This window comes from Cetorhinus maximus, unplaced genomic scaffold (genome assembly GCF_964194155.1).
Source record: "Cetorhinus maximus unplaced genomic scaffold, sCetMax3.hap1.1 HAP1_SCAFFOLD_203, whole genome shotgun sequence".
Lineage (NCBI taxonomy): Eukaryota > Metazoa > Chordata > Chondrichthyes > Lamniformes > Cetorhinidae > Cetorhinus > Cetorhinus maximus.
In genome coordinates, this window is record NW_027596180.1 from 637,593 (window position 1) to 706,704 (window position 69,112).

General features: G+C 51.7%; 1 protein-coding gene across 1 annotated transcript; it reads left to right on the forward strand.

Moving 5' to 3' along the window:
* Nucleotides 1–32,386: 32,386 nt before the first annotated feature.
* Nucleotides 32,387–56,523, forward strand: LOC144673023 (twisted gastrulation protein homolog 1-like). Its single transcript, XM_078535022.1, has 5 exons — nt 32,387–32,497; nt 40,503–40,641; nt 50,587–50,686; nt 51,801–52,013; nt 56,271–56,523. The coding sequence occupies exons 2-5, from the start codon at nt 40,534–40,536 to the stop codon at nt 56,486–56,488; spliced, it is 639 nt and encodes a 212-aa protein (XP_078391148.1). The 5' UTR covers nt 32,387–32,497; nt 40,503–40,533; the 3' UTR covers nt 56,489–56,523.
* Nucleotides 56,524–69,112: the final 12,589 nt, after the last annotated feature.

The window sequence follows — 69,112 nt, forward strand, 5'->3', positions numbered from 1 at the left end:
TTAGACACTGCTCCCTGTTCCATTAGATACTGCAACAGGTTCCATTATACACTGCACCTTGTTCCATTAGACACTGCACCCTGTTCCATTAGACACTGCAACAGGTTCCATTAGACACTACTTCCTGTTCCATTAGACACTACTCCCTGTTCCATTAGACACTGCAACAGGTTCCATTAGACACTACTCCCTGTTCCAATAGACAATACACCCTGTTCCATTAGACACTTCACCCTGTTCCATTAGACACTACACCATGTTCCATTATACATTGCACCCTGTTTCATTAGACACTGCACCCTGTTCCATTATGCACTGCACCCTGTTACATTAGACACTACTTCCTGTTCCATTAGACACTGTACCCTGTTTCATTAGACACTGCACCCTGTTCCATTAGACTCTGCACCCTGTTCCAATAGACACTGCTGCCTGCTGCATAAGACACTGCACCCTGTTCCATTATAAACTGCACCCTGTTACATAAGACACTTCGGCCTGTTGCATTAGACACTGCACCCTGTTACATTAGACACTGCACCCTGTTACATTAGACACTGCACCCTGTTCCATTAGACACTGCACCATGTTCCATTAGACACTGCACCTTGTTCCATTAGACAATGCACCATGTTCCATTAGACACTGCACCATGTTCCATTAGACACTGCAAACTGTTCCATTAGACACTGCACCCCGTTCCATTAGACACAGCACGCTGTTCCATTAGACATTGCAAACCGTTCCATTTGACACTGCACCCTGTTCCATTAGACACTGCACCCTGTTCAGTTAGACACTGCACGCTGTTACATTAGACACTGCACCCTGTTCCATTAGATACTGCACCTTGTTCCAAGAGACAATGCACCCTGTTCCATTAGACACAGCATCCTTTGCATTAGACACTGCACCATGTTCCATTAGAAACTGCACCTTGTTCCAAGAGACAATGCACCCTGTTACATTAGACACTGCACCGTGTTCCATTAGACACATCACCCTATTCCATTTGACACTACTCCATGTTCCATTAGACACTGCACCCTCTTCCATTAGACACTGTACCATCTTCCATTATACACTGCACCATGTTCAATTAGACACCGCATCCTTTTCAATTAGGCAACGCGTCCTGTTCCATTAGACACTGCACCCTGTTCCATTAGACACTACTCCCTGTTCCATTAGACACTGCACCATCTTCCATTAGACACTGCACCCTGTTCCATTATACACTGCACCCTTATACATTAGACACTACTGCTTGTTCCATTAGACACTGCAACCTGTTACATTAGACACTGCACCCTGTTCCATTAGTCATGGCACCCTGTTCCATTTGAAACTGCACCCTGTTACATTAGACACTGCACCATGTTCCATTAGACACTGCACCCTGTTACATTACACGCTGCACCATGTTCCATTAGACTCCGCAACCTGTCCCATTGGATACCTTATCCTGTTCCATTAGACACTGCACCCTGTTCCATTATACACTGCACTCTTTTCCATTAGACACTGGACCATGTTCAGTTACACACTACATCCTGTTCCATTTGACACTGCACCCTGTTCCATTAGACAACACACCCTGTTCCATTAGACAACGCACGATGTTCCATTAGACACTACACCTGTTCCATTAGACACTGCACCCAGTTGTATTAGACACCGCACCCTGTTCCATTAGACACCGCACCCTGTTCCATTAAACACCGCACCCTGTTACATTAGACACTGCACCCTGTTCCATTAGACACTACTACCTTTTCCATTAGACACTGCACCCTGTTCCATTAGACACTACACCTGTTCCATTAGACACTGCACCATGTTCCATTAGACAATGCACCCTGTTAAATTAGACAGAAAACCCTGTTCCATTATACACTGCACCCAGTTCCATTAGACGCTGCGCCCTGTTCCATTAGACGCTCCACCCAGTTCCATTAGACACTACACCCTCTTCCATTAGACACTGCACCATGTTCCATTAGACCCTGCACCCTGTTCCATAAGACACAACATCCTGTTCCATTAGACACTGCACCCTGATCCATTAGACACTGCACCGTGTTCCATTAGACACTGCACCCTTTTCCATTAGACATTGCACCCTGTTCCGTTAGACACTGCACCCTGTTCCATTAGACACTGCACCCTGTTCCATTAGACACTGCACATTGTTCCATTAGACACTGCACCATTTTCCATTAGACACAGCGTCCTGTTCCATTAGACACTGCACCATGTTCCATTAGACACTGCACCCTGTTCCATTAGACCCTACACCCTGTTCCAATGGAGACTGCATCATGTTCAATTCGACTCTACACCCTGTTCCATTAGACACTGCACCCTGTTCCTTTAGACATTGCACCCTGTTCCATTAGACACCGCACCCTGGTCCATTAGAAACTGCACCCTGTTCCATTAGACACTGCACCCTGTTCAATTAGACACTGCACCATGCACAATTAGAAACTGCACCATGTTCCCTTAGACACTGCCCCCTTTCCATTAGACACTGCACCCTGTTCCATTAGGCACTGCACCATGTTCCATTAGTCACTGCAACATGTTCCATTAGACACTGCACCCTGTTCCATTAGACACTGCACCCTGTTCCATTAGACACTGCACCCTGTTCCATTAGACACTACACCCTGTTTCATTAGGAACAACAATCTGTTCCATTAGAACTGCACCCTGTTCCATTAGTCACCACACCCTGTTCCTTTTGACACCGCACCCTGTTCCATTTGACACTGCACCCTGTTACATTGGATACTGCACCATGTTCCATTAGACACTGCACCCTGTTCCATTAGACACTGCACCCTGTTCCATTAGACACTACACCCTGTTTCATTAGGAACAACAATCTGTTCCATTAGAACTGCACCCTGTTCCATTAGTCACCACACCCTGTTCCTTTTGACACTGCACCCTGTTCCATTTGACACTGCACCCTGTTACATTGGATACTGCACCATGTTCCATTAGACACTGCACCCTGTTCCATTAGACACTGCACCCTGTTCCATTAGACACTACTACCTTTTCCATTAGACACTGCACCCTGTTCCATTAGACACTACACCCTGTTCCATTAGACACTGCACCATGTTCCATTAGACACTACACCCTGTTCCATTAGACACTGCACCCAGTTGTATTAGACACCGCACCCTGTTCCATTAGACACCGCACCCTGTTCCGTTAGACACCGCACCATGTTACATTAGACACTGCACCCTGTTACATTAGACACTGCACCCTGTTCCATTAGATACTGCACCATGTTCCATTAGACACTGCACCATGTTCCATTAGACACTGCACCCTGTTCCATTATACACTGCACCCAGTTCCATTAGACACTGCACCCAGTTCCATTAGACACTACACCCTGTTCCATTAGACACCGCACCTTGTTTCATTAGACAACGCACCTTGTTCCATTAGACACCGCATCCTGTTCCATTAGACACTGCACCCTGTTCCATTAGACAATGCAACTTGTTGCATTTGACACCGCACCCTGTTCCATTAGACACTGCTCCCTGTTACATTAGACACTGCACCATGTACCATTAGACACTGCACCCTGTTCCATTAGACACTGCACCCTGTTCGATTAGACACAGCACCCTGTTCCGTTAGACACCGCACCCTGTTACATTAGACACTACACCCTGTTCCATTAGACACTGCACCCTGTTCCATTAGACAGCGCGCCTTGTTCAATTAGACACCGCATCCTGTTCCATTAGACACTGCACCCTGTTACATTAGACACTACACCCTATTCCATTAGACACTGCACCCTGTTCAATTCGAAACCGCTCCTTGTTCAATTAGACACTGCATCCTGTTCCATGAGACAATACTCCATGTTCCATTATACACTACACACTGTTCCATTAGACACTGCACCATGCTGGAATAGACACTGCACCCTGTTCCAATAGACACTGCACCCTGTTCGAATAAACACTGCCCCCTGTTACAATAGACACTGCACCCTCTTCCATTAGACACTGCACCCTGTTCCATTAGACACTGCACCCTGTTCCATTCAACACTACACCCTGTTCCATTAGACACTGCACCATGTTCCATTAGACATTGCACCCTGTTCCATTAGACACTGCACCATGTACCATTAGACACTGCACCCTGTTCCATTAGACACTGAACCCTGTTCCTTTAGACACTGCACCCTGTTCCATTAGACACTGCACCCTGTTCCATTAGACACTGCACCATGTTCCATTAGACACAGCACCCTGTTACATTAGACACTGCACCATGTTCCATTAGACACTGCAACATGTTCCATTAGACACAGCACCCTGTTGCATTAGACACTGCACCATGTTCCATTAGACACTGCATCCTGTTCCATTAGACACTGCGCCATGTTCCATTAGACACTACACCCTGTTCCATTAGACACTGCACCATGTTCCATTAGACACTGCACCCTGTTCCATTGGACACTACACCCTGTTCCATTAGACAATTCAACCTGTTCCATTAGACACTACTCCCTGTTCCATTAGACACTGCACCTTGTTACATTAGATACTGTACCATGTTCCATTATACACTGCACCATGTTCAATTAAACACCGCATCCTGTTCAATTAGACAACGCATCCTGTACATTAGACACTGCACCCTGTTACATTATACACTACACCCTGTTCCATTAGACACTGCACCCTGTTCAATTAGACACCGAATCCTGTTCCATTAGACATTAGACCCTGTTACATTAGACACTTCACCCTGTTATATAAGACACTGCACCATGTTCCATTAGACACTACACCCTGTTCCATTAGACACCGCTCCTTGTTCCATTAGACACTGCATCCTGTTCAATTAGACAACGCATCCTGTTCCATTAGACATTAGACCCTGTTACATTAGACACTTCACCCTGTTATATAAGACACTGCACCCTGTTCCATTAGACACTGCACCCTGTTACATTAGACACTGCATCCTGTTCAATTAGACAACGCATCCTGTTCCATTAGACACTGCACCATGTTCCATTAGATACTACACCCTGTTCCATTAGACACTGCACCCTGTTACATTAGACACTGCACCCTGTTCAATTATACACTGCACCCTGTTCAATTAGACAACGCATCCTGTTCAATTAGACAACGCATCCTGTTCCATTAGACACTGCAACCTGTTCCATTAGACACTACACCCTGTTCCAGTAGACACTTCACCTTGTTTCATTAGACACTGCGCCCTGTTCCATTAGACACTGTACCGTGTTCCATTAGACACTGCACACTGTTCCATTAGACACTGCACCCTGTTCCATTAGACACCGCACCATGTTCCATTAGACACCGCATCCTGTTCCATTAGACACTGCACCATGTTCCATTATACACTGCACCCTGTTCCATTAGACACCGCACCCTGTTCCATTAGACACCGCACCATGTTCCATTAGGCACTGCACCCTGTTCCATTAGACACAGCACCCTGTTCCATTAGACACCGCACCATGTTCCATTAGACACCGCACCCTGTTCCATTAGACACTGCACCATGTTCCATTAGACACTGCATCATGTTCCATTAGACACTGCCCCCTGTTCCATTAGACACTGCACCCTGTTCCATTAGACACTACACCATGTTCCATTAGACACTGCCCCTTGTTCCATTAGTCACTGCAACATGTTCCATTAGACAGCGCTCCCTGTAGCATTAGACACTGCACCCTCTTCTATTGGAGACTGCACCATGTTCAATTAGACACAACACCCTGTTCCATTAGACACTGCACCCTGTTCCATTAGACACTGCACCCTCTTGCATTAGACACCGCACCCTGTTCCATTAGACATTGCACCCTGTTCCATTATACACTGCACCCTGTTCCATTAGACACCACCATTTTCCATTAGACACTACACCTTGTTCCATTAGACACTGCACCCTGTACCATTAGACACTGCACCCTGTTCCATTAGAAACGGCACCCTGTTCCATTAGAAACTGCACCCTGTTCCATTAGACACTGCACCCTGTTCCATTAGACACTACACCCTGTTCCATTAGACACTGCACATTGTTCCATTAGACACTGCACCATTTTCCATTAGACACTGCGTCCTGTTCCATTAGACACTGCACCATGTTCCATTAGACACTGCACCCTGTTCCATTGGAGACTGCATCATGTTCAATTCGACTCTTAACCCTGTTCCATTAGACACTGCACCCTGTTCCTTTAGACACTGCCCCCTGTTCCATTAGACACCGCACCCTAGTCCATTAGACACTGCACCCTGTTCCATTAGACACTGCACCCTGTTCCATTAGACACTGAACCATGCTCCATTAGAAACTGCACCATGTTCCATTAAACACTGCCCCCTTTCCATTAGACACTGCACCCTGTTCCATTAGGCACTGCACCATGTTCCATTAGACACTGCCCCCTGTTCCATTAGTCACTGCAACATGTTCCATTAGACACTGCACCCTGTTCCATTTGACACCGCACCCTGTTCCATTAGACACTGCACCCTGTTCCATTAGGCACTGCACCATGTTCCATTAGACACTGCCCCCTGTTCCATTAGTCACTGCAACATGTTCCATGAGACACTATACCCTGTTCCATTAGGCTCTACAACCTGTTCCATTAGACACTGCACCCTGTTCCATTAGACACCGCACCCTGTTCCATTTGACACTGCACCCTGTTCCATTAGACAGTGCACCCTGTTCCATTAGACACTGCACCATGTTCCATTAGACACTGCACCCTGTTCCATTTGACACCGCACCCTGTTCCATTAGACACTGCACCCTGTTCCGTTAGACACCGCACCATGTTCCATTAGACACTGCACCCTGTTCCATTAGATACTGCACCATGTTCCATTAGACACTGCACCATGTTCCATTAGACACTGCACCCTGTTCCATTTGACACTGCACCATGTTCCATTAGACAGAACACCCTGTTCCATTATACACTGCACCCAGTTCCATTAGACGCTGCACCCAGTTCCATTAGACACTACACCCTGTTCCATTAGACACTGCACCTTGTTCCATTAGACACCGCACCTTGTTGCATTAGACACCGCACCTTGTTTCATTAGACAACGCACCTTGTTCCATTTGACACCGCATCCTGTTCCATTAGACACTGCTCCCTGTTACATTAGACACTGCACCATGTACCATTAGACACTGCACCCTGTTCGATTAGACACTGCTCCCTGTTACATTAGACACTACACCCTGTTCCATTAGACACTGCACCCTGTTCCATTAGACAGCGCGCCTTGTTCAATTAGACACCGCATCCTGTTCCATTAGACACTGCACCCTGTTACATTAGACACTACACCCTATTCCATTAGACACTGCACCCTGTTCAATTCGAAACCGCTCCTTGTTCAATTAGACACCGCATCCTGTTCCATTAGACACTACACTATGTTGCATTAGACACTACACCCTGTTCCATTAGACACTGCACCCTGTTCCATTAGACATCGCTCCTTGTTCAATTAAACACTGCATCCTGTTCCATTAGACACTACACTATGTTGCATTAGACACTACACCCTGTTCCATTAGACACTGCACCCTGTTCCATTAGACACCGCTCCTTGTTCAATTAGACACTGCATCCTGTTCCATGAGACAATACTCCATGTTCCATTATACACTACACACTGTTCCATTAGACACTGCACCATGCTGGAATAGACACTGCACCCTGTTCCAATAAACACTGCCCCCTGTTCGAATAAACACTGCCCCCTGTTACAATAGACACTGCACCCTCTTCCATTAGACACTGCACCCTGTTCCATTAGACACTGCACCCTGTTCCAATCAACACTACACCCTGTTCCATTAGACACTGCACCATGTTCCATTAGACATTGCACCCTGTTCCATTAGACACTGCACCCTGTTCCATTAGACACTGCACCATGTTCCATTAGACACAGCATCATGTTCCATTAGACATTGCACCATGTACCATTAGACACTGCACCCTGTTCCATTAGACACTGAACCCTGTTCCTTTAGACACTGCACCCTGTTCCATTAGACACTGCACCCTGTTACATTAGACACTGCACCATGTTCCATTAGACACTGCACCCTGTTCCATTAGACACTGCGCCATGTTCCATTAGACACTGCACCCTGTTCCATTAGACACTGCACCATGTTCCATTAGACACTGCACCCTGTTCCATTGGACACTACACCCTGTTCCATTAGACAATTCAACCTGTTCCATTAGACACTACTCCCTGTTCCATTAGACACTGCACCCTGTTACATTAGACACTACACCCTGTTCAAATAGACACTGCACTCTATTCCATTACAAACTGCACCCTGTTCCATTAGACATTGCACCATGTTCCATATAGACACTGCACCATGTTCCATTAGACACTGCACCCTGTTCCATTAGACACTGCACCCTGTTCCATTAGACACTGCACCCTGTTCCATTAGACACTACACCCTGTTTCATTAGGAACAACAATCTGTTCCATTAGAACTGCACCCTGTTCCATTAGTCACCACACCCTGTTCCTTTTGACACTGCACCCTGTTCCATTTGACACTGCACCCTGTTACATTGGATACTGCACCATGTTCCATTAGACACTGCACCCTGTTCCATTAGACACTGCACCCTGTTCCATTAGACACTACTACCTTTTCCATTAGACACTGCACCCTGTTCCATTAGACACTACACCCTGTTCCATTAGACACTGCACCATGTTCCATTAGACACTACACCCTGTTCCATTAGACACTGCACCCAGTTGTATTAGACACCGCACCCTGTTCCATTAGACACCGCACCCTGTTCCGTTAGACACCGCACCATGTTACATTAGACACTGCACCCTGTTACATTAGACACTGCACCCTGTTCCATTAGATACTGCACCATGTTCCATTAGACACTGCACCATGTTCCATTAGACACTGCACCCTGTTCCATTATACACTGCACCCAGTTCCATTAGACACTGCACCCAGTTCCATTAGACACTACACCCTGTTCCATTAGACACTGCACCTTGTTCCATTAGACACAGCACCTTGTTGCATTAGACACCGCACCTTGTTTCATTAGACAACGCACCTTGTTCCATTAGACACCGCATCCTGTTCCATTAGACACTGCACCCTGTTCCATTAGACAATGCAACTTGTTGCATTTGACACCGCACCCTGTTCCATTAGACACTGCTCCCTGTTACATTAGACACTGCACCATGTACCATTAGACACTGCACCCTGTTCCATTAGACACTGCACCCTGTTCGATTAGACACAGCACCCTGTTCCGTTAGACACCGCACCCTGTTACATTAGACACTACACCCTGTTCCATTAGACACTGCACCCTGTTCCATTAGACAGCGCGCCTTGTTCAATTAGACACCGCATCCTGTTCCATTAGACACTGCACCCTGTTACATTAGACACTACACCCTATTCCATTAGACACTGCACCCTGTTCAATTCGAAACCGCTCCTTGTTCAATTAGACACTGCATCCTGTTCCATGAGACAATACTCCATGTTCCATTATACACTACACACTGTTCCATTAGACACTGCACCATGCTGGAATAGACACTGCACCCTGTTCCAATAGACACTGCACCCTGTTCGAATAAACACTGCCCCCTGTTACAATAGACACTGCACCCTCTTCCATTAGACACTGCACCCTGTTCCATTAGACACTGCACCCTGTTCCATTCAACACTACACCCTGTTCCATTAGACACTGCACCATGTTCCATTAGACATTGCACCCTGTTCCATTAGACACTGCACCATGTACCATTAGACACTGCACCCTGTTCCATTAGACACTGAACCCTGTTCCTTTAGACACTGCACCCTGTTCCATTAGACACTGCACCCTGTTCCATTAGACACTGCACCATGTTCCATTAGACACAGCACCCTGTTACATTAGACACTGCACCATGTTCCATTAGACACTGCAACATGTTCCATTAGACACAGCACCCTGTTGCATTAGACACTGCACCATGTTCCATTAGACACTGCATCCTGTTCCATTAGACACTGCGCCATGTTCCATTAGACACTACACCCTGTTCCATTAGACACTGCACCATGTTCCATTAGACACTGCACCCTGTTCCATTGGACACTACACCCTGTTCCATTAGACAATTCAACCTGTTCCATTAGACACTACTCCCTGTTCCATTAGACACTGCACCCTGTTACATTAGATACTGTACCATGTTCCATTATACACTGCACCATGTTCAATTAAACACCGCATCCTGTTCAATTAGACAACGCATCCTGTACATTAGACACTGCACCCTGTTACATTATACACTACACCCTGTTCCATTAGACACTGCACCCTGTTCAATTAGACACCGAATCCTGTTCCATTAGACATTAGACCCTGTTACATTAGACACTTCACCCTGTTATATAAGACACTGCACCATGTTCCATTAGACACTACACCCTGTTCCATTAGACACCGCTCCTTGTTCCATTAGACACTGCATCCTGTTCAATTAGACAACGCATCCTGTTCCATTAGACATTAGACCCTGTTACATTAGACACTTCACCCTGTTATATAAGACACTGCACCCTGTTCCATTAGACACTGCACCCTGTTACATTAGACACTGCATCCTGTTCAATTAGACAACGCATCCTGTTCCATTAGACACTGCACCATGTTCCATTAGATACTACACCCTGTTCCATTAGACACTGCACCCTGTTACATTAGACACTGCACCCTGTTCCATTAGACACTGCACCCTGTTACATTAGACACTGCACCCTGTTCAATTATACACTGCACCCTGTTCAATTAGACAACGCATCCTGTTCAATTAGACAACGCATCCTGTTCCATTAGACACTGCAACCTGTTCCATTAGACACTACACCCTGTTCCAGTAGACACTTCACCTTGTTTCATTAGACACTGCGCCCTGTTCCATTAGACACTGTACCGTGTTCCATTAGACACTGCACACTGTTCCATTAGACACTGCACCCTGTTCCATTAGACACCGCACCATGTTCCATTAGACACCGCATCCTGTTCCATTAGACACTGCACCATGTTCCATTATACACTGCACCCTGTTCCATTAGACACCGCACCCTGTTCCATTAGACACCGCACCATGTTCCATTAGGCACTACACCATGTTCCATTAGACACTGCCCCTTGTTCCATTAGTCACTGCAACATGTTCCATTAGACAGCGCTCCCTGTAGCATTAGACACTGCACCCTCTTCTATTGGAGACTGCACCATGTTCAATTAGACACAACACCCTGTTCCATTAGACACTGCACCCTGTTCCATTAGACACTGCACCCTCTTGCATTAGACACCGCACCCTGTTCCATTAGACATTGCACCCTGTTCCATTATACACTGCACCCTGTTCCATTAGACACTTCACCATTTTCCATTAGACACTACACCTTGTTCCATTAGACACTGCACCCTGTACCATTAGACACTGCACCCTGTTCCATTAGAAACGGCACCCTTTTCCATTAGAAACTGCACCCTGTTCCATTAGACACTGCACCCTGTTCCATTAGACACTACACCCTGTTCCATTAGACACTGCACATTGTTCCATTAGACACTGCACCATTTTCCATTAGACACTGCGTCCTGTTCCATTAGACACTGCACCATGTTCCATTAGACACTGCACCCTGTTCCATTGGAGACTGCATCATGTTCAATTCGACTCTTAACCCTGTTCCATTAGACACTGCACCCTGTTCCTTTAGACACTGCCCCCTGTTCCATTAGACACCGCACCCTAGTCCATTAGACACTGCACCCTGTTCCATTAGACACTGCACCCTGTTCCATTAGACACTGAACCATGCTCCATTAGAAACTGCACCATGTTCCATTAAACACTGCCCCCTTTCCATTAGACACTGCACCCTGTTCCATTAGGCACTGCACCATGTTCCATTAGACACTGCCCCCTGTTCCATTAGTCACTGCAACATGTTCCATTAGACACTGCACCCTGTTCCATTTGACACCGCACCCTGTTCCATTAGACACTGCACCCTGTTCCATTAGGCACTGCACCATGTTCCATTAGACACTGCCCCCTGTTCCATTAGTCACTGCAACATGTTCCATGAGACACTATACCCTGTTCCATTAGGCTCTACAACCTGTTCCATTAGACACTGCACCCTGTTCCATTAGACACCGCACCCTGTTCCATTTGACACCGCACCCTGTTCCATTAGACACTGCACCCTGTTCCATTAGACACTGCACCATGTTCCATTAGACACTGCACCCTGTTCCATTTGACACCGCACCCTGTTCCATTAGACACTGCACCCTGTTCCGTTAGACACCGCACCATGTTACATTAGACACTGCACCCTGTTCCATTAGATACTGCACCATGTTCCATTAGACACTGCACCATGTTCCATTAGACACTGCACCCTGTTCCATTTGACACTGCACCATGTTCCATTAGACAGAACACCCTGTTCCATTATACACTGCACCCAGTTCCATTAGACGCTGCACCCAGTTCCATTAGACACTACACCCTGTTCCATTAGACACTGCACCTTGTTCCATTAGACACCGCACCTTGTTGCATTAGACACCGCACCTTGTTTCATTAGACAACGCACCTTGTTCCATTTGACACCGCATCCTGTTCCATTAGACACTGCACCCTGTTCCATTAGACAATGCAACTTGTTCCATTTGACACCGCACCCTGTTCCATTAGACACTGCTCCCTGTTACATTAGACACTGCACCATGTACCATTAGACACTGCACCCTGTTCGATTAGACACTGCTCCCTGTTACATTAGACACTACACCCTGTTCCATTAGACACTGCACCCTGTTCCATTAGACAGCGCGCCTTGTTCAATTAGACACCGCATCCTGTTCCATTAGACACTGCACCCTGTTACATTAGACACTACACCCTATTCCATTAGACACTGCACCCTGTTCAATTCGAAACCGCTCCTTGTTCAATTAGACACCGCATCCTGTTCCATTAGACACTACACTATGTTGCATTAGACACTACACCCTGTTCCATTAGACACTGCACCCTGTTCCATTAGACATCGCTCCTTGTTCAATTAAACACTGCATCCTGTTCCATTAGACACTACACTATGTTGCATTAGACACTACACCCTGTTCCATTAGACACTGCACCCTGTTCCATTAGACACCGCTCCTTGTTCAATTAGACACTGCATCCTGTTCCATGAGACAATACTCCATGTTCCATTATACACTACACACTGTTCCATTAGACACTGCACCATGCTGGAATAGACACTGCACCCTGTTCCAATAAACACTGCCCCCTGTTCGAATAAACACTGCCCCCTGTTACAATAGACACTGCACCCTCTTCCATTAGACACTGCACCCTGTTCCATTAGACACTGCACCCTGTTCCATTCAACACTACACCCTGTTCCATTAGACACTGCACCATGTTCCATTAGACATTGCACCCTGTTCCATTAGACACTGCACCCTGTTCCATTAGACACTGCACCATGTTCCATTAGACACAGCATCATGTTCCATTAGACATTGCACCATGTACCATTAGACACTGCACCCTGTTCCATTAGACACTGAACCCTGTTCCTTTAGACACTGCACCCTGTTCCATTAGACACTGCACCCTGTTACATTAGACACTGCACCATGTTCCATTAGACACTGCACCCTGTTCCATTAGACACTGCGCCATGTTCCATTAGACACTGCACCCTGTTCCATTAGACACTGCACCATGTTCCATTAGACACTGCACCCTGTTCCATTGGACACTACACCCTGTTCCATTAGACAATTCAACCTGTTCCATTAGACACTACTCCCTGTTCCATTAGACACTGCACCCTGTTACATTAGACACTACACCCTGTTCAAATAGACACTGCACTCTATTCCATTACAAACTGCACCCTGTTCCATTAGACATTGCACCATGTTCCATATAGACACTGCACCATGTTCCATTAGACACTGCACCCTGTTCCATTAGACACTGCACCCTGTTCCATTAGACACTGCACCCTGTTCCATTAGACATTGCACCCTGTTCCATTAGACACTGCACCCTGTTCCATTAGACACTGCACCCTGTTCCATTAGACACTGCACCCTGTTCCATTAGACACTGCACCCTGTTCCATTAGACACTGCACCTTGTTCCATTAGACATTGCACCCTGTTCCATTAGACACTGCACCCTGTTCCATTAGACACTGCACCTTGTTCCATTAGACACTACACCCTCTTCCATTAGACACTGCACCCTGTTCCATTAGACACTGCACCCTGTTCCATTAGACACTGCACCTTGTTCCATTAGACATTGCACCCTGTTCCATTAGACACTGCACCCTGTTCCATTAGAAACTACACCCTGTTCCATTAGACACTGCACCTTGTTCCATTAGACACCGCAACCTCTTCCATTATACACTGCACCTTGTTCCATTAGACACTGCACCTTGTTCCATTAGACATTGCACCCTGTTCCATTAGAGACTACACCCTGTTCCATTAGACACTTCACCATGTTCCATTAGACACTGCACCATGTTCCATTATACACTGCACCCTGTTCCATTAGACACTGCACCCTGTTCCAATAGACACTGCACCTTGTTCCATTAGACACTGCACCCTGTTCCATTAGACACTGCACCCTGTTCCATTAGACACTGCACCATGTTCCATTATACACTGCACCCCATTCCATTAGACACTGCACCCTGTTCCATTAGAGGCTGCACCCTGTTCCATTACACACTGCACCCTGTTCCATTACACACTGCACCCTGTTCCATTAGACAACGCACCTTGTTCCACTAGACACCGCACCCTTTTCCATTATACACTGCACCCTGTTCCATTAGACACTACTCCCTGTTCCATTTGACTCCGCACCCTGTTCCATTATTCACTGCACTCTGATACATTAGACACTGCACCCTGTTACATTAGACACTGCACCATGTTACATTAGACACTGCACCCTGTTACATTAGACAGTGCACCCTGTTCTATTAGACACCGCATCCTGTTCCATTAGACACTGCACCCTTGTTCCATTATACACTGCACCCTGTTCTATTAGACACCGCATCCTGTTCCATTAGACACTGCACCCTGTTCCATTAGACACTGCACCCTGTTACATTAGACACTACACCCTGTTCCTGTAAACACTGCACCCTGTTCCATTAGACACTGCACCCTGTTACATTAGACACTACACCCTGTTCCATTAGACACTGCATCCTGTTACATTAGATACTGCACACTGTTCCATTAGACACTGCACCCTGTTACATTAAGAACTGCACCCTGTTACATTAGACACTGCGCCCTGTTCCATTAGACACTGCGCCCTGTTCCATTAGACACTGCACCCTGTTCCATTAGACACTGCACCCTGTTACACTAGACACTGCACCCTTTTCCATTAGACACTACACCCTGTTCCAATAAACACTGCACCCTGTTCCATTAAACACTGCACACTGTTCCATTATACACTACCCCCTGTTCCATTAAACACTGCACCCTGTTCCATTATACACTACACCCTGTTCCATTAAACACTGCACCCTGTTCCATTAGACACTACACCCTGTTCCAGTAAACACTGCACCCTGTTCCATTAGACACTACACCATGTTTCATTAGACACTACACCCTGTTCCATTAGACACTGCATCCTGTTACATTAGATACTGCACACTGTTCCATTAGACACTGCACCCTGTTACATTAAGAACTGCACCCTGTTACATTAGACACTGCGCCCTGTTCCATTAGACACTGCACCCTGTTCCATTAGACACTGCACCCTGTTCCATTATACACTGCACACTGTTCCATTAGACACTACACCCTGTTCCATTAAACACTGCACCCTGTTCCATTATACACTCTACCCTGTTCCATTAAACACTGCCCCCTGTTCCATTAGACACTGCACCCTGTTCCATTACACTCTGCACCCTGTTCCATTACACACTGCACCCTGTTCCATTACACACTGCACCCTGTTCCATTAAACACTGCACCCTGTTCCATTACACACTGCACCCTGTTCCATTAGACACTGCACCCTGTTCCATTACACACTGCACCCTGTTCCATTAAACACTGCACCCTGTTCCATTATACACTACACCCTTTTCCATTAAACACTGCACCCTGTTCCATTAGACACTGCACCCTGTTACATTAGACACTACACCCTGTTCCATTAGACACTGCATCCTGTTACATTAGATACTGCACACTGTTCCATTAGACACTGCACCCTGTTACATTAAGAACTGCACCCTGTTACATTAGACACTGCGCCCTGTTCCATTAGACACTGCGCCCTGTTCCATTAGACACTGCACCCTGTTCCATTAGACACTGCACCCTGTTACACTAGACACTGCACCCTTTTCCATTAGACACTACACCCTGTTCCAATAAACACTGCACCCTGTTCCATTAAACACTGCACACTGTTCCATTATACACTACCCCCTGTTCCATTAAACACTGCACCCTGTTCCATTATACACTACACCCTGTTCCATTAAACACTGCACCCTGTTCCATTAGACACTACACCCTGTTCCAGTAAACACTGCACCCTGTTCCATTAGACACTACACCATGTTTCATTAGACACTACACCCTGTTCCATTAGACACTGCATCCTGTTACATTAGATACTGCACACTGTTCCATTAGACACTGCACCCTGTTACATTAAGAACTGCACCCTGTTACATTAGACACTGCGCCCTGTTCCATTAGACACTGCACCCTGTTCCATTAGACACTGCACCCTGTTCCATTATACACTGCACACTGTTCCATTAGACACTACACCCTGTTCCATTAAACACTGCACCCTGTTCCATTATACACTCTACCCTGTTCCATTAAACACTGCCCCCTGTTCCATTAGACACTGCACCCTGTTCCATTACACTCTGCACCCTGTTCCATTACACACTGCACCCTGTTCCATTACACACTGCACCCTGTTCCATTAAACACTGCACCCTGTTCCATTACACACTGCACCCTGTTCCATTAGACACTGCACCCTGTTCCATTACACACTGCACCCTGTTCCATTAAACACTGCACCCTGTTCCATTATACACTACACCCTTTTCCATTAAACACTGCACCATGTTCCATTAGACACTGCACCCTGTTCCATTATACACTGCACCCTGTTCCATTAGACAGCGCTCGCTGTAGCATTAGACACTGCACCCTGTTCCATTGGAGACTGCATCATGTTCAGTTAGACACCGCACCCTGTTCCATTAGACACTGCACCCTCTTCCATTAGACACCGCACCCTGTTCCATTAGACACTGCACCCTGTTCCATTATACACTGCACCCTTTTCCATTAGACACTTCACCATTTTCCATTAGACACTACACCTTGTTCCATTAGACACTACACCCTGTTCCATTAGACACCGCACATTGTACCATTAGACACTGCACCCTGTTCCATTAGACACTTCACCCTGTTCCATGAGACACAACACCCTGTTCCATTAGACACTGCACCGTGTTCCATTAGGCACTGCACCCTGTTCCATTAGACACTTCACCCTGTTCCATTAGACACTTCACCCTGTTCCATTAGACACTGCACCGTGTTCCATTAGACACTTCACCCTGTTCCATTAGACACTTCACCCTGTTCCATTAGACACTGCACCCTGTTCCATTAGACACTGCACCATGTTCCATTAGACACTGCACCTTGTTCCATTAGACAATGCACCATGTTCCATTAGACACTGCACCATGTTCCATTAGACACTGCAAACTGTTCCATTAGACACTGCACCCTGTTCCATTATACACTACACCCTGTTCCATTAGACACTGCACGCTGTTCCATTAGACATTGCAAACCGTTCCATTTGACACTGCACCCTGTTCCATTAGACACTGCACCCTGTTCCATTAGACACTGCACCCTGTTCCATTAGACACTGCAACATGTTGCATTATACACTGCACCTTGTTCCATTAGACACTGCACCTTGTTCCATTAGACACTGCACCTTGTTCCATTAGACATTGCACCCTGTTCCATTAGAGACTACACCCTGTTCCATTAGACACTTCACCATGTTCCATTAGACACTGCACCATGTTCCATTATACACTGCACCCTGTTCCATTAGACACTGCACCCTGTTCCAATAGACACTGCACCTTGTTCCATTAGACACTGCACCCTGTTCCATTAGACACTGCACCCTGTTCCATTAGACACTGCACCATGTTCCATTATACACTGCACCCCATTCCATTAGACACTGCACCCTGTTCCATTAGAGGCTGCACCCTGTTCCATTAGAGGCTGCACCCTGTTCCATTACACACTGCACCCTGTTCCATTAGACAACGCACCTTGTTCCACTAGACACCGCACCCTTTTCCATTATACACTGCACCCTGTTCCATTAGACACTACTCCCTGTTCCATTTGACTCCGCACCCTGTTCCATTATTCACTGCACTCTGATACATTAGACACTGCACCCTGTTACATTAGACACTGCACCATGTTACATTAGACACTGCACCCTGTTACATTAGACAGTGCACCCTGTTCTATTAGACACCGCATCCTGTTCCATTAGACACTGCACCCTTGTTCCATTATACACTGCACCCTGTTCTATTAGACACCGCATCCTGTTCCATTAGACACTGCACCCTGTTCCATTAGACACTGCACCCTGTTACATTAGACACTACACCCTGTTCCTGTAAACACTGCACCCTGTTCCATTAGACACTGCACCCTGTTACATTAGACACTACACCCTGTTCCATTAGACACTGCATCCTGTTACATTAGATACTGCACACTGTTCCATTAGACACTGCACACTGTTACATTAAGAACTGCACCCTGTTACATTAGACACTGCGCCCTGTTCCATTAGACACTGCGCCCTGTTCCATTAGACACTGCACCCTGTTACACTAGACACTGCACCCTTTTCCATTAGACACTACACCCTGTTCCAATAAACACTGCACCCTGTTCCATTAAACACTGCACACTGTTCCATTATACACTACCCCCTGTTCCATTAAACACTGCACCCTGTTCCATTATACACTACACCCTGTTCCATTAAACACTGCACCCTGTTCCATTAGACACTGCACCCTGTTACACTAGACACTGCACCCTTTTCCATTAGACACTACACCCTGTTCCAATAAACACTGCACCCTGTTCCATTAAACACTGCACACTGTTCCATTATACACTACCCCCTGTTCCATTAAACACTGCACCCTGTTCCATTATACACTACACCCTGTTCCATTAAACACTGCACCCTGTTCCATTAGACACTACACCCTGTTCCAGTAAACACTGCACCCTGTTCCATTAGACACTACACCATGTTTCATTAGACACTACACCCTGTTCCATTAGACACTGCATCCTGTTACATTAGATACTGCACACTGTTCCATTAGACACTGCACCCTGTTACATTAAGAACTGCACCCTGTTACATTAGACACTGCGCCCTGTTCCATTAGACACTGCACCCTGTTCCATTAGACACTGCACCCTGTTCCATTATACACTGCACACTGTTCCATTAGACACTACACCCTGTTCCATTAAACACTGCACCCTGTTCCATTATACACTCTACCCTGTTCCATTAAACACTGCCCCCTGTTCCATTAGACACTGCACCCTGTTCCATTACACTCTGCACCCTGTTCCATTACACACTGCACCCTGTTCCATTACACACTGCACCCTGTTCCATTAAACACTGCACCCTGTTCCATTACACACTGCACCCTGTTCCATTAGACACTGCACCCTGTTCCATTACACACTGCACCCTGTTCCATTAAACACTGCACCCTGTTCCATTATACACTACACCCTTTTCCATTAAACACTGCACCCTGTTCCATTAGACACTGCACCCTGTTACATTAGACACTACACCCTGTTCCATTAGACACTGCATCCTGTTACATTAGATACTGCACACTGTTCCATTAGACACTGCACCCTGTTACATTAAGAACTGCACCCTGTTACATTAGACACTGCGCCCTGTTCCATTAGACACTGCGCCCTGTTCCATTAGACACTGCACCCTGTTCCATTAGACACTGCACCCTGTTACACTAGACACTGCACCCTTTTCCATTAGACACTACACCCTGTTCCAATAAACACTGCACCCTGTTCCATTAAACACTGCACACTGTTCCATTATACACTACCCCCTGTTCCATTAAACACTGCACCCTGTTCCATTATACACTACACCCTGTTCCATTAAACACTGCACCCTGTTCCATTAGACACTACACCCTGTTCCAGTAAACACTGCACCCTGTTCCATTAGACACTACACCATGTTTCATTAGACACTACACCCTGTTCCATTAGACACTGCATCCTGTTACATTAGATACTGCACACTGTTCCATTAGACACTGCACCCTGTTACATTAAGAACTGCACCCTGTTACATTAGACACTGCGCCCTGTTCCATTAGACACTGCACCCTGTTCCATTAGACACTGCACCCTGTTCCATTATACACTGCACACTGTTCCATTAGACACTACACCCTGTTCCATTAAACACTGCACCCTGTTCCATTATACACTCTACCCTGTTCCATTAAACACTGCCCCCTGTTCCATTAGACACTGCACCCTGTTCCATTACACTCTGCACCCTGTTCCATTACACACTGCACCCTGTTCCATTACACACTGCACCCTGTTCCATTAAACACTGCACCCTGTTCCATTACACACTGCACCCTGTTCCATTAGACACTGCACCCTGTTCCATTACACACTGCACCCTGTTCCATTAAACACTGCACCCTGTTCCATTATACACTACACCCTTTTCCATTAAACACTGCACCATGTTCCATTAGACACTGCACCCTGTTCCATTATACACTGCACCCTGTTCCATTAGACAGCGCTCGCTGTAGCATTAGACACTGCACCCTGTTCCATTGGAGACTGCATCATGTTCAGTTAGACACCGCACCCTGTTCCATTAGACACTGCACCCTCTTCCATTAGACACCGCACCCTGTTCCATTAGACACTGCACCCTGTTCCATTATACACTGCACCCTTTTCCATTAGACACTTCACCATTTTCCATTAGACACTACACCTTGTTCCATTAGACACTACACCCTGTTCCATTAGACACCGCACATTGTACCATTAGACACTGCACCCTGTTCCATTAGACACTTCACCCTGTTCCATGAGACACAACACCCTGTTCCATTAGACACTGCACCGTGTTCCATTAGGCACTGCACCCTGTTCCATTAGACACTTCACCCTGTTCCATTAGACACTTCACCCTGTTCCATTAGACACTGCACCGTGTTCCATTAGACACTTCACCCTGTTCCATTAGACACTTCACCCTGTTCCATTAGACACTGCACCCTGTTCCATTAGACACTGCACCATGTTCCATTAGACACTGCACCTTGTTCCATTAGACAATGCACCATGTTCCATTAGACACTGCACCATGTTCCATTAGACACTGCAAACTGTTCCATTAGACACTGCACCCTGTTCCATTATACACTACACCCTGTTCCATTAGACACTGCACGCTGTTCCATTAGACATTGCAAACCGTTCCATTTGACACTGCACCCTGTTCCATTAGACACTGCACCCTGTTCCATTAGACACTGCACCCTGTTCCATTAGACACTGCAACATGTTGCATTATACACTGCACCTTGTTCCATTAGACACTGCACCCTGTTCAATTAGACACTGCACCCTGTTCCATTAGACACTGCTCCCTGTTCCATTAGATACTGCAACAGGTTCCATTATACACTGCACCTTGTTCCATTAGACACTGCACCCTGTTCCATTAGACACTGCAACAGGTTCCATTAGACACTACTCCCTGTTCCATTAGACACTACTCCCTGTTCCATTAGACACTGCAACAGGTTCCATTAGACACTACTCCCTGTTCCAATAGACAATACACCCTGTTCCATTAGACACTTCACCCTGTTCCATTAGACACTACACCATGTTCCATTATACATTGCACCCTGTTTCATTAGACACTGCACCCTGTTCCATTATGCACTGCACCCTGTTACATTAGACACTACTTCCTGTTCCATTAGACACTGTACCCTGTTTCATTAGACACTGCACCCTGTTCCATTAGACTCTGCACCCTGTTCCAATAGACACTGCTGCCTGCTGCATAAGACACTGCACCCTGTTCCATTATAAACTGCACCCTGTTACATAAGACACTTCGGCCTGTTGCATTAGACACTGCACCCTGTTACATTAGACACTGCACCCTGTTACATTAGACACTGCACCCTGTTCCATTAGACACTGCACCATGTTCCATTAGACACTGCACCTTGTTCCATTAGACAATGCACCATGTTCCATTAGACACTGCACCATGTTCCATTAGACACTGCAAACTGTTCCATTAGACACTGCACCCCGTTCCATTAGACACAGCACGCTGTTCCATTAGACATTGCAAACCGTTCCATTTGACACTACACCCTGTTCAATTAGACACTGCACCCTGTTCAATTAGACACTGCACGCTGTTACATTAGACACTGCACCCTGTTCCATTAGATACTGCACCCTGTTCAATTAGACACTGCACGCTGTTACATTAGACACTGCACCCTGTTCCATTAGATACTGCACCCTGTTCCATTAGACACAGCATCCTTTGCATTAGACACTGCACCATGTTCCATTAGAAACTGCACCTTGTTCCAAGAGACAATGCACCCTGTTACATTAGACACTGCACCGTGTTCCATTAGACACATCACCCTATTCCATTTGACACTACTCCATGTTCCATTAGACACTGCACCCTCTTCCATTAGACACTGTACCATCTTCCATTATACACTGCACCATGTTCAATTAGACACCGCATCCTTTTCAATTAGGCAACGCGTCCTGTTCCATTAGACACTGCACCCTGTTCCATTAGACACTACTCCCTGTTCCATTAGACACTGCACCATCTTCCATTAGACACTGCACCCTGTTCCATTATACACTGCACCCTTATACATTAGACACTACTGCTTGTTCCATTAGACACTGCAACCTGTTACATTAGACACTGCACCCTGTTCCATTAGTCATGGCACCCTGTTCCATTTGAAACTGCACCCTGTTACATTAGACACTGCACCATGTTCCATTAGACACTGCACCCTGTTACATTACACGCTGCACCATGTTCCATTAGACTCCGCAACCTGTCCCATTGGATACCTTATCCTGTTCCATTAGACACTGCACCCTGTTCCATTATACACTGCACTCTTTTCCATTAGACACTGGACCATGTTCAGTTACACACTACATCCTGTTCCATTTGACACTGCACCCTGTTCCATTAGACAACACACCCTGTTCCATTAGACAACGCACGATGTTCCATTAGACACTACACCTGTTCCATTAGACACTGCACCCAGTTGTATTAGACACCGCACCCTGTTCCATTAGACACCGCACCCTGTTCCATTAAACACCGCACCCTGTTACATTAGACACTGCACCCTGTTCCATTAGACACTACTACCTTTTCCATTAGACACTGCACCCTGTTCCATTAGACACTACACCTGTTCCATTAGACACTGCACCATGTTCCATTAGACAATGCACCCTGTTAAATTAGACAGAAAACCCTGTTCCATTATACACTGCACCCAGTTCCATTAGACGCTGCGCCCTGTTCCATTAGACGCTCCACCCAGTTCCATTAGACACTACACCCTCTTCCATTAGACACTGCACCATGTTCCATTAGACCCTGCACCCTGTTCCATAAGACACAACATCCTGTTCCATTAGACACTGCACCCTGATCCATTAGACACTGCACCGTGTTCCATTAGACACTGCACCCTTTTCCATTAGACATTGCACCCTGTTCCGTTAGACACTGCACCCTGTTCCATTAGACACTGCACCCTGTTCCATTAGACACTGCACATTGTTCCATTAGACACTGCACCATTTTCCATTAGACACAGCGTCCTGTTCCATTAGACACTGCACCCTTTTCCATTAGACATTGCACCCTGTTCCGTTAGACACTGCACCCTGTTCCATTAGACACTTCACCATTTTCCATTAGACACTACACCTTGTTCCATTAGACACTACACCCTGTTCCATTAGACACCGCACATTGTACCATTAGACACTGCACCCTGTTCCATTAGACACTTCACCCTGTTCCATGAGACACAGCACCCTGTTCCATTAGACACTGCACCGTGTTCCATTAGGCACTGCACCCTGTTCCATTAGACACTTCACCCTGTTCCATTATACACTGCACCCTGTTCCATTAGACACTTCACCCTGTTCCATTAGACACTTCACCCTGTTCCATTAGACACTGCACCGTGTTCCATTAGACACTTCACCCTGTTCCATTAGACACTTCACCCTGTTCCATTAGACACTGCACCCTGTTCCATTAGACACTGCACCGTGTTCCATTTGACACTGCACCCCGTTCCATTAGACACAACACCCTGTTCCATTAGACACTACACCCTGTTCCATTAGGCACTGCACCCTGTTCCATTAGACACTGCACCCTGTTCCATTAGTCACTACACCCTGTTTCATTAGACACTTCACCCTGTTCCATTAGACACTGCACCCTGTTCCATTTGACACTGCACCCCGTTCCATTAGACACAACATCCTGTTCCATTAGACACTACACCCTGTTCCATTAGGCACTGCACCCTGTTCCATTAGACACTGCACCCTGTTCCATTAGTCACTACACCCTGTTCCATTAGACATTGCACCCTGTTCCATTCGACACTGCAACCTGTTCCATTAGACACTGCACCCTGTTCCATTAGACACTGCACCCTGTTCCATTAGACACTGCACCCTGTTCCATTAGGCACTGCACCCTTTTCCATTAGACACTGCAACCTGTTCCATTAGACACTGCACCATGTTCCATTAGATACTGCACCCGGTTCCATTAGACACTGCACCCTGTTCCATTAGACACTACACCCTGTTCCATTATACACTGCACCCTGTTCCATTAGACACTACACCCTGTTCCATTAGACACTACACCCTGTTCCATTAGACACTACACCATGTTCCATTAGACACTACACCCTGTTCCATTAGACACTGCACCCTGTTCCATTAGACACTGCACCCTGTTCCATTAGACATTTCACCCTGTCCCATTAGACACTGCACCCTGTTCCATTAGACAGTACACCATTTTCCATTAGACACTGCACCCTGTTCCATTAGGCACTGCACCCTTTTCCATTAGACACTGCAACCTGTTCCATTAGACACTGCACCATGTTGCATTAGATACTGCACCCGGTTCCATTAGACACTGCACCCTGTTCCATTAGACACTACACCCTGTTCCATTATACACTGCACCCTGTTCCATTAGACACTACACCCTGTTCCATTAGACAGTACACCATTTTCCATTAGACACTGCACCCCCCACGCTAAACCACACACAGTGACCCCCCCGATCCACACCCAGTGACCCCCCCCGATCCACTCCCAGTGACCACCCCCCGATACACAGACTGTGACCACCCCCGATCCGCGCACAGTGACCCCCCCTCCCCTATCCACACACAGTGACCCCCACCGATCCACACACAGTGACGCCCTCGATCCACACACAGTGATCCCCCCCGATCCACACACAGTGACCCCCCCGATCCACACACAGTGACCACCCCCCGATCAACACACAGTGACCCCCCCCGATCAACACACAGTGACTGCCCCCCCCGATCCACACACAGTGACCCCCACCGATCCACACACAGTGACGCCCCCGATCCACACACAGTGACCCCCACCGATCCACACACAGTGACCCACCCCCGATCAACACACAGTGACTGCCCCCCCCGATCCACACACAGTGACCCCCACCGATCCACACACAGTGACCCACCCCCGATCCAGACACAGTGACCCCCACCCCGATCAACGCACAGTGACCCCCCCGATCCACACACAGTGACCCCCCCCGATCCACACACAGTGACCCCCCCCCGGATCCACCCAGTGACCCCCCCACGGATCCACACAAGATGATTGACCCCTCCGATCCACATACAATGAGCCCCCCCGATCCGCACACAGTGAACCCCCCCCGATCCACAGACAGAGACCCCCCCGATCCGAACACAGTGACCCCCCCCCGATCCACACACTGTGACCACCCCCGATCCACACACAGTGACCCCCCCCGATCCACACACTGTGACGACCCCCGATCCACACACAGTGACCCCCCCCGATCCACACACAGTGACCCACCCACCCGATCAGCAAACATAGACCCCCCTCAATCCACGCACAGTGACGCCCCCCGATCCACGCACAGTGACCCCCCACCCCGATCAGCACAAAGTGACCCCACCCCCGATCCGCACACAGTGACCCCACCCCCGATCCGCACACAGTGACCCCCCCCCCGATCCACACACAGTGACCCCCCCACCCAATCCACACACAGTGACCCCTCCGATCCACACACAGTGACGCCCTCGATCCGCACACAGTGACCCCCCCGATCAACACCAAGTGACCCCCCCCCCGATCCACACACAGTAACCCCCCCGATCCGCACATAGTGACCCCCACCCGATCCTCACACAGTGACCCCCCACCCCCCGGTCCACACACAGTGACCCCCCCGATCCGCACACAGGGACCCCCCCGATCCACACACAGTGACCCCCCCATCCACACACAGTGGACCCCCTCCCCCGATCCACACAGTCAGCCCCCCCCCGATCCACACACAATGACCCCCCCCCGATCCACACACAGTGACCCCCACGATCCACACATAGTGACCCCCAACCGATCCACACACAGTGACCCCCCCCGATCCACACACAGTGACCCCCCCCGATCCACACACAGTGACCCCCCCCGATCCACACACAGTGACCCCCCCGCTCCACACACAGTGACCCCCCCCAGATCCACACACAGTGACCCCCCTCCCCATCCACACACAGTCACCCCCCCCGATCCACACACAGTAACCCCCCCGATCCACACACAGTGACCCTCCCCAGATCCACACACATTGACCCCCCTCCCCATCCGCACACAGTGACCCCCCCCGATCCGCACACAGTGACCCCCCCCGATCCGCACACAGTGACCCCCCCTGATCCACACACAGTGACCCCACCCCCGCTCCACACACAGTCACCCCCCCACCGATCCACACACAGTGACCCCCACCCGCTCCACACACAGTGACCCCCCCCTCAATCCACACACAGTGACCCCCCCGATCCGCACACAGTAACCCCCCCGATTCAAACATAGTGACCCCCCCGATCCACACACAGTGACCCCCCCCGACCCACACACCGTGACCCCCCCCCCCGATCCACACACAGTGACCCCCCCCCGACCCACACACCGTGACCCCCCCCCGATCCACACACAGTGACCCCCCCGATGAACACCAAGTGAACCCCCCCGATCCATGCACAGTGACTCCCCTCAACCCACACATAGTAACCCCCCCGATCCACACACAGTGACCCCCCCGATCCACACACAGTGACCCCCCCGATCCACACACAGTGACCCCCCCCCCGATCCACACACAGTGGACCCCCTCCCCCGATCCACACAGTCAGCACCCCCCGATCTGCACACAGTGACCCCCCCCGATCCACATACAGTGACCCCCCCGATCCACACACAGTGACCCCCCCGATCCACACACAGTGACCCCCCCGATCCACACACAGTGACCCCCCCGATCCACACACAGTGATCCCCCCGATCCACACACAGTGACCCCCCCGATCCACACACAGTGACCCCCCCGATCCACACACAGTGACCCCCCCTGATCCACACACAGTGACCCCCCCGATCCACACACAGTGACCCCCCCCGATCCACACACAGTGACCCCCCCCGATCCGCACACAGTGATCCCCCCCCCCGATCCACACACAGTGACCCCCCGATCCACACACAGTGACCCCCCCGATCCGCACACAGTGACTCCCCCCCGATCCACACACAGTGACCCCCCCCCCGATCTGCACACAGTGACCCCCCCCCGATCCACACACAGTGACACAGTGACCCCCCCGATCCACACACAGTGACCCCCCCGATCCACACACAGTGACCCCCCCGATCCGCATACAGTGACCCCCCCCCCGATCTGCACACAGTGACCCCCCCCCGATCCACACACAGTGACACAGTGACCCCCCCGATCCACACACAGTGACCCCCCCGATCCACACACAGTGACCCCCCCGATCCACACACAGTGACACAGTGACCCCCCCGATCCACACACAGTGACCCCCCCGATCCACACACAGTGACCCCCCGATCCACACACAGTGACCCCCCCGATCCACACACAGTGACACAGTGACCCCCCCGATCCACACACAGTGACCCCCCCGATCCACACACAGTGACCCCCCCGATCCACACACAGTGACACAGTGACCCCCCCGATCCACACACAGTGACCCCCCCGATCCACACACAGTGACACCCCCGATCCGCATACAGTGACCCCCCCCCGATCCACACACAGTGACCCCCCCGATCCACACACAGTGACCCCCCGATCCACACACAGTGACCCCCCCGATCCACACACAGTGACCCCCTCCCCCCCCCCCACCTCATAAGACAGGCCGCCCATCCCTGTTGTTAGCCTGGTAAACCTTGTCTGAACGGCTTCCAACGCATTTACATCCTTCCTTAGATAAGGAGACCATCACTGTACACAATACTCCAGATGTGCTCTCACCAGTGCCCTGTACAACTGAAGCATAACCTCCCTACTTTTGTATTCAATTCCCCCTCACAATAAACAACATCCTACTCGCTTTCCTGATTACCTGCTGTCCCTGCATAGGAACCTTTTGTGATTCATGCACTGGGACACCCAGATCCCTCTGCACCTCAGAGCTCTGCAATCTCTCACCATTTAGGTAATAAGCTTCTCTTTTATTCTTCCTGCCAAAATGGACCATTTCACATTTTACCACGTTACACTCCATCTGCCAGATCTTTGCCCACTTGCCGAACCTATCTATCTCCGTTTGTAGCCTCTTTACATCCTCTTTACAATTTACTTTCCTGCCTATCTTTGTGTCATCGGCAAAGTTGACAACCATACCTTACAGTCCCTTCATCCAAGTCATTGATATAAAGTGTAAACAGTTGAGGCCCCAGCACTGATCCCCGTGGCACACCACTCGTCACATCCTGCCAACCAGAAAAAAACCCATTTATGCCTACTCGCTGCTTCCTGTTAGCTAACCAACCTTCTATCTGTGACAGTATGTTACCCCCTACACCATGAGCTTTTATGTTCCACGATGACCTTTGATGTGGCACCTCATCAAATGCCTTCTGGAAATGCCTTCTCTCTTTCTGTCTCTCTCCATTTCTCTCCATCTCTGTCTCTCTCTCTCTCTCCCTTTCTATTTCTCTCTCCCTGTCTTCCCCTCCCTCTCTATGTCTTCCTCGCTCTCTCTCTATCTCTCTCTCATCCTCTCTCTCTGTCTCTCCCTCCCTATCTCCCTCCCTCTTTCTATCTCCCTCTCTCTGTCTCCCTCACCCTCTCTGTCACTCTCCCTTACTTTTTCTCTCTCTCCCCCCCTCACTCCCCCTATCTATCTGCCCCTCCCTCTTTCTGTCTCCCCCTGTCTCTCCCCCTCTCCCTATCTCCCTCTCTGTCTTCCTCACTCTCTTTATCTCTCCCTCCTCTCTGTCTCTCTCTCTCTCCCATATCCCTTTCTATCTCTCCCCCTCTCCCTGTCTCTCACTCCCTCTCTCTATCCCTCTCCCTCTCTCTCAGTCTCTCTATCTCTCCCTCTCTCTCTATCTCTCCCTCTCTCCCTAGGCGAGGGAATCGAAGGTTATCGGGGGGGGTGGGGGGGTGCGGACGTGGAAACATGGGAGATCGGCCGTGATCTTATTGAACGGTGTAGCAGGGCTCGAGGGGCCGAATGGTCGACTCCTGTTCCTATTTCTTATGTTCTTGAACAAAAACAGTAAATGTGGGAAAGACTCAGCAGGTCCGGCAGGCTCTGTGGAGAGAGAAACACAGTTAATGTCTGGGGCCCCGTGTGACCCTTCTTCATAGCTGAAGAGAAGTGGGAATGTGATGGAATTTATCCTGTTTAAGGGCGGAGGTGGGGGTGGAGTGAGGGGGTGGAGTGGGGTGGGGGATGGGGGAGTGGAGTAGTGGTGGGGTGGGGGTTGGGGTGGGAGATGGGGGGTGGGAGGCAAGGGTGGGGGATGGGGTGGGGAGTGGGGAATGGGGGATGGGGTGGGTGATGGGGTGGAGTGGGGGGTGGGAGGCGAGGGTGGGGGATGGGGCAGGGGTGAAAAAGGTAGAAAATGGGATAGAAGGGGAGATAAAAAATGGGATAAAACCATGAAAATTTGAATAAACATAAAAATAAGTGGATAAAAAATAAAAATGTAGAAAAAGGGGGATCGGAAAGCGGGTGGGGATGGGGGGAGGGGGAGTTTAAGATCTAAAGTTGTTGAAGTCAATATTCAGTCCGGAAGGCTGTAAAGTGCCTAGTCGGAAGATGAGGTGCTGTTCCTCCAGTTTGCGTTGGGCTTCACTGGAACAATGCAGCAAGCCAAGGACGGACATGTGGGCAAGAGAAACATTTCCAGCATCCGTGGTATTTGGCTTTGATTTCGTATTCTTCTTATCCCCCTCCCTCTCTCCCTCCCTCCCCCTCCCTCTCTCTGTCTCTCTCTCCCTCTCTGTCTCTCCCTCTCTGTCTCTCCCTCTCTCCCTCTCCCTCTCTGTCTCTCCCTCTCTGTCACTTCCTCTCTGTCTCTCTCCCTCTCTGTCTCTCCCTCCCTCCCTCTCTCTGTCTCCTTTCACTCTCTCTATCTCCCTCTCCCAATCTCTCCCGCCCTCTTTACCCTCTCCCTATCTCTCCCCATCTCTCTCTCTCTTTCTCCCTCTCTCGCCCCCTCTCTGTCTCTCTCTCCACCTCTCTTTGTCTCTCTCTCCTTCCCTCTCCCTATCTCTCCCCCTCTCTCTCCCGGTCTCTCTCTCTCCCTCTCCCTATCTCTCCCCCTCTCACTCTCTCTGTCTCTTTCCTTATCTCTCTCTCTCTCTCTATCTCTCCCCTCTCTCTGTCTCTCCCCCTCGCTCTCTCTCTCTCTCTTTCTCTCTCTCTGTCTCCCTATCTCTCCCCTCTCTCTGTCTCTCTCTCTCTCTGTCTCTCTCTCTCCCCCTCTCTCTCTCTCTCTCTGTCTCTCTCTCTCCCCCCCTCTCTCTCTCTCTGTCTCTCTCCCTCTCTCTCTCTGTCTCCCTCTCTCTCTCTGTCTCTCTCTCTCCCCCCCTCTCTCTCTCTCTCTGTCTCTCTCTCTCCCTCTCTCTGTCTCTCTCTCTCTCCCTCTCTCTCTGTCTCTCTCTCTCTGTCTCTCTCTCTCCCTCTGTCTCCCTCTCTCTCTCTGTCTCTCTCTCTCTCTCTGTCTCTCTCTGTCTCTCTCTCTCCCTCTCTCTCTGTCTCGCTCTCTTTCTCTCTCTCTGTCTCTCTCTCCCTATCTCTCCCTCCCTCTCTCTGTCTCTCTCCCTCTCTCCCTATCTCTCCCCCCTCTCTGTCTCTCTCTCCCTCTTTCTCCCCCTCTCTCTGTCTCTCTCTCCTTCTCCCTATCACTCCCTCTCTCGCCCTCTGTCTCTCTCCCTCTCTCTCTCTCTGTCTCTCTCTCCCTCTCTCTCTGTCTCTCTCTCCCTATCTCTCCCCCCCCTCTCTCTGTCTCTCCCCCTCTCTCTGTCTCTCTCTCTCTCTCACCCTCTCTCTCTCTCTGTCTCTCTCTCTCTCTCTGTCTCTCTCTCCTTCTCTCTCCCCCCTATCCCTCTCCCTCCCTATCCCTCCCTCTCTCCCTATCCCTCCCTCTCTCCCTATCCCTCCCCTCTCTGTATAACTCGCTCCCGATCCCCCTGGCCCCCCTGCACGGGATCCACTCCGCGTTTTGCTGCTTCCCCCTCCGGAAGAGTCTCTCGCCTCTCGCTCCTACTTGGAGCCACCGGGGTGAAGCCGGCGGTGGGTGGCCGAGCGCAGGGAGAAGGGACCGGACCGGAGCGGAGCGGAGCGGGGTCCAGCGGCTGAACCCGGGGTCAGTGCGGTGGCCGGAGCGGGTACCGCGGGCGGGGAGGGGCGCCTGAGCAGGGAATTCCCCGGAGCCCCCTCCCTCTTCCCGCCTCTGGTCTTGGGAAGTTCAGAACAAAAGAAATCTCCCAACTTTGGACCAGTTTTTATTGTTCGAAACGTTGGCAAAACTTTTCCTCTTCCCCCCCACTCCCCGGGCTTTGTTCTCCGCAGTCTCTGGGGCTCTGGGGACTCCAACCACGGTCAACTTGTGACCAGATGAATTTGAACCTCTATTTTCTGAGAAATATCTGTTTTTTCGAACCTGAATGTTGTTCTTGGCACTCTGCCTCCCCTCTCTTCCCTCCCTGGCAGGAGCTGGGGGGTTCCTAGTCCCCGCTCCAGACAGGACAGCACAACAAGAAATATCCTGGTGCTGAGTCCCACACAGCCCAGGGACAAGACCTGCACTTTGGGACACTGTTAGAGGGAGCTTTACTCTGTCTCTAACCCCCATGCTGTACCTGTCCTGGGAGTGTTTGATGTGGACAGTGTAGAGGGAGCTTTACTCTGTATCTAACCCTGTGCTGTACCTGTCCTGGGAGTGTCTGATGGGGACAGTGTAGAGGGAGCTTTACTCTGTATCTAACCCCGTGCTGTACCTGTCCTGGGAGTGTTTGATGGGGACAGTGTAGAGGGAGCTTTACTCTGTATCTAACCCCGTGCTGTACCTGTCCTGGGAGTGTTTGATGGGGACAGTGTAGAGGGAGCTTTACTCTGTATCTAACCCCATGCTGTACCTGCCCTGGGAGTGTTTGATGGGGACAGTGTAGATGGAGCTTTACTCTGTATCTAACCCTGTGCTGTACCTGTCCTGGGAGTGTCTGATGGGGACAGTGTAGAGGGAGCTTTACTCTGTATCTAACCCCGTGCTGTACCTGTCCTGTGAGTGTTTGATGGGGACAGTGTAGATGGAGCTTTACTCTGTATCTAACCCCATGCTGTACCTGTCCTGTGAGTGTTTGATGGGGACAGTGTAGATAGAGCTTTACTCTGTGTCTAACCCCGTGCTGTACCTGTCCTGGGAGTGTTTGATGGGGACAGTGTGAGGGAGCTTTACTCTGTATCTAACCCTGTGCTGTCCCTGTCCTGCGAGTGTTTGATGGGAACATTGTAGAGGGAGCTTTACTCTGTATCTAACCCCGTGCTGTACCTGCCCTGGGAGTGTCTGATGGGGACAGTGTAGAGGGAGCTTTACTCTGTATCTAACCCCGTGCTGTACCTGTCCTGGGAGTGTTTGATGGGGACGGTGTAGAGGGAGCTTTACTCTGTATCTAACCCCGTGCTGTACCTGCCCTGGGAGTGTTTGATGGGGACAGTGTAGAGGGAGCTTTACTCTGTATCTAACCCCGTGCTGTACCTGTCCTGGGAGTGTTTGATGGGGACAGTGTAGAAGGAGCTTTACTCTGTATCTAACCCCGTGCTGTACCTGTCCTGGGAGTGTCTGATGGGGACAGTGTAGAGGGAGCTTTACTCCGTATCTTACCCTGTGCTGTACCTGTCCTGCGAGTGTTTGATGGGGACAGTGTAGAGGGAGATTTTCACTGTATCAAACCCCGTCCTGTACCTGTCCTGGGAGAGTTTGATGGGGTTTGATTGTGTTTTGTTTTCTGTATCTATCCCTTCCCCCGCTGACCATGTTCAGACTGTGCGCCTGTTGTCAATATTTTTGTCATGTGCAGACAGTGAGGTTTTGCTCTCTGCCCATTTGGCCTGGTGACAGAACTGGTCCCATTCACAGTGAGCAGATTGAACAACACCTCTCTGCTCACACAATCAGCTCACTGTGTTCACAGCACTTTCAGTCTAGTGTCTAAAACACACACACCAATACAGAGCCCTACACACACGCACACACACACCAATACACAGCCCCACACACACACACACACACACACACCAATACAGAGCCCTACACACACACACACACACCAATACAGAGCCCTACACACACACACACACACACACACACACCAATAAAGAGCCCAAACACACACACACCAATACAGAGCCCTACACACACACACACACACCAATACAGAGCCCTACACACACACACACACACACACACCAATACAGAGCCCTACACACACACACACACACACACCAATACAGAGCCCTACACACACACACACACACACACACACCAATACAGAGCCCTACACACACACACACACCAATACAGAGCCCTACACACACACACACACACACCAATACAGAGCCCTACACACACACACACACACCAATACAGAGCCCTACACACACACACACACCAATACAGAGCCCTACACACACACACACCAATACAGAGCCCTAGACACACACACACACACACACCAATACAGAGCCCTACACACACACACACACACACCAATACAGAGCCCTACACACACACACACACACACACACCAATACAGAGCCCTACACACACACACACACACACACACACACACCAATACAGAGCCCTACACACACACACACACACACACACACCAATACAGAGCCCTACACACACACACACACACACACCAATACAGAGCCCTACATACACACACACACACACACAAACCAATACAGAGCCCTACACACACACACACCAATACAGAGCCCTACACACACACACACACACACACCAATACAGAGCCCTACACACACACACACACGCACACCAATACAGAGCCCTACACACACACACACACACCAATACACAGCCCTACACACACACACACACACACACCAATACAGAGCCCCACACACACACACACCAATACAGAGCCCCACACACACATACCAATACAGAGCCCTACACACACACACACACACACACACACCAATACAGAGCCCTACACACACACACACACACACCAATACAGAGCCCTACACACACACACACACACACACCAATACAGAGCCCTACACACACACACACACACACACACACCAATACAGAGCCCTACACACACACACACACACACACACCAATACACAGCCCTACACACGCACACACACACACACCAATACAGAGCCCTACACACACACACACACACACACACCAATACAGAGCCCCACACACACACACACCAATACAGAGCCCTACACACACACACACACACACACACACACCAATACAGAGCCCTACACACACACACACACACCAATACAGAGCCCTACACACGCACACACACACACACACCAATACAGAGCCCTACACACACACACACACACACCAATACAGAGCCCTACACACACACACACACACACACACCAATACAGAGCCCTACACACACACACACACACACACACACACACCAATACAGAGCCCTACACACACACACACACACCAATACACAGCCCTACACACACACACACACACACACACACACACCAATACAGAGCCCCACACACACACACACCAATACAGAGCCCCACACACACACACACCAATACAGAGCCCTACACACACACACACACACCAATACAGAGCCCTACACACACACACACACACCAATACAGAGCCCTACACACACACACACACACACCAATACAGAGCCCTACACACACACACACACACACACACACCAATACAGAGCCCTACACACACACACACACACCAATACACAGCCCTACACACACACACACACACACACACCAATACAGAGCCCTACACACACACACACACCAATACAGAGCCCCACACACACACACACCAATACAGAGCCCTACACACACACACACACACACACACACCAATACAGAGCCCTACACACACACACACACACCAATACAGAGCCCTACACACGCACACACACACACACACACCAATACAGAGCCCTACACACACACACACACCAATACAGAGCCCTACACACACACACACACGCACACACCAATACAGGGCCCAAACACACACACACACACACACACACCAATACAGAGCCCTACACACACACACACACACCAATACAGAGCCCTACACACACACACACACACACACACCAATACAGAGCCCTACACACACACACACACACACACACCAATACAGAGCCCTACACACACACACACACACCAATACAGAGCCCTACACACACACACACACACACACACACACCAATACAGAGCCCTACACACACACACACACACACCAATACAGAGCCCTACACACACACACACACACACACCAATACAGAGCCCTACACACACACACACACACACACCAATACAGAGCCCTACATACACACACACACACCAATACAGAGCCCTACACACACACACACACACACACACCCCAATACAGAGCCCTACACACACACACACACACACACACCAATACAGAGCCCTACACACACACACACACACCAATACACAGCCCTACACACACACACACACACACACCAATACAGAGCCCCACACACACACACACCAATACACAGCCCCACACACACACACACCAATACAGAGCCCTACACACACACACACACACCCCAATACAGAGCCCTACACACACACACACACACCAATACAGATCCCTACACACACACACACACACACACCAATACAGAGCCCCACACACATACACACCAATACAGAGCCCTACACACACACACACACACACACCAATACAGAGCCCTACACACACACACACACACACACACACACCAATACAGAGCCCTACACACACACACACACACACACACACCAATACAGAGCCCTACACACACACACCAATACAGAGCCCTACACACACACACATACACACACACCAATACAGAGCCCTACACACACACACATACACACACACCAATGCAGAGCCCCACACACACACACACCAATACACAGCCCTACACACACACACATACACACACACCAATACAGAGCCCTACACACACACACACACACACACCAATACAGAGCCCTACACACACACACACACACCAATACAGAGCCCTACACACACACACATACATACACACCAATGCAGAGCCCCACACACACACACACCAATACAGAGCCCTACACACACACACATACACACACACCAATACAGAGCCCTACACACACACACACACACACACACCAATACAGAGCCCTACACACACACACCAATACAGAGCCCTACACACACACACATACACACACACCAATACACAGCCCTACACACACACACACACACACACCAATACAGAGCCCTACACACACACACACACACACACACCAATACAGAGCCCTACACACACACACACACACACACACACACCAATACAGAGCCCTACACACACACACACACACACACACACCAATACAGAGCCCTACACACACACACACACACACCCCCCAATACAGAGCCCTACACACACACACACACACACACCAATACAGAGCCCTACACACACACACACCAATACACAGCCCTACACACACACACACACACACACCAATACAGAGCCCCACACACACACACACCAATACACAGCCCCACACACACACACACCAATACAGAGCCCTACACACACACACACACACACCAATACAGAGCCCTACACACACACACACACACCAATACAGATCCCTACACACACACACACACACACACCAATACAGAGCCCCACACACACACACACCAATACAGAGCCCTACACACACACACACACACCAATACAAAGCCCTACACACACACACACACACACACACACACACCAATACAGAGCCCTACACACACACACCAATACAGAGCCCTACACACACACACATACACACACACCAATGCAGAGCCCCACACACACACACACCAATACAGAGCCCTACACACACACACATACACACACACCAATACAGAGCCCTACACACACACACACACACACACCAATACAGAGCCCTACACACACACACACACACCAATACAGAGCCCTACACACACACACATACACACACACCAATGCAGAGCCCCACACACACACACCAATACAGAGCCCTACACACACACACATACACACACACCAATACAGAGCCCTACACACACACACACACACACACACACCAATACAGAGCCCTACACACACACACCAATACAGAGCCCTACACACACACACACAGACTGATACGCAGCCCCACACACATAGCGATACGCAAACGCACACACGCTCTGTGACTCTCAGCGATGTGGTCGGCTCTTAACTGCCCCTCTCTGAAATGGCCGAGCTCAGTTCAAGGGGTAGTTAGGGATGGGCGTCAACAGCAGGAGCCTCGCCGCACGGAATGAATAAAGGAAAAATAAATCGCTTTCAAAAGGGGGGAATTGGGTAAAGAGTCGGTGAGGAAATATTTTGCAGGGGGAAGGTGGGAGAAATTGGGTTGAAGGGGGAACTGACTGGGTAGCTCTAAGCTGGCCCAAACACAACGGGCCGAATGGTCTCCCTCGTGTGTACTTTACGATTCGACATGGGGAACGCACAGGGACCCTCACTGTGGGTCAAGGTCTGACCCGGGAGGGGGAAGGGGGGTGGTGTCTGTGTAGACAGGAGCTCCTCGGTCCCTGTGCCTACGCCAGTGTCCCTCGAGAAGGTGGTGGGTGAGCCGCCTTCTTGAGCCGCTGCAGTCCCCTGTGGTGTAGGTACACCCACCGTGCTGTTAGGGAGGGAATTCCCAGGATTTTGACCCGGCGACAGTGAAGGGACGGCCGATATATTTCCAAGTGAGTGTGGCTCGGAGGGGAACTTCCGGGTGGTGGTGTTCCCCGTGCGTCTGCTGCCCTCATCCTGGACGGTGTCGAGCGTCTCGAGTGTCATGGGAGCCGCACTCATCCAGGCAAGTGGGGGGAGTATCCCATCGCACTCCTGACTTGTGCCTTGTCGATGGTGGACAGGCTTTGGGGGGGAGTCAGGAGGTGAGTGACTCTCCGCAGGATTCCCAGCCTCTGACCTGCTCTTGTAGCCAGAGTATTTATATGGCTGGTCCGGTTCAGTTTCTGGTCAATGGTAACCCCCAGGATGTTGATAGTGGGGGGATTCAGCGATGGTAATGCCCATTGAATGTCAAGGGGTGATGGTTAGAATCTCTCTTGTTGGGGATGGTCATTGCCTGGCACTTGTGTGGCATGAATGTTACTTGCCACTTGTCAGCCCAAGCCTGGATATTGTCCAGGTCCTGCTGCATTTGGACATGGACTGCTTCAGTATCTGAGGAGTCGCGAATGGTGCTGAACATTGTGCAATTGTCAGCTACTAATGAGGCTGTTGTTTTTCCCTCGCTCTCTCTCTCGCTCTCTCTCTCGCTCTCTCTCTCTCTCTCACTCTCTCTCTCTCGCTCTCTCTCTCGCTCTCTCTCTCGCTCTCTCTCTCGCTCTCTCTCTCGCTCTCTCTCGCTCTCCCTCTCGCTCTCTCACTCTCTCGCTCTCTCGCTCTCTCTCTCGCTCTCTCGCTCTCGCTCGCTCTCTCGCTCGCGCTCTCTCTCGCGCTCTCTCTCGCGCTCCCTCTCGCGCTCCCTCTCGCGCTCTCTCTCGCTCTCTCTCGCTCGCTCGCTCGCTCGCTCTCTCTCGCTCGCTCTCTCTCTCGCTCGCTCTCTCTCTCGCTCGCTCTCTCTCTCGCTCGCACTCTCTCTCGCTCGCACTCTCTCTCGCGCTCTCTCTCGCGCTCTCTCTCGCGCTCTCTCTCGTGCTCTCTCTCGCGCTCTCTCTCGCGCTCTCTCTTGCGCTCCCTCTCGCGCTCTCTCTCACTCTCTCTCTCTCGCTCGCTCTCTCGCTCGCGCTCTCTCTCGCGCTCTCTCTCGCGCTCTCTCTTGGTCACTCTCTCACTCTCTCACTCTCTCGGTCACTCTCTCTCTCTCTCTCCCTCTCCCTCCCTCTCTCTCTCCCTCTCTCTCGCTCTCGCTTTCGTTCTCGCTCTCTCTCTCCCTCTTTTGCTCTCTCGCTCTCGCTCTCGCTCTCGCTCTCACTCTCGCTCTCACTCTCACTCTCACTCTCACTCTCTCTCTCTCCCCAGTGTCGCCCCCTGTCTGCCAAGAGGCCCAGGAATGGCTCGGCTGACGCTGCTCCCACTGCTCATGAGCGGCCTCGTCTCCTCCGCTGTTGGCTGCAACAAGGCTCTGTGTGCCAGTGATGTCAGCAAGTGCCTGTTACAGGTATGGGCGTGGCTTCTCTCGCTCCCCCCCCCCCAGGGTTCCGGCAGGACCTCTCGCTTCGGCGGACGCTGTGCAATGGTCTTTCATGGGACATGGGGGCGTCGCTGGCGAGGCCCCGGCATTTGTTGCCCCACCCCCCCACCCATCCCCCCCACTACCCTTAATTGTCTCCTTGAACTGAGTGGGGCTCGCTCGGACATTGCAGAGGGGGGAAAGTTAAGAATCAACTGCATCGCTGTGTGGTGGGGGTGGTGGGGGTGGAGGGGGGGCTTGGAGTCACATGTAGGCCAGACCAGGCCGGGTAAGGATGGAAGATTCCCCCTTCCCTAAAGGGGGACATGATTGAACCAGATGGGGTTTTTCAGAAAATCAATGCTGGTTGTCACATGACTGAAACTGGCTTCATAATTCCAGATATTATTAAATGAATTTAAATTCCACCGGCTGCCGTTGGTGGGATTTGAACCCGTGTACCCCCCCCGCCCCCCCCCCAAGTTCGTCCAGCTGGGTGGGACTGCACTCACCCGGCTCCATTCTTATCTATAAGACCATGAGACGTAGGAGCAGAAGTAGGCCATTCGGCCCATCGAACCTGCTCTGCCGTTCAGTGAGATCGTGTCTGATCTGATAATCCTCAACTCCACTTTCCTGCCCTTTCTCCATAACCCTTGATTCCCTCACTGATTAAAAATCTGTCTATCTCAGCCCTGAATATATTTAATGACCCAGCCTCTACAGCCTCTGTGGTAAAGAATTCCACAGATTCACTACCCTCTGAGAGAAGAAATTCCTCCTCATCTCTGTTTTAAATGGGCGACCCCTTACTCTGAGATTATGCCCTCTGGTCCTAGACTCTCCCACAAGGGGAAACAACCTCTCAGCATCTACCCTGTCAAGCCCCCTCAGAATCTTATATGTTTCAATAAGGTCGCCTCTCATTCTTCTAAACTCCAATGAGTCCAGGCCCAACCGACTCAACCTCTCCTCATAAGAAATTCCCTCCACCCCCGGGTTCAACCCAGTGAACCTTCTCTGGGCTGCCTCCAATGCCAGTATATCTTTCCTTAGATAAGGGGACCAAAAACTGTCCTCAGTATTCTAGGTGTGGTCTAACTGGTGCCTTGTATAATTTTTGCAAGACTTCCCTATTTTTATACTCCATTCCCACTGAAATAAAGGCCAACGTTCCATTTGCCTCCCTTATTACCTGCTGAACTTGTATGGTAGCCTTTTTGGGATTCATGCACGAGGACCCCCAGATCCCTCTGTGCTGCAGCTTTCTGCAGCCTTTCTCCATTTCAATAATATTCAGCTCCTCTATTCTTCCTGTCAAAGTGCATAGCCTCACACTTTCCCACATTATATTCCATCTGCCACGTTTTTGCCCACTCACCTAACCTGTCTATATCCCTCTGTAGACTCCTTGTGTCATCCTCACCACTTGCCTTCCCATCTATTTTTGTATCATCCGCAGATTTGGTGATAATACATTCACTTCCCTCATCCAAGACATTAACCTCACCCATCTCACCGCAGCCAGAGAATCACTTGCGGCGGCTTCTCTCCCTGCTCCTGCTCTGTTACCTCTGGTGTTCCCCAGGGATCGATCCCTGTTTTCCCCCCCCCACCCCCCACCCCACTCCTCCTTCTCACCTACACTCTGCCCCTTGGCGACATGGTCCGACAGCGCAGCGTTAGATTCTACGTAGACACTGACGACACCCATCTCCACCTCACCACCCCCCCCTTTCTCTCGACTCCTCCGCTGTTGCTAAATTATCAGGCGTCCTTATCCGACCTCCAGAACTGGGAGACAGAAGTTTGTTTTTGTCGAGGATTAAAGGGCCACCTAATCGAGGAGTTTTAAGATGATTAAAGGATTCAGTAGGCAGAGAGGGAGGGAGAGAGAGAGAGAGAGAGGGAGAGCGAGAGAGAGAGAGGGGGCGAGAGAGAGAGAGGGGGCGAGAGAGAGAGAGGGGGCTAGAGAGAGAGAGAGGGGGCGAGAGAGAGAGAGGGGGCGAGAGAGAGAGAGGGGGCGAGAGAGAGAAAGGGGGCGAGAGAGAGAGAGGGGGCTAGAGAGAGAGGGGGCTAGAGAGAGAGGGGGCTAGAGAGAGAGGGGGCGAGAGAGAGAGGGGGCGAGAGAGAGAGGAGGCAGACAGAGAGATGGAGGCAGACAGAGAGACGGAGGCAGACAGAGAGACGGAGGCAGACAGAGAGACGGAGGCAGACAGAGAGTGAGAGGCAGACAGAGAGACGGAGGCAGACAGAGAGACGGAGGCAGACAGAGAGAGATAGAGACAGAGAGACAGAGAGTGAGGGGCAGACAGAGAGAGATAGAGACAGAGAGACAGAGAGTGAGAGACAGAGAGTGAGAGGCAGACAGAGAGAGAGAGACAGAGAGAAAGAGAGACAGAGACAGAGAGAGAGACAGAGAGAGAGAGAGACAGAGAGAGAGAGAGACAGAGAGAGAGAGAGAGAGACAGAGAGAGAGAGAGAGAGACAGAGAGAGAGAGAGAGACAGAGAGAGAGAGAGAGAGTGTGAGAGGCAGACAGAGAAAGAGAGAGAGTGTGAGAGGCAGACAGAGAGAGAGAGAGAGTGTGAGAGGCAGACAGAGAGAGAGAGAGTGTGAGAGGCAGACAGAGAGAGACAGAGACAGAGAGAGAGTGTGAGAGGCAGACAGAGAGAGAGAGAGTGTGAGAGGCAGACAGAGAGAGAGAGTGTGAGAGGCAGACAGAGAGAGACAGAGACAGAGAGAGAGAGAGAGTGTGAGAGGCAGACAGAGACAGAGAGTGTGAGAGGCAGACAGAGAGAGAGAGTATGAGAGGCAGACAGAGAGAGAGAGAGTGTGAGAGGCAGACAGAGAGAGACAGAGACAGAGAGAGAGAGAGAGAGAGAAAGTGTTTCCTCTGGTTGGGGAGAGTCCAGGACAAGCGGACAGAACATTAAAATCAGAGCCAGGGGCTGTTCAAGGGGTGATGTCAGGAAGCATTTTCTCACACACACGGGAATGGAAATCTGGAACTCTCTCCCCGCCACCGCAACCCCCTCCCCGTCCAACCCCCACCAAAGCACTGCGGAGGTTGAGAGTTTCAGTGAAAAAGGTCAGAGCTGAGAGCGCTAGATTTTTGACAGGGTGGGGTGTGAGGGGCGATGCAGCCAAACTAGAGGAGTGGGCGGAAGAGGCAGATCAGCTGGAACCCGATTGAGCAGTGGGACAGGCTCGAGGGCTGAATGGCCTCCTCCTGTTCCTGTGTAACAGACTCGAGAGGGGCTGAATGGCCTCCTCCTGTTCCTGTGTAACAGGCTCAAGGGGGGCTGAATGGCCTCCTCCTGTTCCTGTGTAACAGGTTCAAGGGGGGGTGCTGAATGGCCTCCTCCTGTTCCTGTGTAACAGGTTCGAGGGGGGGGGGCTGAATGGCCTCCTCCTGTTCCTGTGTAACAGGCTCAAGAGGGGCTGAATGGCCTCCTCCTGTTCCTGTGTAACAGGCTCAAGAGGGGCTGAATGGCCTCCTCCTGTTCCTGTGTAACAGGCTCAAGAGGGGCTGAATGGCTTCCTCCTGTTCCTGTGTAACAGGCTCAAGAGGGGCTGAATGGCCTCCTCCTGTTCCTGTGTAACAGGCTCGAGGGGCTGAATGGCCTCCTCCTGTCCCTGTGTAACAGGCTCAAGGGGGGCTGAATGGCCTCCTCCTGTTCCTGTGTAACAGGCTCAAGAGGGGCTGAATGGCCTCCTCCTGTTCCTGTGTAACAGGCTCAAGAGGGGCTGAATGGCCTCCTCCTGTTCCTGTGTAACAGACTCGAGAGGGGCTGAATGGCCTCCTCCTGTTCCTGTGTAACAGGCTCAAGGGGGGCTGAATGGCCTCCTCCTGTTCCTGTGTAACAGGCTCAAGAGGGGCTGAATGGCCTCCTCCTGTTCCTGTGTAACAGGCTCAAGAGGGGCTGAATGGCCTCCTCCTGTTCCTGTGTAACAGGCTCAAGAGGGGCTGAATGGCCTCCTCCTGTTCCTGTGTAACAGGCTCGAGGGGGGGGGCTGAATGGCCTCCTCCTGTCCCTGGGTAACAAAAGGCCAATTCCTGCCTTGGAATCGAGGTGCCCTGTCTCACCTACTCTACGTCAGGATGTTTCGTTGGGCGTGAAGAGTGGGGTCGATGCGGAGGGACGTCCTCCATCTGCGGGCACTCGCTCTTCATTCCTCATTCGGCCTTCCCCCCTCCCTCCCCCCCAACTATCCCCCACCTTCACCCCGTCCTCCGTCAGGCAGCCCTGCCTGTGACACCTCAGCTCTGTGCTACCCCCTCAATTCCACCATCGTTGAGTCCTCTCCCTCGCCTCCATCCTCCTCCTCCACCTAAGATGATAAACAGTAGGAGCAGGAGTGGGCCATTCGGCCCCTCAAGCCTGCTTCCCCCCCCCCATTCGATAAGATCGTGGCTGATCCGATTGTGGCCTCGACTCCACTTTCCTGCCTGTCCTCCCTCCCTCCCCTCATAACCCTCGACCCCCTCGTCGATCGAAACTCTGTCTAACTCGGCCTCGGATATATTCAGTGACCCGGCCTCCGCCGCTCTCTGTGGGGTGGGGGAGAGAATCCCACAGACTGACCCCCCCCCGCTCTGAGAGAAGAAATTCCTCCTCGTCTCCCTCTTCAATGGGAGACCCTCCCCGCCTTATTTATAAACTGTGCCCCCCCCCTCGTTCTAGATTCATCCCCACCCCATGAGGGGGGGAAACATCCTCTCAGCATCCACCCTGTCAAACCCCCTCTCCCCCCCTCCCCCCCTCAGGATCTTATCTGTCTCAATAAGATCCCCTCTCGTTCTTCTAAACTCCAATGGGTACCGGCCCCAACCTGCTCAACCTTTCCCCATAAGACAAACCCCCCCCTTCATCCCGGGAATCGGCCGAGTGAACCTTCTCTGAACGGCTCCCAGCGCAAGTACGTCCCTCCTTAAGTACTTCGGCCAGAACTCTGCGCAGTACTTCGGCTGCAGACTCGCCAACGCCCCGTCCGGTTGTAGCAAGACTTCCCGACTTTCCCACAGACGTCCTGTCGGCCAATTCCAACAATTGTGTAAAAGCGAAAACGCTGCGGATGCTGGAAACCCGAAACGAAAACAGGAAAATGCTGGGAAAGCTCAGCGGGGTCTGACAGAGTTAACGCCCGTAAGACTCTTGTCCAGAGGCTGACGCGGGTCCCTACGACTCCCCTCTTCAGTCATCGGAACGGTCCCGCGCCCCAGAACAGGAACGAGGCGGCAAAGCAAACTCGCGGAGACTCTCCCGGCTCCTCCCCGGACACCCAGAGCCCGACTGGCTTACGTTCCCCTCCCACCCACCTCCCACCTCCCACCCACCCAGCTGCGGCTGCTTCCCTCGCCCTATCCCCAGCCGCGCTCACTAACCCACCTACCGGCACCAGTCCCCGCGGCCGCACACCGTTCAGCGTTCAGGCTGCCCTCCCCTTCGTTTGCCCCCACCCCCTCCTATCCCCCGGCGTTCAGAGCGGGGTACGCGAGGGGTGGGGGGAGGGGGCTGCTGGTGGATCTGGTGAGCGACCCCCCGGACAGGAGGGTTGAGTGTGTGTACGCGCATGTCTGAGCCCCGCCGTCCCTACCGTCAACTTAAAAAGTTTGATTTTCTCGCCGAAATAGCCGATCGTGTATGTTTCCCCCCCACCCACCCCCCAACAACCCCTGCAAAGCGAAATAAACTTCAACCAGGCTTCCGTGTGCAGTTTTGGTCTCCTTATCTGAGGAAGGATGTACTTGCTATAGAGGGAGTGCAGCGAAGGTTTACCCGACTGATTCCTGGGATGGCGGGACTGACATATGAGGAGAGATTGAGTCGATTAGGATTATATTCGCTGGAGTTCAGAAGAACGTGGAGGGATCTCATAGAAACCTATAAAATTCTAACAGGACGAGACAGGGTAGATGCAGGAAGGATATTCCCGATGGTGGGGGAGTCCAGAACCAGGGGTCACAGTCTGAGGATATGTGGTAGCCCATTTAGGACTGAGATGAGGAGAAATTTCTTCACCCGGAGAGCGGTGAGCCTGTGGAATTCGTTACCACAGAAAGTAGTTGAGACCAAAACATTGTATGTTTTCAAGAAGGAGTTAGATGTGGCTCTTGGGGGGGTGAAAGGGATCAAAGGGAGATGGGGAGAGAGCGGGAAAGGGGCTATTGAGTTGGGTGATCAGCCACGATCGTGATGAATGGGGAGCAGGCTCGAAGGGCCGAATGGCCTTACTCCTGGCTCCTGGTTTCTATGCGGCCTTCAGTAAACTCAGGGCGGCTGTTGATGATAAAAGGAGACTCCCTTTTTAACACCGTGCGAGTGCCGCCTACCGGGCGATGGTAATCGGGAAGCATTAAAACCGTCTTTGTCTCTCCCGGAAGAATTCCCCCCAGCGCGGGGGTATTTTCACTGGACTGGTCATCCAGAAACCCCCGGGTAACGTTCCGGTTTTGAACATCAATCACTTCAATGGGTGCGGAGGTGGGGGGAGAGAAGGAAACCAAATGGGCAAAGGTGGGAAATGGCGAGGGAGAGAGGGGGGGTGGGTAGGGGGGGGAGAGCTAAGTTGCGAACCTGCTTGTTTTGAAGGGTTTCTTGTTGGGGTGGGGTGGGGGGGAACCAAGCTGAGGGAGGAAGGCTGGTCCTGGGGTATTTAGTAACACAACTCACTTCGCCCGATTTCTCCTCCGTCCTGTCGGCCCCGCTCGGTCCGGCGTTTATAACCCCGGCGTGGGTTCGGGCCCCGCCCCGCCACGCCAGACCCAGACGGTGGGGGGTTCGATTTCGGTGGGAGCCCGCAATGAGCGGGCGGCGGCCGTCGAAACTATTGTCGACGGGTCGTTAAAAAAACCCCCGCGCGTGTCCTTCAAGCCTGGCCTGCACGTGACTCCAGACCCACAGCGATGCGGTGGGCCCTTACATGCCCCTTCTGAACGAGGGGCAGTTAGGGATGGGCAATAAATGCTGGGCCCGGCCAGCAGCGCCCACATACTGTGAACCAATTTTTTAAAAGTCTCACACACACTCTGACCCACACACACACACACACACAGACACTCTGACACAGACACTCTGACACACACACTCTCACTGACACACACACACTCTGACACACACACACACTCTGACACACACACTCTGACACACACACCCTGACACACACACTCTGACACACACACACACACACACTCTGACACACACACACACTCTGACACACACACACTCAGACACACACACACTCAGACACACACACACTCTGACACACACGCACACTCTGACACACTCGCACACTCTGACACACTCGCACACACTGACACACACACTCTCACTGACACACGCACACTCTGACACACACACACACACACACTCTGACACACACGCACACTCTGACACACACGCACACTCTCACTGACACACACACATACTCTGACACACACCCTCTGACACACACACTGACACACACACACTCTGACACATACTGATACACACACTTTGACACGCACACGCACACACTCTGACACGCACACGCACACACTCTGACACACATACACTCTGACACACACACACTCTGGCACACACACACACTGATACATACTGATACACACACTTTGACACACACACACACTCTGACACACACACACTCTGACACACACACACTCTCTGACACACACACACTCTGACCCACACACACTCTGACCCACACACACACACACACACACACAGACACTCTGACACACACACTCTGATACACACACTCTCACTGACACACACACACTCTGACACACACACACGCACACACTGACACACACACACTCAGACACACACTCAGACACACGCACACTGACACATACTGATACACACACTCTGACACACACACTCTGACACACACACACTCTGACACACACACACTCTGACACACACACACTCTGACACACACACTCTGACACACACACACACACTGACACACACACACTCTGACACACACACACTCTGACACACACACACTCTGACACACACACACTCAGACACACGCACACTGACACATACTGATACACACATTCTGACACGCACACGCACACACTCTGACATGCACACGCACACACTCTGACACGCACACGCACACACTCTGACACACACACACTCTGACACACTGACACATACTGACACACACACACTGACACATACTGATACACACACTCTGACCCACACGCACTCTGACCCACACGCACTCTGACCCACACGCACTCTGACACACACACACTCTGACACACACACATACACAAACTCTGACACACACACTCTCTCTGACACACACAAACTCTGACACACACCACAAACTTTGACACACACAAACTCTGACACACACACTCTGACACACACACTCTGACACACACACTCTGACACACACACTCTGACACACACACGCACATTCTGACACACACACACTCTGACACACACACACTCTGACACACACACACTCTGACACACACACACTCTGACACACACACACTCTGACACACACTATGACACACGCGCACACATTATGACACACGCGCACACACTGACACGCGCGCACACACTGACACGCGCGCGCACACTGACACGCGCGCACACAAACTCTGACACGCGCGCACACACACTCTGACACGCGCACACACACACTCTGACACACACACACACTCTGACACACACACACACACTCTGACACACACACACACACTCTGACACACACACACTCTGACACACACACCCACACCCAAATTCTGACACACACACTCTCTGACACACACTCACACTCTCTGACACACACCCACACTCTCTGACACACACCCACACTCTCTGACACACACACACTCTCACACACACACACACACACACACTCTGACACACACTCTGACACACACACACAAACTCTGACACACACACATTGACACACGCACATTCTGACACACGCACACACTGACCACACGCGCACACACTGACACACGTGCACACACTGACACACGTGCACACACTGACACACGCGCACACCGACACACGCGCACACACTTGCACACGCGCACACACAGACACACGCGCACACACAGACACACGCGCGCACACCGACACGCGCGCACACCGACACACCGCGCACACACCGACACACGCGCACACACCGACACGCGCGCACACACTGACACGCGCGCACACACCGACACACGCGCACACACTGACACGCGCGCACACTGACACACATTCTCTCACACAGACACACACACTGACAAACAAAGGACAAACAGTTGGAGTCTCTGTGCAGAGCTGGGCTTTGGAGGATGGGCATTATAAAATAAAGGATAAAGTCCGCAGGGTCTCACCGCCCTGGAGTCCCCTCGTGTGAAGACGGGCCACTGGTCCCAGTGGAGGGCCTGGAAGTTCCCACCAACTGGTCCCGGCTTTGCAGGTCCGAATGCAGACCGGAAACACTGGGGTGAGGCTTCTCTGGCTGCAGGTGGACAGCCGCGCACAGTTTGAGGCAGGGTAGAGAGAGAGACCGAGAGCGAGAGAGCCAGTTAGGGCAGCCTCCCTCAGCTTGGTCCCCCAACAAGATCGACTCCCTTCAAAACAAGCTGGTTCACAACTTGAGTCTTCTTTTTGTTCTCTCCCTTGTGATTTCCAGCGAGCTTCCGACCTTGGCCTGTTCGGTCGTCTTTCCCCCCCTCCTCCCCCCCACTCCCCCAATCAGTTAAAGCGATTTGACGTTCGAAACCGGCGACCAGATCTTCCTCGAGAGCCGAAAATGTCGGGTGACCTCTTGGAGGAGGCCTCAGCCTTACGGATAATGCCAAGCCCTTCAGTTTCGCGGTAGAAAGCTCCAAGCCTTGAGAGGCCGGGGGTCCCCGATGGGTGCCTCGGGTGCGTTTTAAAACCCCTTCCTCTTGTTGTGCCAGGAGCTGTGCCAGTGCCAGCCTGTGGGATCGGACTGCCCCTGCTGCAGGGAGTGTATGCTCTGCCTTGGCGTCCTGTGGGACCAATGCTGTGGATGTATCGGTAAGTGGCTCCCCTCATCCGGACCCCCCCACCCCCAACCCCCGGTCTGACAATCGCCTTCGCACCCACCCTCTCCGGACCACCACACCCCTCACTTCCAAACCCGCGACCTCTACTATATTAAACAGCCTGACCATCGCTGGATCACGCCCTCTCCCTCCAAACCATCAACATCCTAGGGGTTACCATTGACCAGAAACTGAACTGGACCAGCCATATAAATACTGCGGCTACAAGAGCAGGTCGGAGGCTGGGAATCCTGCAGAGAGTCACTCACCTCCTGACTCCCCCGCCCAAAGCCTGTCCACCATCTACAAGGCACAAGTCAGGAGTGTGATGGGATACTCCCCCCACTTGCCTGGGTGAGTGCGGCTCCCACAACACTCGAGAAGCTCGACATCGTCCAGGACAAAGCAGCCCCCGCTCGATCAGCACCCCATCCACAAAACATTCACTCCCTCCACCACCGACGCACAGCGGCAGCAGTGTGTGTACCATCTACAGGATGCACTGCAGCAACTCACCCAGGCTCCTTCGACAGCGCCGCCCAAACCCACGACCTCTACCGTCTAGAAGGACGAGAGCAGCAGACGCACGGGGAACACCACCACCCGGAAGTTCCCCTCCGAGCCACACTCACCATCCCGACTTGGGAATATATCGGCCGTTCCTTCACTGTCGCCGGGTCAAAATCCTGGGGAGCTCCCTCCCCTAACAGCACGGTGGGTGTATCTACACCGCAGGGGACTGCAGCGGCTCAAGATGGCAGCTCACCCACCGCCACCTTCTCAAGGGGGCAATTAGGGGGATGGGGCAATAAACGCTGAGCCCGGCCCAGCGAGGCCCACTTGAAGAACAAGTTTTGTACCCGCTCCTTACCCCATTCCGAGCTGAGTTTGCCTCAACCCTCATCCCATTATCCCTTCCTCGTCTCGTATCCCAGCTCCACGCACAGATTCCCATTCCCCAGCCCCTATCCCACTCCCGTCTCTATCTCTCCCTCCGGTTAGGGTGGGTTGGTGTGTATCCCTGTGTGGATGGGGAGGAGAGGGTGGAGGGAGGATTTGAGGTAGCCACAACGCTGACTCTTTCCCCCCACTCCCCCTCTCCCCAGGCCTGTGCAGCGAGAGGAGCCGGGGGCAGAGTAAGCCATCCTCCCGAAGCTCCCTGGAGGATCTGCCGCTCCCCATCCCCTCTCTGTTCCGAGCGCTGAGCACCGTGTGGGAGAACGACCAGCCCATGGACTGGACAATCGTCAGCATCAACGTGGAGGAGGAGCTCAGGCAGCGACACCACCCGCACCACCTGGTGCTAGGACCCAGCAGAGGTAACTCCTCCCTCTCCCTCCCTCCCTCCCTCGCTCTCCCTCCCTCCCTCCCTCCCTCGTCCTCCCTCCCTCCCTCCCTCGCTCGCCTTCCCTCCCTCGCTCTCCCTCCCTCGCTCTCCCTCCCCTCCCTCGCTCTCCCTCCCTCCCTTCCTCGCTCTCCCTCCCTCGCCCTCCCTCCCTCGCTCTCCCTCCCTCCCTCGCTCTCCCTCCCTCCCGCCCTCGCTCTCCCTCCCTCGCTCGCCCTCCCTCGCTCGCCCTCGCTCTCCCTCCCTCGCTCGCTCGCCCTCCCTCCCTCGCCCTCCCTCCCTCGCTCGCCCTCCTTCCCTCGCTCGCCCTCCCTCCCTCTTCCTCCCTCCCTCTTCCTCCCTCTCTCTACCTCCCTTTCTCTACCTCCCTTTCTCTACCTCCCTCTCTCTCCCTCCCTCGCTCTCCCTCCCTCGCTCTCCCTCCCTCGCCCTCCCTCCCTCGCTCTCCCTCCCTCACTCTCCTTCCCTCGCTCGCCCTCCCTCCCTCGCCCTCCCTCCCTCGCTCGCCCTCCTTCCCTCGCTCGCCCTCCCTCCCTCTTCCTCCCTCCCTCTTCCTCCCTCTCTCTACCTCCCTTTCTCTACCTCCCTCTCTCTCCCTCCCTCGCTCTCCCTCCCTCGCTCTCCCTCCCTCGCCCTCCCTCCCTCGCTCTCCCTCCCTCGCTCTCCTTCCCTCGCTCGCCCTCCCTCGCTCTCCCTCCCTCGCTCGCTCGCCCTCCCTCCCTCGCTCGCCCTCCCTCCCTCGCTCGCCCTCCCTCCCTCGCTCGCCCTCCCTCCCTCACTCTCCCTCCCTCCCTCCCTCTCCCTCCCTCCCTCCCTCCCTCTCCCTCCCTCCCTCTCCCTCCCTCCCTCCCTCTTCCTCCCTCCCTCTTCCTCCCTCTCTCTACCTCCCTTTCTCTACCTCCCTTTCTCTACCTCCCTCTCTCTACCTCCCTCTCTCTACCTCCCTCGCTCTCCCTCCCTCGCTCTCCCTCCCTCGCTCTCCCTCCCTCGCTCTCCCTCCCTCGCTCTCCCTCCCTCGCTCTCCCTCCCTCGCTCTCCCTCCCTCGCTCTCCCTCCCTCGCTCTCCCTCCCTCGCTCTCCCTCCCCCCCGCTCTTCCTCGCTCTCCCTCCCCCGCTCTCCCTCCCTCGCTCTCCCTCCCTCCCTCACTCTCCGTCCCTCACCCTCTTGCACCCTCGCTCTCCCTCCCTCACTCTCCGTCCCTCACCCTCTTGCACCCTTGCTCTCCCTCCCTCCCTCACTCTCCATCCCTCATCCTCTTGCACCCTCGCTCTTCCTTCCTTCCTCGTTCTCCATCCCTCACCCTCGCTCTCCCTTCCTCCCTTGCTCTCCATCCCTCACTCGCTCTCCCTCCCTCGCTCTCCATCCCTCACTTGCGCTCCCTCCTGCACCCTCACTCTCCCTCCCTCTCTCACTCCCCCACCCTCGCTCTCCCTCACTCCCTCCCTCCCGCGCTCGCTCTCCCTTCCTCCCTCGCTCTCCCTCCCTCACTTTCCCTCCTGCACCCTCGCTCTCCCTTCCTCCCTCGCTCTCTGTCCCTCACTTGCTCTCTCTCCTGCACCCTCACTCTCCCTCCCTCATTCTCCTTCCCTCACTCCCTCCCTCACGCCTCGGTCTCCCACCCTCACTTTTCCTCCCTCCCTCTCCCTCCTGCACCTCGCTCTCCCTTCCTCCCTCACTCTCCCTCCCTATCTCGATCTCCCTTCCTCTCTCTCCCTCCCTCCCGCGCTCTCCCTCCCTCCCTCTCCCTCCCTCCCGCGCTCTCCCTCCCTCCCGCGCTCTCCCTCCCTCCCTCCCTCGCTCTCCCTCCCTCGCTCTCCCTCCCTCGCTCTCCCTCCCTCGCTCTCCCTCCCTCGCTCTCCCTCCCTCGCTCTCCCTCCCTCGCTCTCCCTCCCTCGCTCTCCCTCCCTCGCTCTCCCTCCCTCGCTCTCCCTCCCTCGCTCTCCCTCCCTCGCTCTCCCTCCCTCGCTCTCCCTCCCTCGCTCTCCCTCCCTCGCTCTCCCTCCCTCGCTCTCCCTCCCTCGCTCTCCCTCCCTCCCTCGCTCTCCCTCCCTCCCGCGCTCGCCCTCCCTCCCGCGCTCGCCCTCCCTCACTCTCCCTCCTGCACCCTCGGTCTTCCTCCCTCTCTCACTCCCCTGCCCTCACTCTCACTCCCGCCCCTCCCTCCCTCCCTCTCTCACTCTCCCGCCCTCACTTTCCCACCCTTGCCCTCCCTCGCCCCTGCCCCCACTCTCCCTCACTCTCCTTCGCCCGCCCTCTCCCTCTCCTCCCATTCCTTTGCCCTCATCTATCTCCAGTACCTTCACTCTCCTTGCATCTGCTTCCTCCTCCCTGCACCCTCCGCCACCCTCACCTCCAGCCCCCTACCCTCCACTCTCATCCCCTCCATCCTCCCCCTGGCGAAGTGATCAGCAGCCTTGCAATCGGAATGGGCAGTGGGGTTGGAGGGAGAATTGGCCAGCGGGTAAGGGAAGGGGGAGGAAATCGGACTGTGGCGACACACTTGTCACGACTCACAGGGGATAGTGCGCTGAAATATCAAGTCCCACTGTTCCCTGAGCCGTGACAAATGGGAATAAGTTTGATCAAACCACCAGATTCCCCCAATTCTACCCAACTGTTTAAATTAGGTTAACAGAATACGAGCACCAGGTTTCTAAACTTAGGAAGTAATTAACTGCTTATTGAACAAACTGTTGTTAACCAGTGACTAAAGAAAGAAAAATGAACTGTTCATTTCAAACACTATGACTTAAACTCTGTCCCCTTCTTAAATCCCTATATACACACACGGGCACACAGGACAGGAATGCGCATAGGATACACTCACGACACACACTCACACAAGACGCACACGCACACAAGACGCACACGCACACAAGACGCACACTCACACAAGACGCACACTCACACAAGACGCACACGCACACAAGACGCACACGCACACGAGACGCACATGCACACGAGACGCACACACACACTAGACGCACACGCACACGAGACGCACACGAGACGCACACACACACGAGACGCACACTCACACGAGACGCACAAGCACACAAGATGCACACGAGACGCACACTCACACTCACACGAGACGCACACTCACAAAAGACGCACACTCACACAAGACGCACACTCTCACAAGACGCACACGCACACAAGACGCACACGCACACAAGACGCACACGCACACAAGACGCACACGCACACAAGACGCACACGCACACAAGACGTGCACTCACTCACACACGCGCACTCACTCACACACGCACACTCACACAAGACGCACACTCACACAAGACGCACACTCACACAAGACGCACATGCACACAAGACGCGCACTCACTCATATACGCACACTCACACAAGACGCACACTCACACAAGACGCACACACACACGACACACAAGACACACAAAAACATGGATTTCAAGAGTGGGATAAAACAGTTGAATAGCACCAATTCCGGAGTACAGGATTCGATGGGTTGATTTTGATTGATGTCTTCCAAATTCCTTTTAGTTCTTTGTTGATGACACGAGGTGGTCTCCCAACACTTTCAGTCTTTAGTTCACTAGTTGAGCACTTACCTTTCAATGTCTCTAACAGTGATTTTCCCCTTTGCCCCTTGGCAGGGGTTTTCAGAGAGTGAGCGAGGTTATAGAGATATAAGGAGAAAAAGCCAGCTAGCTTATTCTCATGGAATTACTGGAATCTTCCACACACACAGGAGAAAGAGCTTTTAGGACTTGCTCCTTTCAGGCTAGGAGCTATTCCACTGCACTGCTTCTCACACAAAAACCTGGTCAATTAAAAGCCAATTAAAATGCTGTCGTCAGGCATCTCCCTTGGTCCAGGACTCCTTTACAGCACCAATCCTGTCTTTCATGGCACACTCTGTTCCAGGACATTGTGCATATCTGTCATCCTGTTCCAGTAGACATATCTTTCAACCTGCAGCCATTGTAGTTTTAAATCCGCAGCCCAACAGAAAATAAAAAGGCATGTCCTTGACACTTTGTTTTGATCAGGAGCAGTAAATGGTGGGGGGTGGGGGGTGGGGGTGGGGGTGGGGGGGTCCTGATGTTCGGGTGTTGAGTGTTGCCGGTGGGGTGAGGGGGCAGGGGGGGTGCGGGAATGACGGTGCTGATGGGGTGGGAGTGGGGGTGAGTCACCGAGTGCCACTCGCCAACCACGCCGGTTAGCCGTTGATCTCTCTCTCTCTTTCAGACTTGGCCACCGGACCCGGCCCCGGAGCGAACGCGACGGCTGCCTGCACCGTTGTCTACTTCAATGCCTGCATGTCCATCAACCGGTGCCGGCACTCCTGCGAGTCGATGGGGGCCACCAAGTACCGCTGGTTCCACAACGCCTGCTGCGAGTGCGTGGGCCCCGACTGCCGGGGCTACGGCAGCAAGGAGGTCGGCTGTGCCCGTTGCAACACCTGAGGCCGGGTGGGGGTGGGGTGGGAACGCGGTGTCTAGGCCGCAGCCTGCGAGGGGACATGTCTCTCTCACACACACACTACACACACACACTACACACAAAACCTGATGTGCCAACTTTTCTTTGTTTGTTTGTAGGCGCTGGGAGGAGGCGGGGAGGGAGGTTTGCGCGTTAGTGCGATAGGTCGTAGTTGTCGTAGGATTGTTTAGTTTCGTCGCGCCCTGAGATGGCTTTCGTCAGCCCGAATTCTCCCCACCCCCCACCACCCCAACCCGGCCTTTCGATGGGGGCTGAGCTCCTGACTAGAATAATTCCTGCGTTCCTGTCCCTTTGCGTTGAATGACTCGTCTCGGCGGGAACACGCGCTGTTGCAGTGAGGCTGCGGAGGCCGTTCCGCGTCACCGTGGTTTGCGTACGCAGCCATCTTGGGAACCAATGATTTGCCGCGGCAGCCATTTTGAGAGCCCTGTGGTGGCCATCTTGGGAACCAGCGATTTGCCGCGGAAGCCATTTTGAGTCCCCGTGGCAGCCATTTTGGGAACCAGCGATTTGCCACGGCAGCCATTTTGAGTCCCCGTGGTGGCCATTTTGGGAACCAGCGATTTGCCGCGGCAGCCATTTTGAGTCCCCCTTTGCAGCCATTTTGCGTCCCGGCGATCTGACAACAGTGAGATAGCCCACCTGTTTTTTCTTCCCGAAAGGCCGAGGGAGGGAATAAAGACCTCAGGAAACTGGGAGAGCTTCGTCTCCCGCAGGCTGTGGGGCCTCGAACATCCACGGGCTGCCGGTTTTTAAGGCCTCGCTTCCCTCAGGAGTGCGCCGCGAGCGTTAGCCTAGATTAGGAGCCCCAGTCGTATACGGATTCTGCCTCTCACTCCTTCCAGTTGAACTTCTTCCAAAACAGCTTGAATTCTCCACGCCTCGGAGACCAGGGGGGAGCCTGAGGCTGCTCCCGGAGGTGGGTAGGTGAGTAGGTGGGTGGGTAGGTGGGTGGGTGGGTGGGTGGGTGGAGACACCGAGATGAAATGCAGCTCGGGGAGGGACGGGCGGGATCTATACGGCTCACTCGCTCCCAGGCGCAAGCGGGTGTCCGGAAGCGGCTTGGCCCTCCCGAGGGGGGGGGGCGGGGGGGGAGGGGGAGGGGGTGGGGGGCCTCTCCTCCTCCAGCTGCCCGCACGCTCCCGCCACCACCCCCACCCCAGAGGCGCAAAAGTCTCAAATCAAAATGGCCGGCGCCATCGTTTCCATCTCACTCACGGGCTGGCGTTATGAGTATATAAAAAAAAAAATTAGGAGCAGCTGCCTCTGCGTCTATTTTGTACGTGCCTAATAAATGTATTTGTCCGTTTTTAATAAAACAAAATGAGTGATGAGGTTGAATCGCCGTCATTGTCTCCAGAGGGCCTTGAATGCCGACCTTTGACCACACCCCCACTCCCACCCCCACCACCGCCCCCGCCCATCCATGGCCCCCGGTCTCGGGCACGGTCAACCATTTTTGGGCTGTGCACTTCCGGGAGCAGAGGCGTTCCCGTGTCGGAGCTTTTCGTCTTGCGCTCCATCGGGACAAACACAAGAACGCCAAATTTCAAAGGGAACAATGATTTATACCGCCCGGGAAAAGGGGGTGCCGATGGGTTGGCAAGCCGACACTGATTGGTCGGGTCGTTGCCATGGAGACGGCACCAGGCAAGGGTTGTGCCCCGTGCTTTTGTTTTATTCAGAAAAAGGAATGCGCAACGCCTGGACACCTCCCTTTTGCCAGTGGAAGACAGGTCCCTACGTATGAGTATATAAGACCATCAGACGTAGGAGCAGAAGTAGGCCATTCAGCCTATCGAGTCTGTTCTGCCATTCAATGAGATCATGGCTGATCTGATAATCCTCAACTCCACTTTCCTGCCCTTTCTCCATAACCTTTGATTCCCTCACTGATTAAAAATCTGTCTATCTCAGCCCTGAATATACTTAATGACCCAGCCTCTACAGCCCTCTGTGGTAAAGAATTCCACAGATTCGCTACCCTCTGAGAGAAGAAATTCCTCGTCATCTCTGTAACTGACACGAGTCATTCACCTCCTGACTTCCCCCCCAAAGCCTGTCCACCATCTACAAGGCACAAGTCAGGAGTGTGATGGGACACTCCCCCCACTTGCCTGGATGAGTGCGGCTCCCACCACACTCGAGAAGCTCGACACCGTCCAGGACAAAGCAGCCCCCGCTCGATCGGCACCCCATCCGCCAACATTCACTCCCTCCACCACCGACGCACAGTGGCAGCAGTGTGTGTACCATCTACAAGATGCACTGCACCAACTCACCGAGGCTCCTTCGACAGCACCTTCCAAACCCACGACCGCTACCGTCTAGAAGGATGAGGGCAGCAGACGCACGGGGAACACCACCGCCTGGAAGTTCCCCTCCGAGCCACACTCGCCGTCCCGACTTGGGAATATATCGGACGTTCCTTCACTGTCGCCGGGTCAAAATCCTGGGGAACTCCCTCCCTAACAGCACAGTGGGTGTACCTACACCACAGGGGACTGCAGTGGCTCAAGAAGGCGGCTCACCCACCACCAAGGGGGCAATTAGGGATGGGCAATAAATGTGGGCCCAGCCACATCCCGTGAATAAATAAAAAAATAATGGGCGCCCCCTTACTCTGAGATTATGCCCTCTGGTCCTAGACTCTCCCACAAGGGGAAACAACCTCTCGGCATCGACCCCGTCAAGCCCCCTAAAAATCTTATATGTTTCAATTAGGTCGCCTCTCATTCTTCTAAACTCCAGTGAGTTCAGGCCCAACCTACTCAAACTCTTCCCCCCTAAGAAAATCCCTCCATCCCCGGGATCAACCGAGTGAACCTTCTCCAGACCACACTCCGAGCGTGACTGCTCATCTTAGATAAAAGCAAAATACAGGCGGATGTTGGAAATCTGAAACCAAAACAAAAATAGCTGGAAAAACTCAGCAGGTCTGACAGCATCTGCGGAGAGGAACACAGTTAACGTTTCGAGTCCGTATGACTCTTCAACAGAACTGAGGAAAAGTAGAAAAGAGATGAAATATAAGCTGGTTGAGGGGGGGAGCGGTGGGACAGGTAGAGCTGGATAGAGGGTCAGTGATAGGTGGAGGCAAAGAAGAAACTGCCAAAGATGCCATAGACAAAAGGACAAAGGGGTGTTGACGGTGGTGATATTATCACAGAATCACCGGGTGCAGAAGAGGCCCTTCGGCCCATCGAGTCTGCACCGACACGTGAGAAACACCTGACCTACCTACCTAACCCCATTGACCAGCGCTCGGCCCCATAGACTTGAACGTTAGGACGTGCCGAGTGCTCATCCAGGTACTTTTTAAAGGATGTGAGGCAACCCGCCTCCACCCACCCTCCCAGGCAGCGCATTCCAGACCCTCACCACCCTCTGGGTAAAAAAGCTTTTCCTCACATCCCCACTAAACCTCCTGCCCCTCACCTTGAACTTATGCCCCCTTGTGACTGACCCTTCAACTAAGGGGAACAGCTGCTCCCTACCTACCCTGTCCATGCCCCTCATAATCTTGTCCACCTCAATCAGGTCGCCCCTCAGTCTTCTCTGCTCCAACGAAAACAACCCAAGTCTATCCAACCTCTCTTCATAACTTTAAATGTTTCATCCCAGGCAACATCCTGGTGAATCTCCTCTGCACCCCCTCCAGTGCAATCACATCCTTCTTATAATGTGGCGAACCTAAAGGGGAACATGAGTGAACCAGATGGGGTTTTTTTTACTACCATCGATGATGGTTGTCATGGTCCCCGTGACTGAAACTGGCTTCATCATTCCAGGTTTTATGAATTGAATTTAAATTCCACCGGTTGCCGTGGGTGGGATTCGAACCCCTGCCCCCAGAGCCATTAGCTAGTCGATCGGCAAGCGGACTCTGATTGGTGGAGGCGTGGCCATGGAGAATGCTGCAGCTCGCAAGTTAACTGCCAGGTTTCCTCCGGGTTCCTGGCCAACCACTCTCTTCACGTGAAGTAGAAATTGTTGTTCTCTTCACATTTGGGCATTCCTGCAAATTTTGTCCTGATTGGACAGCATGTCTCTCTTTTCTTTGCCCCGGCAATCCTCGAGGAACGGGGGGAGCCTTCACGTCCCTGGACTCACAATGCCGAGGCTTGGAAGTTCAGGAGGTCCCACTATGGAAAGGGTGAGAGCCTGAATTCGGTTTGAGAGCTCGGAACGAAACCCCGCTTTTCACTAAAAGAGGTCGTGAGGCGGGCAGACTGTCGTCGTTGTAACACCCGACCCAGCTCACTTAATGTTCCCTGAGGGAAGGAAATCCACCGGCCTCACTCAGGCTGGCACTGCACCTGACTGTTGTAGAAATTCATTCACGGGGATGTGGGCATCGCTGGGCCGGGCCCAACGTTTGTTGTCCCCATCCCTTGAGAAGGTGGTGGTGGGTGAGCCGCCTTCTTGAGCCGCTGCAGTCCCCTGTGGTGTAGGTACACCCACTGTGCTGTTAGGGAGGGAGTTCCCAGGATTTTGACCCGGCGACAGAGAAGGAACGGCCGATATATTTCCAAGTCGGGATGGTGAGTGGCTCGGAGGGGGATCTTCCGGGTGGTGGTGTTCCCCGTGCGTCTGCTGCCCTCGTCCTTCTAGACGGTAGCGGTCGTGGGTTTGGAAGGTGCTGTCGAAGGAGCCTGGGTGAGTTGCTGCAGTGCATCTTGTAGATGGTACACACACTGCTGCCACTGTGCGTCGGTGGTGGAGGGAGTGAATGTTTTGTGGATGGGGTGCCGATCGAGCGGGGGCTGCTTTGTCCTGGACGGTGTCGAGCTTCTCGAGTGTTGTGGGAGCCGCACTCATCCAGGCAAGTAGGGGGGAGTATCCCATCACACTCCTGACTTGTGCCTTGTCGATGGTGGACAGGCTTTGGGGGGGGGAGTCAGGAGGTGAGTGACTCTCCGCAGGATTCCCAGCCTCTGACCTGCTCTTGTAGCCGCAGCGTTTAAATGGCTGGTCTGGTTCAGTTTCTGGTCAATGGTAACCCCCAGGATGTTGATAGTGGGGGGATTCAGTGATGGTAATGCCCATTGAACGTCAAGGGGAGATGGTTAGAATCTATAGTTCGAAGTGAGAGTGATTGAGACTTAACTTCCCTCCTTTAGCTTCACTGCTCTCTTTGGTAACCTCCCCTTTTAAACCTGACACTTTCCTTAATCTTTAACTGTTACCAATAACTGACCTCCCGAACTAAAAGTAAAGCCGGGGTGGGGGGTGGGGGAGTGCGGGGAGAGCAGAGGTGACGAACTGAAGTCAGTGTTGACCCTAGGAAGGCTGTCACTTGCCTGGTCCAACGGTGACACGCTCTGATCCTCAGGTTTAAGAAGGGTGAGCTCCATTGGAACGGGGCAGCAGACCGAGGATAGAGAGGTCGGAGTGGGAGTGGGGCGGAGGGTTCAAAATGGCGGGCGTCCGGAGGCTCGGAGGGGTGGGGGTGGGGGGGTCACTGCAAAGCGGCCGCCCAGCCTCGGCTTGGTGTAGAGGGGGGAGGGGGCTGCATTGCGAGTGGCGAATGCACTGGGACACGGTTGGAATGGGGGTATAAGTCAGTCGCTGCTTCACCCGGGGTGGGAGGGGGGGAGGAGGTGGGAGGGGGGGGGGGCCAGGAGTGGAGTTGGTGGCGGGTGGGGAGAGAAGGGGGGGCAGTGGGGGATGTTGCTCGTCTCTCTTCGGACTAATGCGAGGCCGAACGTGGCCCTTGCACAGTATGCATTCCGCACGGGTCTACAAATCCACAAAGTCATTTCTGATCCCCAAATCCTCAGCTTAGAGTCGCAACCCTTGGAAATCTGGAATTTCTGCTCCCTCCCTCCCCCCCACCACACCCCCCCCCCTCTTAACTATCTCTTTCCCATCCCCCTCTCTCCTCCCCTCCCTCTCTCTCTCTCCCCTTCCCTCCTTCTCCTGCTCTCATTCCCTCCTGCTCCCTCTCTGTTATCCTTTCCTCTCTCTCTTGCCTTCTCCCCCTCCCTCTCTTTCTCCCTCCTGCCCTCTCCCGCCCGCCCTCTCTTTCTCTTTCCCTCTCCCTCCCTCCCTCCTTCCTTTCCTCCCTCTCTCTCTCTTTCCGTCCCTCTCTTTCTCCATTCCTCCCTCTCTTTATTCTCTTCTTCCCTCTCTCTCTCATTCTCTCCATGCTTCCCACCCTTTCTTTATTCTCTTCCACCCTATCTCTCCCTCTCCTTCCCCCTCTTCCTCCCTATCTCTCCCTCCCCCTCTCCCTCCCTATCTCTCCCTCCCCCTCCTAATTTCTTCCTCCCCTCTCCCTCCTTCTCTCTCCCTCCCCTCTTCCTCCCTATCTCTCCCTCCCCTCATCCTCTCTATCTCCTCCCCCTCTTCCTCTCTATCTCTCCCTCCCTCTCTCTCCCCCTCTTCCTCCCTCCCACTCTTCCTCCCTAACTCTCCTTCCCCCTCCCTCCCTATCTCTCTCTCCTTCCCTATCTCTCCCACCCCCCTTCCTCCCTATCCCTCCCTCCCCCTCTTCCTTCCTATCACTCCTTCCCCCTCTTCCTCCTTATCTCTCTCTCCCCATTCTTTCTTATCTCCCCTTCCCCTTCCTCCCTATCTCTCCCTCGCCCCTTCCTCCCTATCTCTTCCTACAATCTTCCTCTCTATCTCTCCCACTCCTCTTCCTCCCTATCTCTCCCTTTCCACTCTCTCCCTCCCCTCCCTCTCTCCCTATCTCTCCCTCCCACTCCCTCCCCTCCCTCCCTATCTCTCCCTCCCCCTCTCTCACTCGATCTCTCCCTCCCCCTCCCTATCTCTCGCTCCCCCTCTCTCTCACTCCCCCTCCCTATCTCTCCCTACCCCTCTCTCTCCCTCCCCTCCCTATCTCTCCCTCCACCTTCCACCCTATCTCTCCCCCCCTTCCTCCCTATCTCTCCCTCCCCTCTTCCTCCCTATCTCTCCCTTCCCTATCTCTCCCTCCCCCTCGCCCTCCCTCCCTCTCTATATCTCCTTCCCTATCTCTCCTTCCCCCTCTCTATTTCTCTCCCTCACCTTCCCTATCTCTCCCTCCCCCTTCCACCCTATCTCTCCCCCTTCCTCCCCATATCTCTCCCTCCCCTGTTCCTCCCTATCCCTCCCACCCCCTCTTCCTCCCTATCCCTCCCACCCCCTCTTCCTCCCTATCCCTCCCTCCCCTCTGCCTCCCTATCTCTCCCTCCCCTCTTCCTCCCTATCCGTCCCTCCCCCCTTCCTCCCTATCCCTCCCTCCCCATCTTCCTCCTTATCTCTCTCCCCCTTCCTTCCTATCTCTTCCTCTCCCCTTCCTCCCGATCTCTTCCTCTCCCCTTCCTCCCTATCTCTTCCTCTTTTCCTCCCTAACTCTCCCCTCTTCCTCCCTATCTCTTCCTCTCCCCTTCCTCCTTATCTCTCCCTTCCCCTCATCCCCCCCCCTTCCCTATGTCTCCTTCCCTCCCTTCCCCACTCTTCCTCCCATTGTCAATTTTACAATGGGAAACTTAACTCCCTCTGAGCGTATTAAAACAAACAAGAAGCTCTTTCTCAGAGCAGGGAGGGAATTTTGGGGGGGGTTACTGGCGGGGGGGTGGGGGGAGGCGGGTGGTGGGGCGGTGGGGTGGGGGGAGTAGTAATGGAACACCGCCTCGACTTTCCTCTCGCTTTTGTTATTTTTTTTTGGCAACTGGTCAAGAATTCCAGAAGCAATCGCTGAACGTCAAGATGACCCCCTCCCAGAGAGAGAGGGAGGGAGGGAGGGAGAGAGAGAAAAAGCAAAGGGCTGGCTCATATATATATATATATATATATATATATAAAAGGTCCTGGAAGAGGTGAATCCCTCAGTCTGAAATGTCAGAGAGTCCTGTGAAGAGGGAGAGGTGCACACTTCGACTCTCTGGATCACAATCTTGGTTTAAACCCAGCAGCTGCCCACCCCATACCACCACCTTGAGCAGGACAAATCACACCACCTTTCAGAAACTCACAGAGACCCTGGAGATAGTCACGTTCCCCTGGAGTGCATCCTGAGGTTCTATTTTCATGCAGGGACTCAGCGAATTTGTTTAGGTTATGACTGAGATTTATGTGTATCTATGCCTGTGTTTATATGTATGCGTGCGTGTATGTATGTGTGTGTATGTATGTGTGTGTATGTATGTGTGTGTATGTATGTGTGTTTGTGTATATGTCTGTGTTTGTGTGTATGTTTGTGTGTGTATATATATGTGTGTGTGTGTGTATGTTTGTGTATATGTATGTGTGTCTATGTGTGTGTGTATGGATGTGTATGTGTGTATGTATGTGTATGTATGCGTGTGCATGTATACATGTGTGTATGCCTGTGTATGTATGTGTGTGTGTATATATGTGTGTGCATATATGTGTGTGTGTATGTGTGTCTATGTGTGTGTGTATGTGTGTATGCGTGTGTATGTATGTGTATGTATATGTGTGTATGTGTGTGTATATGTGTATGAGTGTGTGTATATGTGTGTGTGTATGTATGAATGTGTGTGCGTATGTGTGTAGTATGTCTATGTGTAAACCCCCTGTTTAAGAAGGGAGTGAGGCAAAAGACGGGAATTTACAGGCCGATTAGCCTAACCTCGGTCGTTGGTAAGATTTTAGAGTCCATTATTAAGGATGAGATTTCAGAATACTTGGAAGTGCATGGTAAAATCAGGCAAAGTCAGCATGGTTTCATCAAGGGGAGGTCATGCCTGACAAATCTGTTAGAATTCTTTGAGGAGGTAATGAGTAGGTTAGACAAAGGAGAGCCAATGGATGTTATCTACTTGGACTTCCAGAAGGCCTTTGATAAGGTGCCGCACAGGAGGCTGCTCAGTAAGATAAGAGCCCATGGTGTTAGAGGCAAGGTACTAGCATGGATAGAAGATTGGCTGTCTGGCAGGAGGCAGAGAGTGGGGATCAGGATGGTGGCCAGTGACTAGTGGAGTTCCGCAGGGGTCAGTGTTGGGACCACAACTTTTCACTTTATACATTGATGATCTAGATGAAGGAACTGAGGGCATCCTGGCTAAGTTTGCAGATGATACAAAGATAGGTAGAGGGACAGATGGTATTGAGGAGGCGGGGAGGCTGCAGAAGGATTTGGACAGGTTAGGAGAATGGGCAAAGAAGTGGCAGATGGAATACAACGTGGGCAAGTGTGAGGTCATGCACTTTGGTAGGAAGAATAGAGGCATAGACTATTTTCTAAATGGGGAGAGAATTCAGAAATCTGGAGTGCAAAGGGACTTGGGAGTCCTAGTCCAGGATTCTCTTAAGGTTAACTTGCAGGTTGAGTCGGTAGTTAGGAAGGCAAATGCAATGTTGGCATTTATTTCGAGAGGACTAGAATATAAAAGCAGGGATGTGCTGCTGAGACTTTATAAGGCTCTGGTCAGAACACATTTAGAATATTGTGAGCAATTTTGGGCCCCGTATCTCAGGAAGGATGTGCTGGCCCTGGAGAGGGTCCAGAGGAGGTTCACGAGAATGATCCCAGGAATGAAAGGCTTAATATATGAGGAACATTTGAGGACTCTGGGTCTATACTCGATGGAGTTTAGAAGGATGAGGGGGGATCTGATTGAAACTTACAGAATGCTGAAAGGCCTGGATAGAGTGGACGTGGGGAAGATGTTTCCATTATTAGGAGAGACTAGGACCCGAGGGCACAGCCTCAGAGTAAAGGGAAGACCTTTTAGAACAGAGATGAGGAGAAACTTCTTTAGCCAGAGAATGGTGAATCTATGGAATTCATTGCCACAGAAGGCTGTGGAGGCCAGGTCATTGAGTGTATTTAAGAGCGAGATAGATAGGTTCTTGATTGGTCAGGGGATCAAAGGTTACGGGGAGAAGGCGGGAGAATGGGGTTGAGAAACTTATCAGCCATGATTGAATGGCGGAGCAGACTCGATGGGCCGAATGGCCTAATTTCTGCTCCTATGTCTTATGGTCTTATGTGTGTTTGTGCATGTGTGTGTCTATGTGTATGTATGCATGTATGTGTATGTATGTATGGGTGTGTACATATGTATGTGTGCGTGTGTATATATGTGTCTATGTGTGTGTGTGTGTGTGTATGTGTGTGCCTGTGTATGTGTATATGTATGTGTATGTATGTATGTGTATGTATGTGTGTGTATTTGTGGGTCTATGTGTGGGTATATGTGTGTCTATGAGTGTGTGTATGTGTGTGTTTATATGTGGGTCTATGTGTGTGTGTATATGTGTGTGTATGTGTGTGGGTATATGTGTGTATGTGGGTCAATGCGTGTGTACGTGTGTGTGTGTGTATGTGTGTTTATATGTGGGTCTATGTGTGTGATTATATGTGGGTCTATATGTATGTGTGTGTATATATGTGTCTATGTATGTGTGTGCGTGTGTATGTGTATATGTATGTGTGTATGTATGTGTGTGTATACGTGTGTATGTATGTGTGTGTATTTGTGGGTCTATGTGTGGGTATATGTGTGTCTATGGGTGTGTGTATGTGTGTGTGTATGTATGTATGTGTGTGTTTATATGTGGGTCTGTGTGTGTGTGTGGGTATATGTGTGTATGTGGGTCTATGTGTGTGTACGTGTGTATGTATGTGTGTGTTTATATGTGGGTCTATGTGTGTGATTATATGTGGGTCTATATGTATGTGTATATGTGTGTGCATAAATATGTGTGTACGTATGTGTGTGTGCGTATGTATGTGTATGTGTGTATGTGCTTGTGTATATGTGTATCTTTGTATGTATGTGCGTGTGTGTATCTCTGTGTATGTGTGTGTACCTACGTGTGTGTGTACGTATGTCTGTGTTTATATGTGGGTCTGTGTGTGTGTATATACGTGTGTATATGTGTGTATGTGCGTCTGTGTGTCTCTCTCTGCCTCTTTCCTGTGCTAATCCTGCCCTCTCTCGGACAGCCAACCGCCCCGGGATCCCCTCTGAGAGCTTGATTTCTCTATGAATGTGGCCCCATCCAATTCCCTCTCTCTGTGTGTGTGTGTGTGTGTGTGTGAGTGGTGTTAAAGAAGGGAGCGAAACCTACACAGCGTTGGATGTGTGTGTGTGTGTGAGAGAGACAGAGACTGGAGAAGCAAAAAACATACAGAAAACCATCGCGTTTGCCAAAAAGCGAAACAAAACTACTGCACCCAGGGAACAGTTGTATGCATTAAAACGACAAAAAAAGACCCCCATTAAATCCCCATCCAAATGGACAAGAGGCAGAGAAAGGGGGACACTTAACTGGATGTGAAACCTGGAGAGATTCCCCCTGCACTGAGGAGCCCGAGGTAAGATCCTATTTTGTGTTTTTGTTTTATAAAAAACAAAGCAAGAGAGGGAGAACAAGCCAACAAACAAAATCTCTTCGCTTTCTCGCAGCATTTGGAGATTTTCTCTCTCTCTCTCTCTCCCCAAACTCTTCTCTCCGTTAAAAAGACACGTTTCAGGAAGGAGAGAGAGAGAGAGACAGACAGACAGGGCTGGGGAGATAAATGGATAAATCTCTGTTGAAGATGGCGACTGTATTTAGGGGGTGGAGGGGAAGGAGAGAGAGAGGGAGGGAGGGAGGGAGCAGGGGATGGTCAGTGTTTTCGGGAGAGGAAGGTGTCTCTCTGTGTGTAATAGACGGGAGGAACCAGAATCTACTCTCAGCGCAGGTTGGAAAGATTGTGCATTAAATCCTACATTTACTCCCCTCTCCCAATTCCTCTCTCTCCCTCTCTCTCTCTGTCTCCCAATTCCTTTCTCTCTCTCTCTCTTTCTCCCAATTCCTCTCTCTCTCTCTCTCTTTCTCCCAATTCCTCTCTCTCTCTCCCTCTTTCTCCCAATTCCTCTCTCTCTCTCTCTCTCAATTTCTTTCTCTCTCTCTCTTTCTCTTAATTCCTTTCTCTCTCTCTCTCTCAATTTCTTTCTCTCTCTCTCTCTCTATTTCTTTCTCTCTCTCTCAATTCCTTTTTCTCTCTCTCTCTCTCTCTCAATTCCTTTTTCTCTCTCTCTCTCTCTCTCAATTCCTTTTTCTCTCTCTCTCTCTCTCTCAATTCCTTTTTCTCTCTCTCTCCTCTCAATTCCTTTTTCTCTCTCTCTCTGAATTCCTTTTTCTCTCTCTCCCTCTCAATTTATTTCTTTCTCTGTCTCCCTCCCTCTCTCAATTCCTTTCTCTCTCTCTCCTCTCAATTCCTTTTTCTCTCTCTCCCTCTCTCAATTTATTTCTTTCTCTCCCTCCCTCTCTCAATTTATTTCTTTCTCTCTCTCCCTCCCTCTCTCAATTCCTTTTTCTCTCTCTCCCTCCCTCTCTCAATTCCTTTTTCTCTCTCTCCCTCTCTCAATTCCTTTCTCTCTCCCTCTCTCTTTCTCTTAATTCCTCTCTCTCTCTCTCTCTCTCAATTCCTTTCTCTCTCTCTCTCTCTCAATTCCTTTCTCTCTCTCTCTCTCTCTCAATTCCTTTCTCTCTCTCTCCTCTCAATTCCTTTTTCTTTCTCTCTCTCTCCCTCTCTCAATTCCTTTTTCTCTCTCTCTCTCTCTCAATTTATTTCTTTCTCTCTCTCTCCCTCTCTCAATTCCTTTCTCTCTCTCTCTCTCTCCCTCTTTCAATTCCTT

Coding starts and splice junctions, on each gene's coding strand:
- LOC144673023 (XM_078535022.1), top strand. CDS start 40,534: ATGGCTCGGCTGACGCTGCTCCCACTGCTCATGAGCGGCCTCGTCTCC. Junction 40,642..50,586: donor TCAGCAAGTGCCTGTTACAG/GTATGGGCGTGG, acceptor TTGTTGTGCCAG/GAGCTGTGCCAGTGCCAGCC. Junction 50,687..51,800: donor CCAATGCTGTGGATGTATCG/GTAAGTGGCTCC, acceptor CCCTCTCCCCAG/GCCTGTGCAGCGAGAGGAGC.